Below are 72,089 nucleotides of genomic sequence, written 5' to 3' on the forward strand. Positions count from 1 at the left end.
TCCCAGGTTCGATTCCGGTCAAGGGCATGTATGTTGGTTGCGGGCACAACCCCGGTGGGGGGTGTGCAAGAGGCAACTGGTCGATGTTTCTCTCTTATCGACGTTTCTAGCTCTCTATCTCTCTCCCTTCCTCTCTGAAAAAAATCAATAAAATATATTTTAAAAAATAAAATAAAAACACACAAAAAAAGTTTAGGCTCAGGCTGAAATAAACCAGAATTCTCTAGTCAACTATCAGAAACTCTAGGGATGGGATCCAGACATCAGTGGTTTTTAAAAGGTTAATTCTCATGTGTGGCCAAGGTTGAGCACCATCCTCTGAAACTCTAAGAACTATGTAGTCATAGATATTTATACATATCAGAAATAGTTTAATTGTGATTAAAAAAAAAAGACTAGGAGGATTGGAATACCTTTACCTTGATTTAACTGCTAATATTTGACAAGGAGAAGACCCCAATATTTATTTATTGAATAATTACTTACTGAGATATTTTTCTATGCAGGACTGCATAGAGAACTCAATGGTCCTTGCTTTGCACCATAAAATCCAGTAGGAGACGTAGGACATGGACATATCCATAATAATAAAAGCGTAACATGCTAATTAGACCAGACAGCTGAATGACCTTCAAGACATCATTCCAGGGGTCTTTCCAGACAGCGCCGTGATGGTAGGGGCCAAGGCAGAGGTGGTTAGGGGCAATCAGGCAGGCAGGCAGGCAGGCAGGCGAGTAGTTAGGGGAGATCATGCAGGCCAGCAGACAAGCAGTTAGGAGCCAGTGGTCCCTGATTGTGAAAGGATGTCCAACTGGCAGTCGGACATCCCCAGAGGGGTCCCAGATAGGGTGAGGGTGCAGGTTGGACTGAGGGCTCCCCTTGCATGAATTTTGTGCACTGAGCGTCTAATATATCTATAGTACAAGCATCCTTTGCACCTTTCAGACTCTCGAATGTCTGCATGGACCACAGAGGATGAGATTCATGTTTTCAAATAAGGAGGGGGGGGGGAAATCTAGCACTTCCCACCCTGACTCCTACATGGCTACATGCAACTCTATCACTCATTTGTCTTTTCATGAGTCAAGACAATAAGCACAGTGATAGGTTAATTGTCTTTTTCAAGACTCTGGTTTCTTTTTATAGACCTCTTTTACCCTATAATTCATTTTAGCAACAGCTCCACAATGCAGTTGTGTTTCTGAATCTCCAAGAAAGTCTCACTCCCAGAAAATGATGATGATATATATCATCATTTGGGAGGAGGTCCAAGGTTTTTCCTGAGTCTATTGTTTCTCCAAAATTATCAGCTTAAAATAATCAATATCCCAAAAAGGCATCGTTTGGGATGGGAGACTTTGCCTCCCTCCCATTGGTAATTAATCCTTTCATTGTTTGTATCTTACTGCTGTTGTAATTTCCCCAATGTCCCCATATGTTCTGTATCCAATGCCACAAAAGGAAGAAGTTGATTGTATTCAATGTACAAGTTCATATGGAATGTCCTGTGGGGCAGAGTTCATGCCGAGCCCCCTGCTGGCCTCCCCTGGATGTCTCCTGTTAGCCTGCAGCTGGCTCAGGCAGAGGTTTTGGCTGATCAGTTGTAGACCAGGGTTGCCAGATCCCAAGGCATTAAAAAGTGATAAATTGTAGACCAAAAAAAAAAAAAAAAAAAAAATTACTTTTGAGCAATTTTTCTAGAAAAGCACTTTTGGCACAACAAACATGTTGACTCTCTGGGAATTTTCACTATCATTTAGTATTTAATTAATTGATGCTTTTTAATGACTTGGTGTGCATTTTTCTTATCTCACTAAGCAAGGTTATGTTGGGAATCATCTCCTATCAACACTACTGTCCATATTCTATACACACATTTTGATGGGCTGATCAAATAGTGAGGAGGAAGATCAGGGAGTGTAATGAGCTCAAAATAAGTTAAAATAGTTTAGATAGTGTATACAGACAAAAGAGCACAGAAAAATTGAGCTGCATCACTTAGGTAAAAGGCTACAGAATTATAAAAAGATGAAAGGAAGGAAGAATAAGGTCTTATGTTAAAAAATTATGCTAAGAAGTAAATCCCAGTTAATTACCTGAAGGGGATTACAGGAAATAATCATATAAAAATATACCACAGGAAAAAAAAGAAGAAGAAAACTTGCTAGAAGAAGGAGGAGGAGCACTTATAATTTACACCTCTAAGACTGTAGCAAGTCTAAATGCAAAATATTGAATATATTAAAGAGAAAAAATATTCAGATATAAAATAATTTTCACAAATGTTTTCCCTGGAAGAAATAAATATCTTAGATCAGCGTTTTTCAACCGCTGTTCCGCGGCACACTAGTGTGCCGCGAGATGTTGCCTGGTGTGCCGTAGGTGCAGACAAGACAAGAATTTTATAATTTTTCACTATTTTGTTTACTTAATATTTCATAATAAAGTAATTATAAAATACTTTCTTTGTGTTTATTTGATTCCTATTCAAGAGAATTACTTTATATATAGTCAATATAGGCACAGAGTTAAATTTTTTAACATTTTCTAATGGTGGTGTGCCTCGTGATTTTTTTCATGAAACAAGTGTGCCTTTGCCCAAAAAAGGTTGAAAAACACTGTCTTAGATAACTGAAGTAGAGGACCTCTCGAGGGACTTCAATTTTCTATACAACAGGGGAAAAAAATGCCTAAAACCATCCTGAATAAATCGTCTGATTGTGGCTTGGAAAGTACCAAGATGATAGTTTGTGATGGACTTTTAATCATAAACACTATATTCCAAAGTTTAAAATATCCCCCATTTGAGCAAGAAAAACACTTAAGTTTTCAAATCTGAGAGCACAAGCTCATCCATTTTAGTAACATCAATAACAACGTTTAGTTTACTTGCACTTTTTAATTATGCATTTGTTTTTCCAGATGGTTGTGGAATATTTATATCACAAAAGTTCTCTTCTTAATAATAATATGGTCTTATTATTTTGTTATAATTTTCTCTGAAAAGGTGAGAAATTTAACTGAAATGAATTTTTTTTTTAAAAAAAATCTATGTAGAATTTAACCAGTTTGGGGAAATAAATGTTTTCTTGAGAGGAACGTTGTCAGTGAAACTCCAAGTATAATTTAATGTCACCTGCATTGTAAGATTCGGCTTGCTTCTGGCCTTCATTATAGCACTGCAGGATTGGAAACTTTCCCAGACTCATGAGGCTGGAGAGAATTCTCACCTCCCTCCGACTTCTGTGGTTAGCGAGTCCCTTCCCCAAACATAGCAGAATTCCACAATAACTCGCCATTGTCTTGAGTGATGAGCAGAGAACGTCAAGAGCTTCGGGTAGAAGAGCTAAGTGAGTGTAATCTCCAATTACACGCAGACAAGGAGGGTCCCTCTTGGTTCATTCTGAAATTCCCTGTATCAGGGGCCAAATCGATGCGTGTACATTTCACAGATGCAGTATTGGGACACTGTGAATTCTTATAGGGATATAGTAACTATGAGGAGATGGCAAATTTAGTACCCCAGTTATTTTGCTGTTATATCAAAATAGCAACAAATAATCTTACAGTAAAAGTAATCTATTTTTTTTCATCGAGTGGCAAACTACTCCGTAATAAAAGCAAGTTAATGACTACAAAGAAAGGTTTTGCTTACATTTTGACGACCATTTTTTAATAAGGATATTTCTAGGCTATTTAATTTTTTTTATAAATATGTTTCTTCTTGAAAAAGCTGAGGCTTTTGAGTGAAGTGTTAGCTTTTGCACTTTAGAAAATGTTGTTATTTACAAGCGAGAAATTAGGAAAAGCCAAATGATTGTACATATTCAAACTGAAAAGTACAAAAAATGTTACAACAAAATGTACACTCAATTCTACTTGATCCTAAGTCATTTACAAATTAAAAAGCTGTGACTTTTCCCTCACACACAATACACATACAGGCATAGCACACACACAGAGATTATCACAAATGAACAACAATCTAATGATATAATCTATGAACTCAATGAACCATTAATAGATTTTCAAATATAATTGCATTTGTTTGATATCTAACATGTAAATCTGACCTTCATAATTATTTCCATATAAAATTCTTTAGGGTTAGTTATCAGTTTTTTAAATTACTCAAATATTTAAAGACCCCAGTCTGAGAAGTCTAATGGGCTTGTTGCCCACAGTACCAGCACTTTCAATGCCATCTCAGCCTTAAGTAACCGTTTTCTGAAAGTCCAATGGTGAATGTTTGTTTCTGTATTCCTACCATCTTGTAAATTTTTCATATTTATAGCCTCAGATAAACCAATCCCCTGTAGCATGGGGACATAAAAATAATAAAGATCAGAGTGGAAATAAATGAAAAGAGTATGAAAAACAATATAAAAGATCAATGAAACCAAGAGCTGATTCCTTGAAATGATATATATATATATATATATATATATATATATATATATATATATATATATATATATATATATTATTAACCAGGCTCATCAAGAAATCTAGAGAACCCAAATAAATAAATTCAGTAATGAAAGATAAGAAGTGGCAATGGGCACCAAAGAAATATAAAGGGTTGTAAGAAGATACTATGAAAAAGAACAAACACAAAAAAACCACCCCAGCTCAATTCAAAGAGTTCTAATAAGGGATCAGTACAGTGCATAGCATTTTGAATCACCCCAAAAGTAGGTTTTTTAGCTTTAAAAAAAAAAATTTAAAATAGATCGTTATTAGCAGAAATAGCCCATCCGCAAAGAACACCAAATTGTATGTGGGAAACTGATTGTCCCCGGTCAGATTTTTTATTCCCTCTATCCTCGTGGGGAGTTAAGGTTACTTGAGTTCAAATTAAAGGTTAGTAATCCTGGCCTCCATCCCATAAGCGACATCCCATTTAATTTCTGTGAAAATTACTCAGGGGCCTCTGATTTCTTGCATCTAAGATGGAGAGTAGATGCGACCTAAATATTTCAAAAAGGGCAAATGAAGAAATATGACTTCAGTCACAGGAGAGTCCGGTGAGACTGTGGGGTGGCCTTCAAAAGCAGAGAAAAATTGCTTTTGGCTATTGTTACATCAACAAATCTTCAAGTCTCATTCTAGCCTTGCCTTTTGATGTTTATTATTTTATTCACTTACTGATCATGCCTTTTATTCCCCTTCCTCTAATGTCTGATATTGTCTCAGGGGTCCTCAAACTTTTTAAAGTGGGGGCCAGATCACGGTCCCTCAGAAAGCTGGAGGGCCGAACTATATGAACTACTAATTCCTACTGTAACACCTCGGCTGCGCTCACTGCCCAAAAAACCTGGCGGGCTGGATCAGACTCCTCTGTGGGCCGCATGTGGCCCGCAGGCCATAGTTTGAAGACGCCTGGTAGAGTAACCAAGGGCAAAGGCAGATGTTAACGAGAGACAAATGTGAAACAGACATCAATCACATCCTATATAATAAAAGGCTAATATGCAAATCGACCGAATGGCAGAACAACCAGTCACTATGATGTGCACTGACCGCCAGGGGCAGACGCTCTACGCAGGAGATGCCCCCTGGTGGTCAGTGCATGGCTGGGAAGAACAGCAGTGATGGTGGGAGCCTCTTCCACCTCTGAGGCAGCACTAAGGATGTCCAACTACCAGTTTAGGCCCGCTCCCTGTGGGCCTAAATTGTCAGTTGGACATCCCCTGAGTGCTCTAGGACTATGAGAGAGTGCAGGCCAGGCTGGGAACCCCTTCCCTCCCAGTGCATGAATTTTGTGCACCAGGCCTCTAGTAATATAAATTTTATTAATGCACAAACAAAGGCACTGGAGATCACAGGCAGTAGGGAAAAGTCATGAGTGATCCCCATTTCACAGCATCAGAACCTATATAGGAAAGTGCATTTAGTATGAAAACATTCATGGCTTTATTGAACCTAAACTTCAGCAGTGCTAGATGCTACTCTAGTCACACTGATTTATTCAAACTCTGGGAAAATGTAAGCATGTCGCTCAGATTTGGTCACAAAATTCTAGTTCTACGTATTCTAGTAAGCACAACTACAGTTTTCTGGTTTCCATCCAAGGATTAAGCTAATCAGGACTTCTATCTGCCCAGCCATTAATAGGATGAGCTCTATGACCTTGGATGAGTCATTCCACTTTCCTGAGATTTAAAGGGATGGTATTAGATGCTGCAAAAACAATGTCTATTTCTGTTAGGATTAAAAAATGGTTTTCTATGTGACCCAATACTTTAGATATGAGAACTTAGGAAGTTAAAGCTAAATGTTTCTTTAAGATTAATGAAATAAAAAAAATTTAAAAACAACAGCAGTGCTACATCTGGAAACCTGAGTGCCAAGGGATAAGTGGTATGTAATAATTAATAAAAAGTGGTGGTGAAGCATTTCGCAAACATAAAATGTAAGATAATTTATAAATATTTAAATAGTTATTAAATGTAATATGAATATCACATGGCTACCATTTTTATTTCCTATGCCACTTTATTACCTCAGACTGCTTCACTAATATTAATTACGTTACTGTGGATAGTATTGCTGAAGGGGGACATACCCAGTAAAGAGGAGGAGAAATAGGGGCAAATAATCAGCTGTATGACTTCACTACTAGAAGGCGATATTTCTTTTCTGTTACCATGTATTGGAAGCTTAAGTCAATTACAAGCCCGTTTCTATAATTGACCTTCTCTCTTAGATCTGGTTTTGACTTTGCTTCTTCTGATCTTAATTCATTCCATTAAAAAGTCCTCCGGCCCCAGCTGGTTTGTATCAGTGGATAGAACCTTGGCCTGTGGACTGAAGGGTCTTTGGTTTGATTCCGGTTAAGGGCACGTACCTCGGTTTGGTTACAAGCTTCTCCCCCACCTGTGCCCAGATCAGGGACTCATGCAGGAAGCAACCAATTAATGTGTTTCTCTCACATCGATATTTCTTTCTTTCCTTCTCTCTCCATCTCTAAAAATAAATGGGAAAATATCCTCATTGAGGTTATATATACACTAGAGGCCTGGTGCATGAAATTTGTGCAAGGGGCTCAGCCCTCACAGCCACGGATGCTTGCCTCAGCCCTCGCTACCCCGGCTTTTGTCTGGAAGGTCATCCAGAAGGACATCTGGAAGGTCGGTCAGCATATTACGTCTAATGAGCATATTACGCTTTTATTATTACAGATAAACTCTTCAACTCACGTATCATTTTTTTCACTTTTCATTCCTCCAGACTTTCTTAGCCCACAGTCTACTTGACTGTTAAACACACAAACAAAATCGCTTGCTAAACCTTGAAGGGTTAGCCAACGGTAAACACCAGCCTCAGCGGCCTCACCCCGGAGCTCAGCTCACCCTCCTCCTCAGAAGCAGACATGACCAGCCCACCGGAGAGACGAAGACACTGAGACCAAGGCAGGCTCCCAGGAGCAAATCTATCTGCCTAGAAAGCGACGGGACCAACTCTGTTCAATGCCAAATGCCTGTTTTGTCTCATTCCTTAGCACCGTCTCCAGAGAAACATACCATTCATAAAAAAAAAATACAGTGGTTTGGGACAGGTATTTGTAAGCAATGATTGTATTTTTTAATTATTATTGAGGATGAGAAAAGGCTTTGGAGACTTGATTAAAGAGTAGGCGGGGGTGGGAGTCAGAGGAGGCATAAGGAAGAAGTTAAGCCACAGACAGACCCAGAAAAACAAGAACACGTTGGAATAATAGTAACGCTGTGACCCCTTTGTAGACAGGGGGACACAAGCACTCACCGATCCCTGCAGAGTAGCCACCGAAGGAGGGAAGAGGACAGCTCCGGCCTAGAATTTACCTAAATCTCCTGCGGGCTGAGCTGTGGGGTGTGAAGGCGCCGGGAAGGAGCACGTGGCTCTGCTGATAAGAGGCAGGAGGAGAGGCCGCTGCAGGTGGGCCCAGTGATAAGCAGAACGTAGGATGCTGGGAAGGCTTGATTGGGAGAGTTTAATAAAAGCACGCAATGGTTGCCAATTAGAAACGAAAAAGTAAAATATGAGGCGGCTGCTAATTTTGCGTCCAGGTAGGATTATGCTGTGATGGGGCTGATGGAATGAGATTGGAAATCCAGAGGCTCTGCACGGGAGACGCACTATCTGGCGAGCAGCTGAAGGGAAGCAGCAAAGCAGCACTATCTCCGCCGGGCTGGCCCATCAGAGGCTCCTGCAGGCCCAGCTCGCGTGGAGGCAGCTGGCGGGGGCAGGAGGGTCCCTAGGGACTCAGAAGACAGTGCTCCCTCCAAGACAGAGGCCATAAGGCTTCTTCGTCTGCGAGAAATGTGCAACTGTGAAGGGGGCATCCCCAGAGACTTTTTTTTTTTTAATATATATTTTATTGATTTTTTACAAAGAGGAAGGGAGAGGGATAGAGAGCTAGAAACATCGATGAGAAACATCGACCAGCTGCCTCCTGCACACCCCCAACTGGGGATGTGCCCGCAACCTTTCAGTCCCCAGACCGATGCTCTATCCACTGAGCCAAACCTGTTTTGGCAAGAGACTTTTTATTTTTTTAATTTTTTTTTTTGAAATTTTATTGATTTTTTACAGAGAGAAAGAGAGAGGGACAGAGAGTTAGAAACATCGATGAGAGAGAATCATCGATCAGCTGCCTCCTGCACACCCCCCACTGGGGATGTGCCCGCAACCAAGATACATGCCCTTGACCGGAATCGAACCCGGGAACTTTCAGTCCGCAGGCCGACGCTCTATCCATTGAGCCGAACCGGTTTCGGCAGACTTTTTATTTTTTTTAAAATATGTTTTTATTTATTTCAGAGAGGAAGGGAGAGGGAGAGAGAGATAGGAACATCAATGATAAGAGAGAATCATTGATCGGCTGCCTCCTGTACACCCCACACTGGGGATCCAGGCTGCCACCCAGGCCTGTGCCCTGACCGGGAATTGAACCGTGACCTCCTGGTTCACCCATGAAGGCTCAACCATTGAGCCACGCTGGCTGGGCTAGAGACTTTTAAGAAAATCCACAAATAATCCTTCTACAACCCACCAAGTGTCTTGCCCTACAGCAGTAGTGGTCAGCAAACTCATTCGTCAACAGAGCCAAACACCAACAGTACAACGATTGAAATTTGAGATCCACATTTTTTAAATTTAAATTATATAGGTAGGTGCATTGTTATTAACTTCATTAGGGTACCCCAAAGCTGGCCTTTGCTAAAAACTCAAGGGGCCAAAGAGCCGCATGTGGCTCTCAAGCCGCAGTTTGCCGACCCCTGCCCTACAGGAATCCTGCACTTGGTAGGCAAGCCTTCCCAGAGGAACAACCTGGAAACAGGTGCCCCAGTGTTTTCAAGCCAGAAGGCCCTGACTGAGGTCAGCTTCCACTCCAACTTCAGTAACTTAGAAAGAAGGGGAGTATTCGGCAATGCAGAGGTAACCTGGCGTCTGGGAACCAATAACCATGGTCCAACCTGACCCAAGAAACAGAATATTCTCGTCTCTCCTTTGGCACCACGGTAGTCTCTGTGCCCCCTGACTCCTGCCACCTCTGTCTTCGGCGCTGTTCACACTGGGACCCGGATTAAAGCCTGCTCCGCATCTGCTGTGTGTCCTAATTTCCCAAGAGTGTGTGAATTAATTTACCACAAAGGGACTCGCCTTTAATTTCCATCTAATGCGATGTGCGGTGTCACTCAGCAGCCAGTGACATGTGGGCTGACAATAATAAGGTCTTGCCTTTGGAAATAATCTGTGAGCAATCCATATTCAACTGTTCTTCCTATTCAAATGAATTCAGATATTGAAATCATATCGCGGAGCGTCTGAATTCTTAAAGCACCAAGCAACCAACGGGTAACCGGCTAGTTATATAAACCGCTATGTATATATTTTTTTGAAACAAAAATTATTTAGCTAGTACTTCAAGTAAAGTGAAAATAGGCAAGCCACACCCAACCTGTGTTAAGGACCTCAACCTCCTGTGTAACCATAATTTGTGTCTCATCCTCGTTGTCCTGATCCTGCCATGCTAGCATTCACATCCAAGCACACAAGTTCACCGGGCCATGCTGTTCTCTCCGCTGGGTGATACTTGTTTGATTTGGAAATACCAGAGTGAAACCTATTAGACAGATAAGATGGAATGTCTTGTACTTTAAAGTCAGAGGGTCTGATGTTTGGTCCAGATTTCTTTAGTTCAAATTCATTTCCTAGCAACGGAGATGCACGACGTAAAAGAACCATATGCCAGCTCGTGAACGGTTTTGACAGGGAACTATATCTGGAGTCATTACCATGGTATGATGCTGATTTTTTTACTTTATTGATTCTGCAGTTTCATTGAGAAGGAAGCTGATTTGGTTAATGAACGAGGACAAGTTGCTAGGGCAAATGCCTGTTGAACAAATGAGTGAATGAACAAATGATAGTAATGTATGCACATAAAAAATGCTAAAAAAAAAAAAAAATACAGATTCATGTGAGTACTCTTCTACCTACTTGTCTTCTTTCTATCCTAGAGAAGTTATAGTTGTAACAGGTACCATTTGTGTGTGTGTGTGTGTGTGTGTGTGTGTGTGTGTGTGTGTAGACATTCTTCCAGAGTTTCTCTCTCTATAAGCCTTCATGGGATTATGTATAAATTCAATTTTCAGTCCCCAGAACCTACTACAGCTCATTGAACTTAGTAGAATTTGATTGATTATATCATTCAGAAAAGAGGACGCATGAACATTGTTTAATTGTTCAGGAGCTTCTTTTGAAGGCTCTGGGATTTTTTTCCCCTCCATTAGTCTTAAAAATATATAACTCTTAACTCTCTCAACCGAGACATTAAAGGTTGGTACACTTATTTCTGTCTTTCTTAGCAACAAGAGGATGTGGACATGCCTGCGGAGCTTAATGTTGTTCCATCAGAATCTTCGGGAGCATAGCAGATTGCCTTTGGAAATAATCTGTGAGCAATTTATATTTAATGGTTGGCTTATATATCCCATGTAGATGCAACCACTGTCCCAGGATCCAGAAAAACCAGGCAGCCCCAGAACACTGGATCAAAAATCCAAGAGCATTGACCCTGTAAGTTCTTTCTTATGAACATGTATAAGTCAACACACATTACTTACAGAAAACTGAGAAATCTCCAGCATAATACTTCTTTTAGTGAAACAGCTACCAAATTCAAACCCTTAACATATATAAAAGTGCTAGAGAATGAGCAGGCAGCCATATTAGATCTGTTCTTCGTTGAATCTTATGTTAACTGTGGCCATTTTAACTGGGGCAATTGTGTGTGTGTGTGTGTGTGTGTGTTGTTGGATTTTGTGTGTGTGTGTGTGTGTGTGTGTGTGTGTGTGTGTGTGAATGTCGTAACTATTCCTGATTTAAGATAACAATGTGACCCACTAAAATGGAAAAAGTTTCATAGGTAAAACACAGCGTTTAGGTCAAACTTCTGAAATGTCTTCCTTCTGTCCACACTTAGCTTGAAGGAGGGGCTGGATACAGGTTCTGACTGAGCAAGCCAGCCGGCACGAGGGACTCAGATTCAGGAAATGGGTTGCAGGGAGCAGGGGGCTGGTTGTGAAGGTGCACTACATTCTTCCTTCCCTGTGAGAGGTTCCTTGTCCTATCAGATTTTTTCCCCACAAATTGAGTCCTATTATATTATCCTTCTTCTTTTGTTCTATTTATCCATGCCACAACCCTTCTTTTCACTTTCTCCCCCTCTCTTCTTTATTTCCATGTTTACTTTTATTCTTATAGGCTTCTTTCTTCCTGTTTCACTGGTTACAACAAGCAGCTGAGGTCTATTTTTATTACTTTATGGACATAGGATAGTTTTAATTTTGTTTTTGTTTTTCATTTTATTCATGGGTAAGTTGGATATTTTAAGGATATTTTCCCCCTCTCAAGTTAGTTCAGTTCAAGTTCCTCAAAATTAATATTTTCCTATAAGATCTTGAAAGATAGGATTGCCATCTTTTAGTCAATAAGCCCCATAATGCATCTGCTTTTTTCCTGCTTCCTTCACCAACAGATGCCATCCATGGACCAGGAGTCCAGGGGGAGAAGTGAGATGTGGCAGAGCGCTGCTTTGCACAAAGCAGCAACCACTCTGCTAAAATGCACGACAAGAAATAGTGAAATTTTGTGTGAGGACCCAGATGTAATGTTTTGCTGCTGCGTTGATTGAGTATAAAAGCGAGAGGTATTTTACTCCTGTATTTTTCCTTTTAAATCGCTTTCAGTGTCTAATGGCAGTGTGGAAACAAGTGACATATCTTCAACTCCATTTAGATTTTTGTTACCGATAAAAAAAAAAAAATAGGAAACTCCAAATATATCCTTGTGATTCAGTTAATTACACTGAGGATAAAGCAGTCTGAATTTCAAACTCTTGCCAGCATTAAAGTCATCGGCCCCTCAATTCCAAGGGGACTGGAAAAAAAAAATATGAGTACATTGAAATTTTCTGATGTGAAGGTATTACTTGAGGTCAAGTGGCCTTCAAGCAATGTGACAATTTTTTATCTGGGTATTTTAATAGAATGTCATTTATCTTAAGAAGAATGAACTATTTTGCATCTTGTATTATTTTCAGATGAGGAATACTCCTCAGAATTAATATCAAGATGCATTCCACGCAGAATTTTAAAGCATCATCAATCTGCCATCCTAGCCACATGCTTTAGTACCTCCAGGCTCTCGCTGTAGTTTTTATGAACAGGATTCAAATAAATTGGTTCTTTTTCCTTGGTGGCTTCTTTAATTACTTTGTTATTATCGGAGGAACTGGCTTAATTTAAATGAACACTGTGTTCCTGCTACTACTATCCAGAGAAAACACAGACTCGGAACATGCTGTTTTGTAGTTAAAGTGTATTTCTCTGCATGGGGGTGCCAGAACCGAGAAGTTCAATGCCATCTTCCCAATAGACATCAAGGGCAAATCCAACCCATCTTGAGAAATCACTGACTTTCCTAAACTCCTATGCATTTTGCTAGATACAAAGAATAAACGGTACCTATAGAAAGTAATGATTTGCTTTAAGTAAATTTGATAAGCATTTCTTTCAAGCCAAGCACCCCAGCAAGTCTGTATAGTTCTTTTCCCCCTATTATCTTTATCAGAGGTACATTTTTAAAACCAATTATGGGGTGAAGTTACTACAAGTAATTCAACCCCCTCCCCATACACACACACACAAAACCTTCCAGATATTGACATTACAGAAAGTCTTATTAAACGTAAATTAAACTTATTTGAAACGTAAGATGTTTGCAAAGGTGCAGGTTTCCTTCTCTTCTCTTTAGCTTCCACCCAATGAAAGTATAGAATAAATTTTAAAGTATTTTATAAAATACTTTATGGCATATATAAGTATTTAAGTATTTTATAAACACCCTATAAATATAAAATTGTATTTTTTTCTTAAAATAGTTACAGTTTTCACCCCCAGCTCCATCTCTTTAAAAGCCATGTGTGAGAAAAGCAAGCTTAATCTTTATAAACACTTGCAGTGTTTACTGTCTACTGAGCCCCAACAGAAATCACGCCACTTCTCCTGCTGCAAGTGGAGAGACGACAGGCTTGCACATCCGTGGGGGAGCAGAGCAGCTGGCAGGGGGCTGGGCCTGGGAACTTTCATTCATCTCACACCTGTCACCTGGGGATTTAGGTTTCTGTCAGATCGTGGAGCCTTCTTTTTCTAACGTGCGAACCAGCCACCGAAAACACGGCCCTTTGCCAGAGGAGACAGCAAAACCTGTGGCACCAAGAGCTTCTACGTGGCCATGGAAGAGGAGAAACACTGTCCCTGATTGGAGTGTCTTTCAGCCTTGGCTGCCGCGTGGGTGAAATGGGGATGCAAACAGTGCCTACCTCTTTGGGTACCATGGTGGGAATAATTCAGTGTGAAAGAGCATACACCTGCAAAGATCATCCTCGTTACTAAAAGAGGCCCAGGCAATTCCTATGCATTCCTAAAGCAAGCTCTCTGCTCATCCCCTGGACACGCATTCTCCTGGGTCGTATTTCTCAAAACGTCGTTCTTGAACTACCTGCATCCAGGGTATTTGTAAAAAAAAGTGTAAATTCCTAGGCTTCTCTCCCCTCTCCCCCCCCCCCCCCCCCAGACACCTTGCATTGATGCTTGGCTTACCTGCCTCTGCCAGAAAGAAAATCTCTTCCTTTTCTCCTTTGAACCAGCTAGCTGAGTTTAAAAACCACTGCTCTCCATGAAGTCACCTCTCAGCCCATCCTCCAAAGCCTGGGGTCCCGACACCAAGTGCACTGTACTATGACAGAGCCAGTCATTACAGATCCCTGCGGGGCTCCTTCACACACAGGTACTTCTCCGGGTTCAGAGTTAATGAGAAAATGGTATTAACAGGACAAACTTTCCCCAGTACCCACTGTGTTTTCTCTCCTGTTTGTCTTCAGCGAGGTCATGTTAGGTACCCTGTCTCTTTTCTTCTCTCTGCTGGTAAGTCATGCAAACCCGTTCACTCTAACTCAGAGGCACTTCTTCTGGGGAAATGGGGATACAAAAATGGGAGGAAGACCTGTGTGTGGCTATGAGAAAGGAGAAACATTGTCATCGTGTGTTCGAAGGTAAAGTGAATTGCAGTTAAGAGACCACCTTCTGAAATTAAATACACCTGGATTTAAACTGTCATGTCCCCTGTTGCTCTGTGATTTCCCTCAACCATTTTTGTATTCTGACACCATTTCTTTCTCCCATCTGTGTAATTCTACACCAAACAGCATCTGCAAAGGTCTTCTATTAAATGCCCAGCCAGTGATGCTCAGTGGTTGAGCGTCGACCCATGAGGTCATGGGTTGCTGGCTCAATTCCCAGTTGCAGACATGCAGGAGGCACCTGGTCAATGATTCTCTCTCATCATCATAATTTATGTTTCTCTCTCTCCTTCTCCCTTCCTCTCTCTGAAATCAATAAACACACACACACACACACACACACACACACACACACTGCCTTGCTTGTACTGGTTTCTAAGGCTTACAATGTTACTTGCTCAGTCTCATGCATATCTTTGTCTCTCTGCATCTCTTATAGAGGGTATAAATCTCTTAAAGGCAAATGCTCAATGTTGGACTTCCTAGGTTTCTCAATTGTCCTTGAGTGCTGAGCACCAGGCTCTGAAGTTTGTGTTCTGGAAAGATCTGTTGAGTGAGGAGGTACAGTTCATTATGTACACACTTAAGGCTTCCTTTGAAAAGTATGAGAAATTGAGGTCTTGACAATTCCTCTGATTAATTTTAGCAACACTGAGTAGAACAAATAGATTTTATATGCCTCCTACTATGAGGAAATAGCAAATCTATAGCATCACCCACAAAATATTTTCACCTAGAAAATTAAGTCATCAGTCAAATGCAGAGAGTGGGAAGAGCTGCTGGATAAATGATGAAACAATGGCAGGGGAAAGAGAGTGGTGGGACATTGCTAACAAGTAAAGGGGGCTTTTAAAGACTTACTATTTACAGTCTGTGGGGCTTTAAGATAATCTGGGAAATGTGAACTGGGCATTTCAACGAAATGAATAATTGCTATTAAACATTTAGGTGTGAAAATAACATAGTAGCTATATCTTTATATGCTGTGTTCCATTAGCTACATATGCTAAAATATTTATAGGTTAAATGGCTTATTGTGCTTCAGAATATTCCAAGAAAAACTATGGGGGATAGATAAAGCATGACTGGCGAAGTGTTGGTAATTGTAGAAGCTAGATGATGGGTACGAGAAAGTTTATTATACCGTGTTGTGGTTTTTTCCCCCCCTGCTAATGTATATGTTTGAATAATACAAACTTTAGATAAAAGCATTTAGGCAGAAAAATAATTTGTACTCATCTTTCAATATAATGAGAACAGAAATGCTTGTTTTCAATATAAAAGATCTTTCAAAGCAGTGAACTTGGATCTTGGTTTTCCAGTCATGTCTACATAGTTTAAAAACTACCATTTGGAATGTTTTAAATGTGTCGTTGATGTATATGTTTAGAAGCTGACTTGTTTCACAAAGGATTTGAGGAAGAAGTTATGAGAACAGATAGAATTGCTACAGAAAGCATCGTTTGTGAATTTGTCTAATTAGGTCGCTCGGAGGAGGAGGAAGAGGAGGGAGAGGAAGAAGAGGAAGAGGAGGATGAGGAGGAGAAGGAGAAGGAGGAGGAGGAGAGAGCTCCAGGGGTCTCTGGTTACACATATAAAGAGGAGATGATCTAAGGGGCCCCTCACCTGAGTGATTCTCCATGCCAATCAGGCAAAAGCTGGGTTGAACAAATGGGCCCAAAGCTGTGCCCTGAAGGCCAGCTGACTGTCAGCGCAGAGGGCAGGAGCCACGGGTCCTTCCTAGCTGCTCTTCCTTCTGGCAGAAGCCAGTAAACAAAGTGCAGGTATTAAAGCTCTGACTGGCTGATTAAAAATGTATTCCATTGCTACTTTCAAAACGTGTTTGAAGCCGTATCATGATAATATATTCCCAGGGCCTCCTGCCAGAAAACTGGGGGTAGGATTAGGGAGGGGGGGGGGGGAGATAGGTAGGATACATGGCCACAGGAATGCCTGAGCTTTGTAGACATGGCTGGAAACCCAAGATCTTTATATGTCCTTGAGAGAACCAGAAAATGCTTCCAATATGGAGAGTTAAGACAAGGTTGAGCAGTTTCGTAAAGGACTGGGATCCAAACTTCATTAATTCCCCATAAATCTAAGTAGACATCTCTGAGCAGCTACCATATTAGAATGAACCATTGGAAATTGCCATTCTCGATCATGTTGACCAAAAAAGTGGCAGCTTCGTACAGTTCGATGTAAAAGCTCGGTTGTCAGATGAATTGTGGGGTGGCAGTTAGAAAAGGGGAAGAAACAGGAGAGAGGACACAAAGAAGACTGAGGAAGTATGATTGACAATAAGAGATAAAGAGGACTAAGTCAAAATGTTCCTTCCTTTTGAGGCTGGGAACATCATGAATTTATTAAGAGAAACCAGAGAAGAAACCAGGACTAGGATGTGGGGGAGGTGAGGTTGATAAATTAATCATAAACTTGTTGGTTTTAAGATAATAGCAAAATACTTAGAAATGTCCATTAGGCAGTAAGAGAGATAAAAGGTAATAATTGGAAAAGAAGATCAGAGCCAGAAATAAAGCTAGCTACCAACGCAATAGCTGGTTTTGTGAGTAGATATGTTCACCAAAGGAAAGATCTAGGAAAAGAACAGAAGCCAAGCACTAAAACATGAGAGGCGAGGTGAGGAATTAAGAGCATGAGAACAGGAAAGATGATTCCAGAAGCAAGAGAGAGCAATGTGCCATGATGGCCATTAAAACGATAGTTAGCCCTGGCCATGGTTGCTCAGTGGTTAGAGTGTCACCCCATGCACCTAAGGGTCACATGTTCAATTCCTAGTCAAGGGCACATACCTGGTTGCATGTTTGATCCCCAAGCCCCTGTGGGGGTAGGTGCAGGAGGCAACCAATCAGTGTGTCTCTCTCACATCCATGTTTCTCTCCCTCTCTTTCTCTCTATCTCCCCCTTCCTCCCTTCCAAGCTCTCTAAAAAAATCAGTTGTTCCTGTGATAAAAATAATATATTCAGAACATTTCAGCCATGCCATTGGGGTTTTCTGGAATCATTCTTAAAGTAAAAAGTATTCTTGCTCTTTCTCTAATTTTTGCATTCTGTCTGGATGTTAAATGTTGTCCTTTCTTTTTTTCTTCTTATGCGTTTATGCACCTACAGCAGTTAGCATGGTGGAAAGCTGAGGAGCCAGGCCAGGTAATCACAGCCCCTGCCTGCCTGGGACTGTTTACATTACATGGTTGGCCTGGAGCCTATCTCAGCTGTACGCCAATTAGGCGTCCACAATATCCTGAGCAGACCTCATGCTTTCCTTTAAAAAAAATACTTTTAAATGTGTGTTATCATCACAGTGACATACTATGTTCTAATAGCTTCAGGTGTGCAAGCTATTGATTAAACATTTACATGCCTTATGAAGTGATCTCCCCAATAAGTCTAATGCCGATCTGATCGTTATTACATGTTACAGTTGTTATATCCGGTCTAGTAATAATTAATGTCGTTTTTTAACATTCGTTTAAAATCTTGCTTGGCGTTGACTTGTATTGACATAACCTTCAAACACGTGGTATCTACAGAACGTGTGAAGGGCAATTAACAAGTTTTGCTTGAAAAAAGTTTGTGTTTGGTTTGGTTTTTGTTGCAAAACTAGGGCTAAGAAGTTGGCGGATGAAGAGCATATTCGGCACTGCATGCTTTACGAGTTCCAATTAGGAAGAAAAGCAAGTGAGGCTGCAAAAAACATCTGTAGTGCTCTTGGTCAAGATGCAGTTAGCGCCAGAAAATGCCAGTGTTGGTTTGAAAAATTTCGCGAGGGAAATTTTTCGTTAGATGACAAGAGTGGTCGAGGCCGTGTGTCCAATTTTGATCAAGAAGCTCTTCAAGCTCTTTTGGTGCAAAATCCTCAAATTACCCAACAAGAGCTTGTGACAACTTTAAATTGTTCACAAAAAAACAATTTCCAATCAATTGCGTGCACTTGGCAAAGTCCAAAAGTTTGGAAAATGGGTTCCTCATGAGTTGACCGACAACAACCGTAATCAAAGAGTCACAATTTGCAGTTCGCTCCTCTCTCGTCAAAACCGTTTGCTGTTTTTAGAGCAAATTGTTACCGGAAATGAACAATGGGTACTGTATGTTAATATGAAAAGACGGCCTCAATGGTTGGACAAAAATGAGGCTCCACAGCCCACGCCAAAACCTGACTTGCATGCGAAAAAAGTGATGTTGTGTGTTTGGTGGAATTTTAAAGGAATTCTTCATTATGAACTTTTACCATCTACCCAAACCATTACAAGTGCAGAGTATAGTGCCCAATTGGAAAGGTTAGCCCAAGCTTTAAGAGAAAAAGAACCCGCGCTGATTAATCGGAAGGGCGTAATTCTTCACCACGATAACGCACGACCGCATACTGCAAGAATCACTGCTGAAAAACTGCGCCAGTTGGAATGGGAAGTTCTCCCTCAACCTGCATATTCTCCTGATATTGCCCCTTCCGATTACCATTTGTTTCGTTCTTTGCAAAACTTTCTTCTTGGAAAAAAATTTAATAATGAAGAATGCCTCAAAAATGCATTGACCGAATTTTTTGCATCAAAATCACAAGAATTTTACAACAGAGGGATTAAAATGCTTCCTGAGCGTTGGGCACAAGTAGTAGAAAACAACGGCAACTATATTGTTGATTAAATTTTGTTGTATTGTTTAAATAAATTCGATTTAAAAAAGTATTAGAAAACGACATTAATTATTACTAGACCTAATAGTATTCCACACTCTATTCCCTAGGGCAGTCAGTGGTCGGCAAACTCATTAGTCCGCAGAGCCAAATAGCAACAAGACAACAATTGAAATTTCTTTTGAGAGCCAAATTTTTTAAACTTAAACTTCTTCTAACGCCACTTCTTCAAAATAGACTTGCCCAGGCCATGGTATTTTGTGGAAAAGCCACACTCAAGGGGCCAAAGAGCCGCATGTGGCTGGTGAGCTGCAGTTTGCCAACCACAGCCCTAAGCTATGCTACATCACTTTGATTTTTTTATTATTATTATTACTTAATCCCTTCACCTTTTTCACCCATCTCTTAACCCCCTTCTCATCTGGCAACCATTAATTTGTTCTCTGTATGTATGGGGAGTTTTCTTCTGTTTGATTATTTCTTTGGTGTTTTTAAGTCCCACCTATAATATAAGTGAAATAGATCTGAGACATTGCCTTCCTGACAGGGAAGGAAGCCATCTGTCCTGGACCCTCAGCAGCTGAGACTCTTCCCTGTGAGTGACCCTCTGTGGTACCTCAGGCAATGCAGAATAGCATCTTGCCCTCAACCACCCAACCTCCTCCTAGGATCTAAGCCAACTGAGAAGTGCCCAATCTACTACTCTATCAAAATTCTGGTAGACAGAGAACTTTTTTAAGCCACAAATGCTACGCATCATAAGGACTCGAAGGCAAATGAAGTCTCAGTGGCGGTCTCCAGCAGGTGTCTGATGAAACCTACTTGCGGAGAAAGCCTAGGACCCTTTGGGGGGGAATAAAAGGCTCAAGGTCCCATGTTGCCAGATTTTTATTACTGTTAGAGTGGCTTTAGGTTTACCCAGAACTGGTGTGACCTGAGGAATCGTGGGCTGCCAGTGAAAGAAGATGGCATAGAGGAGACTTTTCACCTTTCCTGACTGAGGGATTGTAAAAGGTACTTCCCAATGAATAAGAAAACAAAGGAGAGCCGTGCCCGCCTCTCCCTGTGGAATGCTGAAGCATCAGTGCCCTCCCAGGGCAGCCCAGGTCCTGCAGGGTGGGATGCAGGTCATATAGTGACTAGGGAATTGCATAACGGCTTCCCCCACTCAGCAGTCTCCTTCCCTGTTACTATCTCTACTCCATGAAAAGTAAAGACAAGACCTTTGACGAAAATGCACCCAATAGGAAGCCAACCTCTGAGGCCTGTTCTGTCTTTAAAGTTTCAGAAAAATGCATTTAACCATTTGCTGTTGTGTCTTGAGCATTTAATTTTCAACAGAAGCACAGAATCTAAGCAAAGCTTTTGATTTCTCCTAAGCACTGATTAGAGCGACTGCTGACGTCCCTAAGGCTTACCTGATATCAACAAACACAGAGACTGTCCTCCTACCCCACACCTGCCTCCCAAGCCCAAGGGGAGTAAGTTTGGCGGATGAGAACCATCTAGGGGCCTAAGAGAAGTCTAGAGTAAGAGGTTGGAAATCATGGGGTCAGCTTTATTGAAGAGAATCTGAGGCAGACGTGTTTTCCTATATAAACCTACATTTCTACCTTGTCCTGAGCCTCTGCTGGCATCCAGGGTTTGTCTGAGATCATGACTGTCCGTACCTCCCTCTAATCTTTGAATTGCTCTGCAACCTCACCCAAAACCCTTGAGAAAAGACCCTCGCTATACTAGCATTTCCTGCTCCCAATCCCTACTTCCTCTTTTCCTCTTGGTCCAGTAGAGACATGAAAACAAATAACGTTAATAGTGTATGGAAAAAAAATTCCTAAACCTTTATCTAAATAGTGGGGGGTTTTTTGTTTGTTGTTTGTTTGTTTTGAAAGGACTCCAGTGGTGGTCACAGACGGGTAGGTGAGCATTCTGCCTTTATTTCTGATCAGTTGGTTCAGGAGCCTGCTCTCGGGTAGGCCTCGCTTAGCAGAAAAGGGATTTCGCATTTGGATTAACCTGGTCCAGCATGAAAGAAATGGGAATAATAAAAGTTTTATTTAAGTTTAACGGCAAAGCTGTTTAGTCTGCTTAGGGACAAAGTGGTGGAGTGTGATGTGCGGGGCTGAGTGGGGAGGGGGCGGGCGGTAAGTCGTGCAAAATGAAATGGAAAAGATGGCAAGCTCAGGAGATGGACGTTTCAGAGCCAGGCTGTGCCGGGGTAGTGGCGTGCACCTCAGTGGAACCCCAGAGGACCACGGTGGCCTCAGGAAGAACGGGACCCCTCGGGAAGGACAGGAAGACCACCCTGTGGTCACCACGGCTGCGTTCATGAAACCACGCAACCTTCTGCGATGTCCCCACCCCCCTGTCATGTTATTTCCCGGCAGCGAAGGGCTGATAAAGGGCGTGCTTTGAAAAATCATGCCGTTGTTGTAGAGAGAAAACGGAGGACGAGAAATATTAGCGCTGTGGGGAGGTGGGGACAGAGGAAAGAGCATCTGGGGGCCGTGCGTGACGTCGGCGCAGATTTATTCCTCACTGAGCCTGCTGCGGTATCATCTCACCCTTCCAGAAAATGGAGATGAAGTGCTCACTTACTATGCTTTACCGAGGGAAGCTCCAGACGTGGATGTGAAATACTCGGGAAATGTCACATAAAATCTATTAGAGACACACAAGATGCTGCCGGGGATTTTTCTTTGGCAGGATGGCTCAGAGGGAGGGGAACCTGATCAGGCAGGAACGGGAACGGGTCGCCGTTTCTAGCCGCCCTCGCTGCACCGGTGATGGGAATCATCACGTCCTCAGCTCTCCAGCTGCGCGGCAGATGTTGGGGGAGAGCCAGTGGGCAGGCTGTGGGCTAGAGCTCCCATCCATGACCTCATTTCAAGGTATTTCACCGGGACCCCCTTTCAGCTGGGAGTATATTTACATAGAAAAACCGCCCTGCCTACCGCCCGCGCAGAGAAACAAGAAGGAATTTAGCTCATTGGAAAAACATTACGTTCTAATTTTTTTTTTTTTTAAGATGTACCAAGGTTTGGGGTGTTGCTTTATTTTTGCTTGTGGTTTTGTTTTTTTTTTTTTTTTTTTTTTTTTTTTTTTTGCCATGACAGTTTTCCAACTTGTCTGTGAGTTTTAGAACATTTAGAAACAGACTCTACTGGGGTGAGAGGTTTAGCACAGCGGAGGGAGAAGGATGGAAGACGGTCGCATCTAGCCAAAGCACCGGGGAGCACTGCCGTCGGCGGGAAGTGATTTCTGGGATGGAAAGGTGTGGGTAGGGAGTTCAGCTTCGCCAGCCCATATGATCTTAGGAGACGAAGCATCCTATCTTTAAAGACAGACACACTCAGACCAAGGTGGGATGCTTTTAGCTCTCCTCTCTGCCACCTTCGTGCACGTCTGAGAGAGGTGAGCGCACTGAAGGACATTTGGAAGACAGCAGACGCAGCTTGACGGTTGGGTTGTTGTTTTTTAATGGGCTTGTCAGCAGCCATTCTCATTTGCAATAGAAGCCCTTTCCTCCTCCCTTACCCTTTCTGTGGCCCGAGCTGCTCCGGCACTGAATAATTTACAAGGGCAGAGAAAGAAAACTGTCAGCATTGCAGTCCCAGGGCTCTCAGCTCACGCATCTGTCACATGGTCAAATGTCACCGGTGCCATTGCTTGTGAGGGCTGAGATTAACGCCGCCGAGCTACCTGCCTCCTTCTTTATCTGTTGTCCGTGGCTCTGAACTCCAGTGTGTGTTTCTCTTTAGAAGAGCTGGTAGCCATTCCTGCCACAAATGTCCCATCTAAGGAGATCCAAGCAACCGAACCCTTTCCTCATTCCACCGAACCTTTTCATCCGTCTTCATCTGCTTCTTATCTGGCATTTCCACCCACAGGATAAAAATGCAAATCTAGTGCTAGAATGATATTCAGAAGAAATGTCGGGGTTCAAAGGGATCCTAGGCATGTTAGTTCTGTTTCTTATTGAGAGAGAGAGAGAGAGAGAGAGAGAGAGAGAGAGAGAGAGAGAGAGAGAGAGAGAGAAAGAGATATGCAGTGAGTCTCAGTGAACCTCAGGAGTCAACAGAGATCCCCTGCACACAGATGGCACTTTGCAAAAGGGAAATCAGAGCCGTGGCCCTCAGAGGAATTACACGAGTGCAGAAAGGCAAGGATCAACATTTTAAAATACCACCATCAATCATAACACAGAAAGAGAGAAAGAAATGTAAAACTATACAAATATTTTAATGGAATAGAGAAATGCCTCCTAGTTAGAGATTGCTACCACCATGAGGAATTATTACTGTCTGCTCACATGGAGCCCAGTACCGTTAACAGTAGATAGGCAGGGACAGAATACCTGTCCCTGACTGAAATCAGGCACTGCAAAGAATGATGTAAGACTTTTTAAAAGTTTCTATTTTCCAGGGTCTCAAATATGAATATACAGAAATAATAACAGCTAATATCAACTTAGTATTTACTAAGGGCATTAAATGTATAATTACGTTTTTTCTCCTTCCTTCTTTCCTTCCTTCCTTTCTTTCTTCCTTCCTTCCTTCCTCAGTCTCTCTCTCTATCTTTCTCTCTCTCTCTTTCTCTCTCTTTCTCCTCCCCACCTTGTTAATCTTGATCTGAGTATATTTATGCCATTGTTTGTTTGTTTTTTAGAGAGAGTGAAAGGAATGCGGAGAGACAGAGAGAAACATCGATGTGAGAGGGACACATCAGTTGCTTGCCTCCCAGACACACCCCTACCAGGTCCCTAACCACTCTGCCAGCCTGATCACCCCTAACCACTCTGCTTGCCTGTCTCATTGCCCCTAACCACTCGCCTGCCTTCCTCATCACCCCTAACTGCCTCTGCCTCTGCCTCAGCCCCCACCATTGTGGCTTCGTCTGGAAGGTTGTTTGGCTGTCCAGTCTAATTATCGTATTATGCTTTTATTATTATAGACTCTTGGACATGACACATGGTGACTTCTACCACATTCTATTTTTTAGAAGTGAGTCACCATATAGAGCCTACACTCAAGGGGAAGGCAATATAGGCTTCACATAAAAAGGAAAGGAGTATCAAAGAGCTATAGAAATCCTTTCAAATTACCATTCATAAATGTAATAAAGTAATGCTCTGACAGGAAAAATTAGCATCTTTAAACCAGGCTCGGAGAATCCACAGGAAAGATGAAACTAGGAGTGGTAGTGAAGAGAAGTTCAAAAAGCTCTCCAGGCAGAAGGAAGAATCAGGGAAATATTTCACCAAATAATAAAGCATGATACAATAGGGTAACTGAAGAGCAAGATCTAACAAATCTATGAAGTTGTCAATCGTCAGATATCCTTCATTTTATATATAACGAAAAAGTAAAATTGCTGCCACTTAAATATGATGAACTACTGATTGTAAAACACATATTATACAGTTATCAAATGAAACTAAAGTGCATTTAGAACCAATGAAGTCGTTAGTTTGATATTGATAAAGCCTAGAAGGAGGTAAGAGAGTGTGGAGTTGGAAGCTGGAAAGGTAAAAGGGCCCAAAAGACGAGGGAATCTTAGAAACCTGTTATGTTCAGCCTTTAACTTATTGTCAGTGGGAAATTACAAAGGTTTTACACTGAATAGCGAGTAATCAAATAATCAGGTCTACTTGAGAAAGGCCGCTGTGGTTGCAGTGCACAAAATGGGCTGGAGGAAGATAAGAATACCAATTGAGCATTGGTTGCAGTAAAAATCCAGAGCAGATAATATGGTGACTTGATACCATTCACAACAGCAATGAATGGATCTGGAGAGCAGTATGCTAAGCGAAATAAGCAAGTCAGAGAAAGAGGGGGGTGAGGAGAAGAAGACATATGTAATACTTGAAACAATAAAGAATTTAAATTAAAAATAAAAATAAAAGATGATGCCTTGAGCAAAACTTAGTGGTAGTAGATTGACTGTGGAGATATTAGAGAAAATGTCAACCAGAGTTAGTGATTAAGTGGATGTGGAGGTGGGAGAAAGGAGAGTGAGCGCCATACTATTAAAACATTGCATCACTATAAATTTTATGCAATGACCATAGATAAGGTTATAATACTTTTCTAGTTGTTATTAATTACCACTATTGGCATCATTATCCTTACCACGTCATATTTTATTATCTCACTGGGACTGAGTGGATTCACGTTAGTTAGAGAGACAGTGAAATGTGCAGGGGCTTGGGAGACAAAAGAGAGAGAGAGTTATAGATGCAAAGGAATGTGGGCAAGAGATGTGATCTCTCCCAGACCGTGCCCTCACATCCTCGGTGTGGATGCAACGTCCCTCCTGCTAGCTGCTGTGTGGAACAGGGAACGTTTCCGTGAAGCATCCGACTTAGTGTACCATTGACTGACATGCGGTGGGTGCTCAGTGAATGGTCCACTTAATGGGACAAGCCAAATGGCCATTGAATTGGTCATTTTTTCACAACAATTTTATGCACCAATAAAGAAGGTCTCAAAAGGGGATAAAGCCATTAAGGCAGGTGGGGGGGGGGGGGGGGAGAGGGATTCACATTGCTGCTTCTATCCTAGTCTGCAAAGAGTATGACACAATAGCGATGGTACATGTTAAACATCATGAGTCTATGTGGAGGATATCGTGCCTATAGGTAAGGAATAAAATCATAAATGATATGAAACTCAAATTTTCCACAATTATGCAGATGTTAATGGGCATTTCATGAATTTTTAAAGATAGTTATTCTGGGCTTTTGGTAAACCAGTTTCTTTCCCCTTTGTTATTTTTTTTTTTTTTCTTTCAAAATTTACCAAAGCTTTAAATATTCCCAAGCATGCTGTAAATCTCTAAGAAGAAAGATAAGATGCAGCATCTTCCAAACTTCTTTGGTGACAGAACTCCTTGACGACCAGTTTCCTACGGAATACCAGTTTGGGAAATTCTGTAGCAGGCTGTATTTTGTTGGATATCTGCATCTCACACATATCCTGTCTTTACCTTTGGAAATAGCTCTCATATTTAGAGACACAGCAATAAAAATATATGACTCGGGAAAAGAAAACCTTAAAAGTACTAAATACGAGGAACTCCTTATGCCTTGACATTGTCAAAAAAAAAAAAAAGAAGCAATAAAATGTATAGTGAGGAGTGAGAAATTATTCATTCCCATTTTACTTTTCTGTGCATATAGAATAAGGTAAATGATTTCTATGGGTAACAAAATTATACATCCATGTGAGATATAAAAAAGCTTGTCCTAGTATTATATATACTTAAACCTTGTGGAAACTATGAAGATAACCAAGACAATAAATAATTACCTTTAAAATATGCATCCAGCCCTGACACGTTTGGCTCAGTGGATAGAGCGTCAAGCCCACAGACTGAAGGGTCCTGGGTTCAATTCCAGTCAAGGGCATGTTCCTTGGTTGTGGGCTTGTTCCTGAGTAGGGGCGTGCAGGAGGCAACTGATTGTTGTTTCTTTCTCATCAATGTTTCTGGCTTCTTCTCTGTAAAAAAAAAAAATATATATATATATATATATATATATATATATATATATATATATATATTGTTTAAAAATATGCATCCATATTTCTTGTCTATTTATTTAGAAGATATCAGAAAAAAGGATATATAGGGATATATAAAGCATTACTACTAATTATAGCAGAGTACATAGAACACTGGATATTGCACAAATCAGGGTAAGCTAAACAATAGTTTCCAGGGGAAAAATAAATCAAAATAGATCAGTGGTTGGCTATTAAATTTCATTTTTCAGGTAACATTGGCATTCACATCAAACCTAGTATCTGTAGTTGAGGAAAAGCTTAAAGAGTCTGGTTTGGTTAATGTTCTAACTCACCCCTCATCCCATCATATCTTTGATAATGTCCCCACTTTTCTCTTAGGTCAATCTTCCTGACAAGACTAAATGGCCTTATTCTGGCATTTTACTGTATGGTTTCCTAATTGGTCTGTACCTTTAGCAGACTATGAAGCATCATATTTTTACTTGGATACCTCAAAGTATAACCAGGATATGTTCCATTGACTCCTAAGCAAGTTTTATGAAACTGACCTTTCCTTAGAGATCACATGCCTTCTGCAAAACAGAGTTCTATACAGTGAAATCCTCATTTCTCCAGATCACGTTGCTAGTGTTACAAGTCATCTACATATTTCTAGAAAGATAATGTCTCCGTGTCTCTCCCTCGTCTTTGTTTTCTTTGACTCATGGAGCAAGACTTTGTGATGCTTTTCCAAAGTCTATGTTCTGTGCATTAGATTCTGCCCACCCAGCTCTCCCTGTGCAGTGATCCCTCGTATTATTGCTACAAATTGTCAGCGCCCCAGTGAAATGAAGATATTGATTTCGCCATAACTCCTTTCACCACCTCCATAGGAGGCTCTTTCTTCCCATCCAGAAAACACATTAAAACCCCATGCTGTCACAAGGTAGATTAACGCCCCTGGGTCACAGCTCTCCTTGGAAACTGCCTCAGGTGATTTCCAAGGTGATTTCCATTCTCTTCTGTCCCGTGGAAACAATGGCTCCATTGGCAAACAAAGTCATGAAAACGGAAATGCCTGGGCACAGGCCTGCAGGTCCTCTCATGCCAGGTCATCACACACAAAGCAGAGTGGACAGGTAGGTGGACAGTGACTCAGGCAGCATAATCAAGCTGAATCAGACCAGGCAGAACACTGGCGAATGTCAGACACCTAAACATGCTTTTGAACTATAACACAATAGGAATATGCCAAGCAACTTCTTAACCCATAAGAGAGGCTCCATTCTCCTGAAACTCCATCCAAGAATTACTTTCTTTTTTTTTTTTTTAATATATTTTATTATTTTTTTACAGAGAGGAAGAGAGAGGGATAGAGAGTCAGAAACATCGATGAGAGAGAAACATCAACCAGCTGCCTCTTGCACAGCCCCTACCGGGGATGTGCCAGCACCAATGTACATGCCCTTGACCAGAATCGAACCCAGGACCTTTCAGTCCACAGACCGACGCTCTACCGCTGAGCCAAACCGGCTTCGGCCAAGAATTACTTTCTAATTTCAGCTTTCTCGGACAATAGCTGTTTTTTAATGAGTTCCTATGGGGAATATACATAATATGCATATGTATACATAGCATGTATATACATACACATATGTGCATATAAACAGACAGAAAAATGCCCACGTGCATATGTGCATATACTTTGAGTCTGACATTTTTCACTCAGACTATGCTTCTCCATGTTTAGGCGTAGCTAAACTTTGTATATTTTTCTTGCTGTATACTATATGGTGGTATGTGTAGTATATTAATATACCACAATCTATGTATCCATTTCATTACTGATGTTTTTGTCTATTTCTAATAATTCTGCTGTGGACATACTTGTATTTTTTTTTGTGGTGCACCTGTGCACACATTTCTTTTGAGTAGTTAGAACACTGGGTCATTAATTGTACACGTCTTGAATTTTCCTAGAAAATGCCAGACCATCAGTATGGTTGGTAAAGTGTTCGTTCCAGCTGTTTGACCTTTTTCCTATTTGATTGTCTTTTTTTTAAAACTGATTTATTTAAATTCTTTATTGTTTAAAGTATTGCATAGGTCTCTTTTTCCCCCCATTGTGGTTGTCTTTTTCTTATTGACTTATGTTTTTAAAAATATATTCTGGTTATCAGCTCTTTCTTAATTATGTATGAGAAATATTCTATTCCATGATCATCATCTTATTCTACTGGTGGTGATAAAAAGAAATTCTTAGTTTCCTTAATCATTTTCTTTATGCTATGTGCTCTATGTGCTATGTAATACTTCTCTACCTTGAGGCCATTATATTTTCTAAATTATCTCCTATAAGTTTTACTATTTAATCTTTCATATTTAGATCTAAATTTCATCTGGAACTTTTATTTTGTTGCCTATCATGTGTGGTATGGATTGCAATATATACCCAGTTGTCTCAATATATATTTATAGGATTGTGCTGTGCTGTATTTTACAAAAACTCAAGTGACTACATACGTGTGGGTATTTTTCTAAACTTTCTATTATGGTTTATTTTTTTTCTCCTTGCATTGATGCCTTACTGTTTTAATTATTATGACTGTATACCAAGTCTTGATTTCTGATTGTGCAGTTCTTAACTCTGATCCAAGAGGTTTCAATAAAAATAAGAGGAAAAACTTCTCAAATTCCCATTTAACTAAAAAAAAAAATCACTTGAAGTTCAAGAAATATCAGTTAAGTACAAGTAAGTGTTATCAACCAAAGCAGCTCCCTTGGGCAGAAGTTAGAGGAGAATTTCATCATGATCTCTTGAATCCAGAGTTGATCCCTGATCTACAAAACATAGAATTACATTTTGACCATTTGCATAATCTAATCTACACAATTACATCCCAGGCCCCCATGATGCTTGGGAAGATAGAGGTTTATAAGTTCTGCAATGACAGTACACTTACACAAGTGTTCCACAACCAAGGCATTTTCCAGATGGACAACATATACCAGGTAATATAAACTAAAAGATAAACACATGCTCACATGTGTGCAGATGTAAAAATTCCCATAGAAAAATATGGATCTTCCTAATTTCCTACAGGAAGATAAGTGAAGTAATTTTTACAAATCACAAACCTTGGATTTAGCAGATTAAAATAAATAAATAAATAAATAAATAAATAAATAAATAAAAGCATTGTCATCAGGCTTCAGACCCTTCCCCTGAGCCATTCCCTGGATACCCCCGACAGCTACCTCTAGCTACCTGAGCTTCGGTGTGTCCCCCTCTGCCATCCACAGGACTAGCCAAGAGGAGTGGGGAAGACGCCCACATCACTCCAGGGCACCTGTTCTCCATCCCGGAAAGAGTATGGTGTTACTGGGGGTGGCCCGTCTCCCGCGGATCCTTCTCTCCCTCTTCTCCTCTGCTCTCTTTCTTCCTTTTCACATCTGTGTTTGTGAAACAACCGTAAGATCTTTTCACAAAAGCAGAGCACGGCAGCTGGGGGGGGGGGGGGGTGTCTGTGTCACAGACATTCTGGCAAGTGCCACTCCACCGATGTCCAATGTGCACTTCTGTCCTGCTGGTCCGCGGGGAACCTGCTATCTGTTGCCTTATATGTGCATTTTTCTTTGTGGTGTGTGGTTGCATGTAAAGGGGAGGGCACACGTTGAGGAGAGCTTTCTTGCTCCACGCTTTCTTGCTCCACGCTTTCTTGGTTTAACTACCATCCTTGGTGACAGGGAGGCCACGTTCGGTGGTTCTGTGGAACCACACCCACCTTCCCAACAGGAGAACAGGTTGGCTGCGAGTTAGAAACAGTTGTTTGCTACGTGGAAACAGCCAACATCTTATTTGCGTCGGTGCATATCAACAATGCAATTAGGGGGAACTTCTTAGAGAATTAGATGGAGATGGTAATTAAAGAATTGTGTCGTGCATTTTAACGTGATTTTTAGAGAAGTAAATTACTTGGTATTGCTCTAGTCTCCCGTGGTAGAATAAAATGCCAGGGGGACTTCTCAATGAACATTCCCAAAATTTCACTGGTACTAGGGAACGGATAAAAACAGAAGCTACTCACTTAAGATTCCTGTAGCTCCAAGGCTCACGATATTAGATTAAATTAAGTGAAAGGCTGAAATTAAATCCCTCCACAAAGGGGATTCTTCTGGCAGTGCCGGGACGCAGGATGCCCGAGGAGACCGTTCCTGATGTGCTGGAACTGTAATGTAGGCCCCGGAGCTGCAGAAATCAGGCAAAAGGACTTTCATGTTCTAAACAGATGTAGTAGCGACCCCACCTTATATTTACGAAAACGTTATCAGAGCTCACAGTGAAGAACAGTTCCCATCATTCCATTCACCTACCTACATTATAAAAAAGCCTTTTATTTGAGCAATAGGGACCTACCAGTGAGTAGCTGCAAATGAAAATCCTGTGTTCTGGGTTTTTAAAAACAAAACAAACAAAACTGTGGCTTTGTCTTCAACCAGATCAGGTATCCCCTAGGACTAGAGGCCCTGACACCTTTTTTTTTTTTTTTTTTTTTTTTTTTTTTTTAATATATATATTTTATTGATTTTTTTACAGAGAGGAAGGGAGAGAGATAGAGAGTTAGAAACATCGATGAGAAACATTGATCAGCTGCTTCCTGCACACCCCTTACTGGGGACGTGCCCACAACCAAGGTACATGCCCTTGACCGGAATCGAACCTGGGACCTTTCAGTCCTCAGACCAACGCTCTAGCCACTGAGCCAAACCGGTCAGGGTGGCCCTGACTCCTTTAATGGGTGGATGTTACATGTGTTGCTGTTCTCAGCTCTCAGGCTCCAAACTAGGAGCCCCTGGGGTCCAGGCCTCACTCCTCTCAGCAGCCACCCCCAACCCTCCCACACAGCTGAGAGCTCCCTCCTCGCACTGGGCGCTGCCTGTGGAGGCTGGGCCAGCCCCTCTCACCACTTTGCCCCTCCTACAGGTCTCCGGTGGTCTCTGCTCTTCCTTGTTATCAGTCTCCTCCTCAGCTGGACCTCAGTTAGTAGTTCTGGGTGAATGTTCCCCATTTTAGTTTTATTTCCAGCATGTGCACGTGCAAAGTGTGTGAACTTTCCTCAGCACGTGTATCAGAAATACTTTATTAAATACCATGTCTAAATAGAGGATGCTGTGCACTGTAGAAGTTTTAAGGCTTCAGCTCTAATAGAAGAGGATACAAGTCTTTCTCGTTTTGGATCAAGCTATTGCCTCTTTTCAATTTACATGGTAGACTTTGAGAGCACTCTTGGAGATCATAAAAGTACTGGGCACTCTGCCACCATGTACTTCAGTCTGTGGTGGAACGGAGAGTCAGACCAAGGCAAGTGGATAAATAAGAATCTACAGTAAATAGATAATACTCCAGTCTAAATAGATTAAAGTGAAAGAGAATGTAAAAATAAATGAAGGGAAGTGGAAGGTTGATAATAATAATAATAATAATAATAATAATAAACAATAATATCTCATTTTTATCAGAGCTTACTGTATACCAGGCACAGTGCTACAGGCTCTGTGTACATTATGTAACTAAGTTCTCACAATAATCCTTTCGTTTAGAAACTGTTACCATCCTCAAATTACTGATGAGAAAGTTGAGAGTTAATGAAGAGTTAGTTTCTAGCTCAACTAGCTAGTTGGTGGCAAAGTCTGAATTTAAACCCAAGATATCTACCCCAGTGCTTGCATACTAAACCATCACGTGTCAGGAAGCAGGAAAAAAAGAGAAGTTGCAATTACTTCCTGAAAAGAGCAAATGTGAACGTATGTTTCAAACGCTCTTGGCATGACATGGAGGCAGGAGCCAGCATGCAGGCTGAGCCTGGCTCCCTCGGAAGGTAGCCATCCAAGCAGCTCTTCTCTCTGTTGTTATTTGCAGCCGTAGTGGCTGACTCTCTTTTTCCTGCTCCCTCTTCCTTCCGTTGGCAACACATATGAGCAGGGAAATGATGGGCTATGCAATACATAGCTTTGGAGCAAGAATATATTTTAGTAAACTTGTTAGTGAAATAACATACATACAGGCGAATCCAGCAATACATTTAAAACATCATACACCATGATCGAGTGGGATTTATTCCAGAGATGCAAGGTTGGTGCAATATTCACAAATCAATAAACATGAGACACCACATTAAAAAGGAAAGGATAAAAAGCACATGATCCTATCAGTAGAGGCAGAAAGAGCATTTGATGAAATCTAGCGCCCATTTATGATAAAAACTCTCAGCGAAGTGGGAACACACCTCGACATAATGAAAGCCATCTCTGACAGACCCACAGTCAACATCATCCTCGATGAGCAAAAGCAACAAGTGCAACCCTATGACCAGGAACCGGACAGGGATGTTCACCTTCACCATTCTTCTTCAGCATCACGCCGGAAGTCCTAATCACAACCATCAGAAAAGAAAAAAATAAAAGGCACCCAAACTGGAATGGAGAAAGTAAAACTGTCATTATTTATAATTGACATGATATGGTATATGTAAAACCCTAAAGATTCCACCAAAAAACCGACTGGTACTGATAAATGAATTCAGTAACGTAGTAGGATACAAAATAAATAACCAGAAATCAGTTGCAATTTTTAAAAGTAAGTTTTTATTGATTCTAGAGAGACGAAGGGAAAGGATAGAGAGATAGAAACATCGATGAGAGAGAAACATCACTGGATGACTGCTTCCTGCACACTCCCTCCTGGAACCTGGGCATGTGCGCTGACAGGGAATGGAACCATGACCTCCTGGTTCACAGGCCGATGCTTAAAACACCGAGAGCCACACTGACCAGGCAAAATTAAGAAAACAACACCCTTTACAATTGCATAAAAAAATACATGGAAATAAAATAAATTTAACCAAAGAGGTGAAATGTGTGTACTCGGAAAAACCGTAAGACACTGAAAAAGACATAAATATCTGGAAGTTCCCACTGTACACATGAATAGTGACTGTGCACGTGAATAGATACAGTGAACAAGTTGATGGTTGCAGATGGGAGGGCGTTTGGAGGTATGAGAGAAAAGGGGAAGGGATTAAGATGTACAAATTGTCAATTACTAAAATAGTAACAAGGATGTAAAGTACAGCATAGGAAATATAGTAAATATTCATGTAATAACTGTTGATGCTAAACTTCACATTAAACTTATCCATTTTTTATCAGGCATAAAACATTTTTGATGTTATTTTAAACGAAGAGATTCTTGAAATCTTAAGAAGGAATGGAAGCAGTATTCAAACGTAAGTGTGAAATTACTAATGTAGAGTAACTTTTCCTAAAAAGGGAGACTAATTCTTTTTCATGGACCTCAATAGGTTTTATTTTGAAGGGACATAGAATGGCCTCTAAGTGCAATGTCAAATCTCCTAATATTTCTTTAGCCTATTAAGAACCAACACTCAAAATACTGACCTCTATAAATGAAGCTAGAATTCTCTATAATATACATATATAACTGATATTTTTGTGAAAGTAGGCTTGGCAGAATGGGGAAGCATCTAGAGACCTTGGCGCACTTGAATTTGAGGAATCATCTGAAGGTACAGGACTGCCTGTGGACTATTGTGACAACTTACAGTTGTTTTATAAATTGGTCTAAGCCTAGTCTTGCTTCCCTGAAAATGCTTCTCCCAATGGCAACTCTGCCTACAAAGGACATACCCAATCAATGAATTTCAGCTGTCATCATGATTGACGAGCAAGTGACAAGGATCACTGAACAAGTGACAAGACTGTGAAAATGATCAGTATTGATTGTAAATGTGTCTGAAATGAAGATACTGAATATACTATGGACTATTAATTCCATGAATGTGGAATAATCATTTAACTATAAATCTTTAAACCCACACTAGTCACTTCATCTTGTGCAGACCAAAACATTTTTCCCCATTTTTTTCTAAAAGAAGGAGAAACTTTAATGATTACATAAGAGATGTAAGTAAGTATCTAAGATTTCTTGGATTGGCCAAAACTGGTTTGGCTCAATGGAGAACATCGGCTTGGAGACTGAAGGGTCCCGGGTTTGATTCCGGTCAAGGGCATGTACCTTGGTTGCGGGCATATCCCCAGTAGGGGGTGTGCAAGAGGCAGCTGATCAATTACTCTCTCTCATCAATATTTCTAACTCTCTATCTCTCTCCCTTCCTCTCTGTACAAAATCAAGAAAATATATTAAAAAAAGAAAAGAAAAAGATTTCTTGGATTCAATATTGTTTAAGAAAGAGAAAAAAAATGCTCTAAAAATGACATACATATAATAATCCTTCTTATCAAAGTGTGCTTACTGTATATATAATATGCCCTCAGTCTCCTATGTAAACTCTATGAGTGTAAGGGCAGTATTAATTAATTAACTCAACGCTATTGATTGAGCAGGCATTATAATGTGTCAGGCACTTTTTACTTACAGAGACTCAGCTACTTGTCCAGGTGCGGTGATCAGACAGTGGCATGCCTTCTGTTGCTCCCTTAGTCTAATGGGAAAGACAAGCAAGATGAAATAATCACATCAATGAGTGTCAATGCCAGAGGAGCACAGGGCATGGTGAGTGAGGTGCTGGGGACAGTGGGGGTGGAATGGGAGGACTGCCTACGTGAGGCAGAAGGGTCAGCTGGCTGAGGAAATGATTATTAGCTAATGCATGACATTCAAGTAGGATTTCACTTAGGAAAAGTAAGTACCTAAGCACAGAGAAGGGCAGGGCCTCGGCGGATGCAAGAGCAATCCAGAGAGGAAAAAGTGCTTCTGCAACTAAAACGGGGCAGCACAGGTGAGAATTTGAGAGAAGGTTCATGAGGCTAAAGGCAGAAAGCAAGTGCATGGAAGGTGCAACATGAGGCTGGAAAGAGAGGCAGGATAAGCAAATGCAGGCTCAGAGTAGAACAACAGATGCCCACTAAGTCTAACTAAGTCTAAGTCAGTTTCATTTTATGCCTGCTGTCCAGTGTAATCCTATATAATAAAAGGCTAATATGCAAATAAACCAAAGGGTGGAATGACCTGTCACTATGAGGTGCACTGACCACCAGGGGCCAGACACTCAAAGCAAGAGCTGCCCCCTGGTGGTCAGTGTGCTCCTACAGGGGAAGCACTGCTCAGCCAGAAGCCAGACTCACAGCTGGCGAGCACAGTGGCAGTGGCAGGAACCCCTCCTGCCTCCACCACAGCCCTAAGGATATCCAGCTGACGGCTTAGGCCTGCTTCTATGGGGAATGGGCCTAAGCCATCAATCGGACATCCCCCTAGGGCTCCTGGACTTCGAGGAGGTGCAGGCAGGAGTGAGGGACCCTCCCGAGTGCACGAATCTCATGCTGTGGGCCTCTAGTTAATAACAACACAGACTTCCACTCTCAACACATTGCGGATGGATCACGAGAATTCTCACTTCACATTACACAGTGTTTTACAAAGTATCATACTTTAAAAATACATTAGATTGTAAGAACATGTAATAAATAACTTCAAAGTGCAATGAGTGTTTAATTTTAAAGCATGCCTCTAACATTTATGTAAAACATTTTTTGTACTCGTTCAATAGAAACTGATCTGGCCACTGGGTAATGCTAGCAATGAAACTACTGGTCTGCAGTGTATTAAGTTCATGCCAGTGTGCTGAGGAAATGATATGATCACCTTACTTAAAGGCCGTATTAAGGATGTTGGTCTTTTCATAACTCCTAACAATAGGATATATTTACAATTGTGTAAGCAAGTAAGAGACATGCTCACATTTTACGCTTAAAACGATCATTGTCTTTGGCACTGGGGGATCTGCCTCTTGCTTTGATATCTTTCCTAACACTGCAGAAGCAAGATGGGTCACTTCTCCTCCTCCCAGGCTGCTCACTTACCATCTGTCAATGTTGAAAAAATACAAAAACACTGTACCACTATTTTCCTTATGAAAAACATGAATGCAACTTTCTTAGACCTAATACTTTCTTAGAGCAGCATAATCAGCTGCAAACTGCTTCTAAAATAGCTGTGTAATACTTTCTGGGTATCTTAATACTTATTTATCCTAGTAGCATCTTATCAAGGTCAAAATAACATACATCCATATCATGAAATACTATGCTTTTCTTCAATGAGAGAAACAAATAATAGGAAAAATGCTATGCCATTCAGTAAATATTTACAATGATAATTATAACCTATAGGAGTAGTTAAGAAGGCAACAGAAGGGATAGAATAGGAATGAGATGTCTTTTATTATACTTTTTTTGTTATTGTTAATCCTAATCCCAGGATGAGAGAGAGAGAGAGAGAGAGAGAGAGAGAGAGAGAGAGAGAGAGAGAGAGAGAGAATATGAATGAATAAGTTTGTGTATGGGGTGGGAAATATGGGATTCTTCAGTCAGCTAAGTCATAGGTTGGCAAACTATGGTTCAGGCTAACTATGGTCCCCAATCTAAGTCATTAATGGTATATTTGAACTTTTTAAAATTAAATATATTTTAGTTTTTTAGTAAGAAAAATAAAAATAATAGAAAGAATGAATAAATATGTGTAAGACTTAGTTTTTCTAAACATTGCTTCATCAAATAAAGGCTATATCAGTTGGCTTTCTAGAAAGAGGAAAGACATACATCAAATAACCACATAAATTAAGAAAAACTAGAGTATTGCTTTAAAATAGTACATTGGGGTAGATGGGAAAAGTGATAAGATATTTTAAAAATATTGCCCAAGACTTATTTTAAAAATATGAGCTTACTTTTCCAGGAATCCTAAAATACATTTGCTGAATTATCCGCTAATTCCTCTGGCGCCTCTAGAGAAATGTGTCAAGGATTTCTGAGCATTCTGAATGTGGGTTCAGAAAGGTGAAGTAGCTTGCCTCAGCAGCACAGCTCAGCAAGTCACCAGAGAGAGAGAAAGAGAGAGGAGGCTCTGGGCTTGAATCTTGGTTGAACCTACACGGAAGAGAGTCCAGAATGTTCTCTGGGGCATTTCCATGAATCAGATCCTTTCACATTTTAGAAGGAAAGGGATGCCACTAGCTACCGCCTGGAAAGTATGTATTACCACCTGGCTCTACGGGATTGGCACGGCCTACTGAGCCTGCTGGGATCCTTGGATTTAAAAAGGTTGTAGACTCAAGTCGAGGAAACCAAAGAGCTTCTGTTCTTGTAATGCAGTGCATTGTAGCTTCGATACAAAGGAGCCAGCAGCTTCTCTATTGTTACTATTAGCAATTTATGTCTTAAAGAAAAAAAAATAAAAAGCTAAAGTGAGCAGACTTGAGGCGGCTTCCCTCCTTATCTTGGGAACTGAAATGGAAGAGCTGGCAGTGCTCACCGCCTCACTGCCTTCCCCGACGCAGCTCCCCTCCCTGACAGGCCTGGGAAAGAAAACGCCAAGAGCTTTGCTTTCTTTCTTTTTTTCTCTTTCTTTTCTTCATTGATCTGATAGGGACCTCTGGAATATGAACTGTACCCTACAGCTTGCAGCTGACCTGTTGTACCCCCACATCAGCTGGTCATTCGCTCTGGTCTGGGCTACCTCTGGTGGGGTGGCATATCCTTCTAGAAGTTCCGGTCAAGGTCGCCTCTGCAAGGTGAGAGGGCCCCCATCGGTCAAAGGCGGTGCTCTAAGAGGTCAATGTAAGCTGTCATCAGTGACAGAAGCTCAGCTGCCCTCTCTTGGTGAAGGTGGTGTGTTCAGGGCACCAATAACATCTGCACCAAACAGCCGATAAACGTATAAAAGGTGCTGGTGCCCATTGGTTTCCAAATGGAAACTAAAACCGAGTGGGATACCACGTGTTTCAGAAGAATTTGGAAAAAAAGAAGAAGAAAAAAGTACATTCTGAAGTTGTTAGGGGTTGGTTTCTATAAATATCAGTGAGGTCACATCGCTATCTTTTCTGCTGCCCTGTCTACAGAATTACTGAGGAAAACTTGTTAATGTCTTTGTTTAGGATAAATTTGACTTTTTTTTTTTTTAACCCATTTGGCTTTTTTATTTCAGTCATTTTGGCCTCATGTACTCGAAGTTCTGTGGAGACACATATCCAGTTAGACTATAATATTTCCTAAGAGGATTTGATGCCATTATAACTAATTAACCCAGTAATTAATTCATTAACAGCAAAGGAGCGAAAGGAAGGCCTGATAATACAGGCATGCTACTTGTGCCAAAAAGCTGCAGTTTAACACTCTCCAGGTCTGTCCTCCCAGATCCTGGGGAAAGGGACTAGACCAGGAAAGAATGGGCGCATGCCCAGGAAAGTCTGAATGACAGAGAGGGTGCTTGTCTGTCAGTCACACCTGGGACGGGACATTGGCCAGAGGAGGCGTGGCCACTGCAAGCAGGGGGAGATGTGATACTGACACTCCTAAGCAAAGGGGGTTCTCTCGCTTGGCGCTCTTGCACGCCCGCCTCTTGTGGCCAGGGGCATGCTCCCTGCATTAGCCCACATGGCCCACAGCCTCAGGGAGCCCACACGCAAAGGATGATGGGCTAAAATTAGCGGATCCTGTGCCCGACTCACCTTCACCCTGGAAGGGAACCTCGGCATCGGCTGTGCTTCTGGTTCTGCTGAATCCCCAGCTGCACCTTCTCCAGGGCTGGCTTAAGGGAAACGAGACTTTACCAACCAAGGGGCATAACTTCACGCAAATTTAAATCACTCATTGTTCCATGTGAGTCTTGAGTCTTCTCAAGGTATTGTGAGAACCCCACTCCCACTAGCAACAGAGAAATTCCAACCATGTAATTTTCCCATAAAAGGCTGACCCTGCCGAAACTGGTTTGGCTCAGTGGTAAAGCGTCGGTCTGCGGACTGAAAGGTCCCATGTTCGATTCTGATCAAGGGCATGTACCTTGGTTGCGGACACATCCCCGGTAGGGGGTATGCAAGAGGCAGCTGGTCGATGTTTTTCTCATCGATATTTCTAGCTCTCTATCTCTCTCCCTTCCTCTCTGTAAAAAAATCAATAAAATATATTTAAAAAAAAAAAAAAAAAAAAAAAAAAAAGGCTGACCCTTTCCACCCTAGCTAGTTTGGCTCAGTGGCGAGAGCATCAGCCTACAGACTGAAGGATCCCAGGTTTGATTCCAGTCAAGGGCAGGATTCCAGTTGTGGGCTCAGTCCCCAGCAGAGAGCATGCAGGATGCAGCCAATCAATGATTCTCATCATTGATTTCTCTCTCTCTCTCTCTCTCTCTCTCTCTCTCTCTCTCTCTCTCTCTCTCTCTCTCCCTCCCTCCCTCCCTCCCTTCCTCCCTCCCTCCCTCTTCCTTCCTCTCTGAAATCAATAAAAATATGTTTAAAAAAAAGAAAAAAAAAGGAAAAAAAGATTGTCCTAGCTGGTTTGGCTCAGTGGCTAGAGCACTAGCCTGAGGACTGAAGGGTCCCAGGTTCGATTCTGACCAAGGGCACATGCAGTCAATCAATGATTCTCTCTCACCGTTGATGTTTCCATTTCTCTTTCTCCTTTCCTCTCTGAAATCAATAAATATATATATATTTAATAAAATAAATAAATAAATAAAGATTGGCCCTTTTATCATTGCGACATTTTTTAAATCTCTAACAATACTGCTTGTTTGGAAGTTTACTTTTTGTGTTATTAATTGATGAACTGGTTAATCACGTTTCCATGCTTTTTGTTAAAGGATAATGAAATTCCTTGGCTTCTTCTCCATGTGTGTTGGCTATCGTGCTGACCCGTGCAGAGCACTGCTCTCAATGTTTTTTTTGAAGGAAGTCATAGCCACAAGTTTCACTTTCCAGAAACCATGGTCCATGTGCTCACTTAGAACTTGGGCCCGTTTTAAGTTCTTTTTATGTATCCAGTATCCCAGACTTTACTTGTTCTTCTTGCCTTACCCTGGATCAGAATACATCTTCATGTGAATACACAGCCTCAAAATTCATGATTCAAATAAAGATAGTAGTAGGATTAGCATTTCTTTCTTTTAGGAAATTGGGATTTTAGCAGAAGGAGGTGGGAGCGGGCGGTGCTGTGCCTCAGCCATGTCCCACACAATGTAGACAAATGTATGTCTTGAGTGAGTTCCAATTCATTTTATAAAAAGCTTGATAATATCTAAGTGTGTTGTGCTGGCCAGGCACATATCCAAGCCTTCTAATAACGATAGTGTCCTTTTTAGTATGTGTAGTTGTTATAAACTATATAAGTAGTAGAGACATTTTAAAAGCAAGTTTATGTGGCATCATTATTCTAGGTTGTATCGTTTAAAAAAAATGATGTTGCTTTGGTAACATTCTAATGCTGACTTTGCTCCGACAAATTAAGTTACAATAGATTCAACTTTGCACCCTTTGATATCTGTCAAAATCAGACTCTGAATCAGAACCCGGGTTTATCCAGGTTCCTCCAAAAGCGCCCTAGACACATTCCTCATTAGGCATCTGTTTATTCCAAAACATACAAATACACCAGGGATGGAATTAGATAACACATTTTTGGCTTACTAAACGGGTTAGACTTAGTAAATATGGTACTCGCTTTTCAACGGATTCTGCCATCTGTCAGCAAACTTACTGCTTCTAGCACGGGTTTTTCTCGTGGTAATTTACAAGTTGTTTTTCATCCTTTGTTCTTTTCATGAAGATACATGAACTTAAAATGTAAGGGGGAATAGCATAGAATAAATTCACCCGCTAACCAGGAACAACAGAGAGCAAATGGCTGCTGGCGAGTCAAAAGGAAGCCCGAAATGCAGCCACATTTGGGTTTTTTCTTTCCTTGCGGGGATGGAAGGAGAGCGAGTCTCAATTCTGCAGGTGACTTCTCAGTCTCAGTCCCAGCTGGGAAGCATCCGACAAGAGGAACAGCACAAAGCGGAAGAAACGTATTTCTCGGAGAAAGATGCAACAGAGAAAGATGCAAAACAGGGAAATCCAGGGCAGGGAAGCTCCCCCTAAAGTCATCTACAACAGCCCCCTCCCCATCCACCAGCAGAGCATTCCCATGAAAACTTTCTTAAGCCAAAATGGCATGAATCAAAGAAGCAATTACCACGCACTGACATGGACTTTTTTGTGTTCCCACAGCCAAGATAACCGCCCAAACACGCTTAATTACGTTCAGTTTTACACTGAGTGTCACTCCCTTACGAGCTGTCCTAAGCTCCTGATACCTTAGGGCAGATCTTGCTAACGGAGGTACAAAACAAATCACGATAAAACACAGCCGCTCACACACTTAGAAGTTCCGGTGGCCTGACGCCGAGATGCCGAGCGCGGTTCCAGAGGAGCCTGGCGGGGACGCGGACCTTGCTGGGGGCGCTGCTGCCTCTGGAAGGCTCTCTGCAAAACAGACCACGGACGCTGTTTCCACTTGTGGCCTTTCTAAATAAAAGTGAAGATCCTCTTTGGATTTCTTTCAGTTCGCGAAAACAGGTACTGAGTTAGGTCTTTCATAAAAGCGGAGTGATGCAAAGAGAATTTTCAAAAAGCAGGGATTTGCCGGCTGCCACGATCACTTCTGCCTGAGGCTTGCTCTGTAGCTCACACTGGTAGAGTTTATTGTATCTTCTGATTGCCTAAAAGTGATCAGAGGGAATGAAAGGAACAGCCATACATTTTTATCAAAGCCACTGAAGGAAGTGAGAGAGGAAGGAGAGAGATCCTGGAGAAATAACAAACGGGCGCCCAGGTGTCATGGAAGGAAATCAGCGAGGATAAAGAAAAAAGACTCAGGAATCACGTTTCAGCATAGACCATGAACCAAAGAGCTAAGAAAGCGATAGCAGAGGTGACAGACATATAAGCAGACCAATACGTTGCAATTAACAATTGGTTTTAAAAAACTCTAGCTGGGGACTTTCTTTTTTTAATTTGCATTACATGCTGATCTTTCTCTCTCTCTCTCTCTCTCTCTCTCTCTCTCTCTCTCTCTCTCTCTCTCTCTCTCTCTCTCTCTCTTGTATTTTGACCTAGTTTAGTATTCCTTGATGCTTCGAACTGTTAAACCTGGCTGACTTCCATTGAAAGATTCGTTTCTGAGCACCTCACCAACAAGGGCTGGGTCTTGCAGGGAAGAGGTCCAGGGTTGAATGGTTGTGTCAGCCGTAGCTTCTGCATCCAGGCAGACATTGCTGGGTAGGAATCATGGCTAACATTTATTTTGTGATTACCATGAGCCGCTCTCTGTTCTAAGCCCTTTATATGCACTAATTCACTAGTCTTGTAAAAATCTAATATAAGAAGTGCTCGAATTATTGTTCATATCTTACACACAAGGCAAAAGAGTCAGAGAGATAAAGGAAACTATCAAGATAAAACCAGAATTTGAAAATAAACTGTCCTGCCTCAGTCTTCACACTCTTTGCCACGACACTGCAAGGCCTCCCGTCAGAATGTATGAGTGACTAGAAGTTGGTGGAAATTTAGAAGTCTGAGCTAACATCTCTGCTCCTTAAATACGTGCCTCAAATAATTTGATGCAGATGGTATGAGGACCACACACTGAAAAATACAGTTTATGGTAGTAGTCCTAGAAATGGTGTTTGTTCATTGTTATAGTTCACCAAACATTTTTATATACATTATCTCATTTCATCCTTGTAACAGCCCTGCAAGAGTATTGCTCTTTCCCATGATTCTGAGAGGGTACCTAGGACCACACCAGCTGTCAAACGGATTTTCCAATTCCAAACCATGTCTCTTCCTATGACGCTGACCCCTCTCAACTCATAGTCCACACAACAAACAAAGGATCTTTATTTAAAATACATTTTTATTTATTTCAGAGAGGATTGGAGAGGGAGAGACAGAAACATCTATGATGACAGAAAATCATTGATTGGCTGCCTCCTCCACACTCCCTATTCCCCATGTGCCCTGACTGGGAATCAAACCGTGACCTCCTGGTTTATAGATCAATGCTCAACCACTGAGCAACACCGGCTAACCCCCTCTTTTTTTAAGGATCTTTTAAAAGCATACATCTCATAATGTCATTTCCAATAGATTCTCATTACATTTGGTAAAATCCAGCTCCCTTATGATGGGATATGGCTCCTCCCTGCCGCCCTTGCCTAACCTCTTATCCTTCCCCCCCCCCCCCCCCCCCCCCCCCCCCATGTATTTCAGCTGTACTTTTTGCTTTCTCACCATCTCACACCAGGTTTTATTCTCAAAGTGAACCTGTCCCTTTCCTATTCCCTTTTTATTTCATATCATATCAGAATCTGAAATTAACCAATTGATTGGTCATGGAGATGTTGAGGAAAAGAGCTCTTGTCTGATTTGCTTAATAAGAAACATTCACTAAGTGCCAGGAACACATCCGGATACTTCAGACACGTGGATCTACGTAATCTTCACAGAGAGCCTAGCACCTTGCCTGAGGTAACCAGCTTATAACTGACAGCTGGACTTCACCCAGAGTCTGTGCCTTTCACCACCTCCCTGGGACTCCCCCTTGAAGAGAATAAGTGATCCTGCTACTCTAGTGTTTTAAACCAGCCTCTGTCTCTGCCATCACTCTAACACACAGCCCCGGAGGCAGCAGTGACCATGGTTAAACTCACACTGACCACAGACAGTGTGACAGATGAAGGTGTGCACTTCGCCCGCCTTTTCTGGCCTCATCTCCAAAGAAAAAAAATGAAATCCAGGCAACAGAATTAATTAGAAACTACAGAACAGGAATCCAGCATGCCCTTAAAAAAAATGCCAGAGGATGTAGAATGCAGAATTACTCTTTACTGGGTGGTAATGATGATGGGGTGGGGAGGTGGAGAGGGACTGTCAGAGACTCCACATGATCACAACGGAAATACTTCATAATCAGCATCTCAAATCAACCCAAGTAGAAGCCTATTAATCAAGCTAAAGCAGCAAGTGGCCAAACAACCATTCCCCTCCACCCCCCTTTCCAGACATCTCACGGGTTTGAAGGTCAAATATCTATTCTTCATCTAGTATAAAAAGCTGCCACTTGGGGGAGGTTGGGTATTGTATTATTGTTTTGCTTTAAGACATCTGTCATTTCTGAGAATAAATATTTCTGTTCTGTGGTTGTTAATAAGCTTCACAAAGTGGTTTTCCTGGCATATGAAGGCATCATTTGAATAATAAAAGCTCATATTTATAATTACATTGAGTTAAATAGATTTGCTTAGCTTAGGGTTTGAGGTTATTCATAAACAGATGTGAGGGTCCATAAAACCTCTATCATTTCAATAATCTCACTGCTTGGGGGTTCTCAAAGAATTTAGAAGCTTCCATGTAAATTAAGGAAGTTTTCCTCAATTCCCTGAATAATCACAAAAGTACCTCCAACCTGAGTCTACCTCCCACAAGCCTTCTCAGAAAGAAGGCAATGAATGAGACTTGTTCTAAGCTGGTGACATCCACTCCCTAAGCATTCAGGGAGACTTTTATAAAATGCTTTGCTTTGTTCTCAGAATACGTTGATGACCCACAGCCACAGTCTTATTTGAAGCAAATGGTTTCACAACAGTGAGGAAAAGAGGTCAGCCATCCAGGCAGCACCTTGGGATCTGGACCTGCCATTGCAGCCACTTCTCCTCTTGAAACTCAAGAGTCCCTTGAGCTGTTCCCTTAGGTCTGTGGTCGGCAAACTCACAAGCCACATGCGGCTCTTTGGCCCCTTGGGTGTGGCTCTTCCACAAAATACCACAGTCTGGGCGAGTCTATTTTGAAGAAGAGGCATTAGAAGAAGTTTACGTTTAAAAAATTTGGCTCCCCAAAGAAATTCCAATCGTTGGACTGTTGATATTTGGCTCAGTTGACTAATGAGTTTGCCAACCACTGCCTTAGGTCCTTAGGAGGAGATGAAAGGGTTCATGTTTTTTAAATTATTGCATCACATTGGTTGTAAATGGCTGCAATAGACATATGTGAGACATTGTGCAAGCCCTAAACTTGTGATCTCTAAAACTCTATTTCTCAAACCAAATCCAATTTAATCTGTGTATTGGGTTTAATAGTGTTTGCTAAAAATTCATGTCCACCCAAAACCTAATTTGACCTAATTTGAAAGAAGGATCCTGGAAGATATCACTAAGATAAGGTTTGAGACGAGAATCTACTGGATCAGAGTGAGCCCTAATTCCTACGACAGTACCCTGATCCAGCGTAGACATGGAGATGAGCCACGGAGCTAGAGAAGGAAGCACTGTGAAGACGGAGGCAGATGGGAGTGATGTATCTCTAAGCCAAGGACTGTCACCAGCCATGAGGAGCTAGGAGAAACGCAGCTTCCGGAAAGAACCAACCTGCCAACAGCTTGATTTGGGACTTCCGGCCTCCAGAACTTTCTTTCATCCACCAAGTTTGTGGTCGTTGGTTTCAGCAACACTAGGAAAGTTCAATGTTCTGTCAGTTGGTAGGCAAATATTTGTGGAAGTGGCTATAATAAATCAGTTCAATTTGACACAGGCACTGATTAAGGAAAATATTTAGCAGTAAGTATTTGAGGAGGAGAGAGAATGCTTATGGCTGGAGCTAGAAGAAACCCATTCATTTCTTCAACTCTATCCCAAGCAGAGCCACCAAGGGATGGAGTGTTGGATGGTTCGTGGAGAAGATGGAATTATTAACTACCTGATGAATAACACAGCTGACTGAGGCTTTCTCCAAGACGTCCTGGCACAATGAGTGACCATTCATTTTGTCTTGGGCACTTCAAAAAAATACAAAAAAACTTACGGTAACTGGTATTTTATATACCGTAATATAGGTAGAGATTATTTTAAGAATATGTTTTCAATAATATTTGTTGTTATAAAATAATATATTCATATTGCCCCCTTGGTTTTTATTTTTAAATCCCAGATCAGCAAGCTTTTGGCCATGTTTTGCGGGTATACTTGTCATTTGTTGTGACCATGGTTTTATTCTAGGGCAGTATCGCTAATGACCAAATTTCCACTTATTTAATATCCCTGAAGAGTTCTCGAAATGTAATGAAGTAACTACTTGCCCTGTAATTTTTGCATACATTTAGATACTAAACTGTAGTTTGATCAGGCGCCTTGGCCTTGTGTGGTATAATAGCAATACCTAATGAAAATATGAGGTATGTGTTTCCTAATTACTATAGACAGCTCATTTCAGTTTGCTTCCTACTTAATCCCAAAATTCCTCTCTCCAAGTGCCTTAAACACCTTCCTCCCCTGGTCATCAATCTCAGTTATGTAAATGAAGCAGAGGTGGTGGAGCCCTGGTTTTTTTCTGGATGTTACCAAAGGCCCTATTAGAGAAACAGCTGACAAGGGTGCCCACTCAAAATGACTCTTTTGTTTGCCAGAAAGACTGCAGCAAACCTGAAGGAGAGAGAATTTGCACACTCTGCACGAGTAGAACTGCCAGGGCCAGCGGAGGCCGATGTGCATGCACAGAGAAAACCACCCTCATGCTGGCAGGCCTAGGGATGGGCAGGACCCTAGCTCCATGTCCTACTCTCTATAGAGAACACTGGCAGAAAAGCCACCTCAGCCGAAACCGGTTTGGCTCAATAGATAGAGCATCGGCGTAGGGACTGAAGGATCCCAAGTTCGATTCCCGTCAAGGGCATGTACCTTGGTTGCAGGCATATCCCCAGTAGGAAGTGTGCAAGAGGCAGCTGATTGATGACTCTCATCGATGTTTCTAGCTCTCTATCTCTCTCCCTTCCTCTCTGTACAAAATCAATAAAATATATTTTTAAAAAAAGAAGAAAAAGAAAGAAAGAAAGAAAAGAAAAGCCACCTCAGTGAAAGTACCTCTATGAGATAAAATAAATCTCTGACTGAGTCCAGACTGTTCACAGAATGAATGGACCCTTCATCTTTGCAGAAAGGAGCACACTGTCCATCAGAGGACCTTGAACTTTCTGAAACACACGAGTTTATCCTCTGTGGAGATCAAATTCAATCTGATTTCCAGTTCCTGGAGAAGGGAGGGGCTAGAGCAGCAGGGCTCCAGAAAAAGTGTGACACTCCGATGTGCAGTCGAGCTGAAAGCCGGGAAGCCTAGCAGGTCATCTTGGCGCTCAGAGCGTGGATTTTCTAATTCCCTCTTCAGGTGGGGGAAGAGCCAGGGAAGACAATGAGAGAATGAGAAAGGGGGAAAATATACAATTAGCTAAGCCAAAAAAATAAAAATAAGTATGCACACACTCACACAAAAGGTCAGAGAAAACCATTCTTCTTCACACTGTATTCTTTTGTCCTTTCACAGTCTCCATCCTGTATAAACTAATGAGGAACAATGACAATTAGCTTCATTAGACAGACCACTGTCCTTGGATTCAGGCTCGAGTTGATCAAGTGAGGCAGCTGAACTGAGAATGGATCTTCTCTGACATTAGCTCCCACTCACAAAGTGGCCAGGCACCTGTGAGGATAGGGGGTGATAGATAAGATAATAATTGGGCTCTCATCTTTTATAATTATGTATGTTTCAAGCAAAATATGAAGGGTGGGTGAGAAAGCTACAAAAAGGGGAATATTCTGATGTGAATACTCACTCATTTACTCTAAGGAACGGGAGACACTTTTCAACAATAAAAGCCTTAAGAAACAGAGACTTAAAAAATAAATGTTTACTGGGAATTAGGACAATGATTTCATATCGTAAAGCTTCTTCGTGATACTAAATAATTACCATCGTTATTCACTGGATGCTCCGGGCACTGTTTTCCCTCCTTTATATGCAAAAGTCTCTGAGGTCTCAGAACAGGTTGGCAGTTTCTTTTTCTACTTAAACTTTCAAGGGAAATGAAAAGTAAGTGAGAATATTTTCCTGTGTTATTTGTGTGTGTGTGGAGCACGGGAGAACTTTTAACAAAATATCAGAGAGTATAGAAATCTTTTCTTTTTTTAATGTAGGACTTTGTCTAAGAAATCTGTTCCTGTGATATTTAATCTATCTCTTATATCTGAGTTTCTAAGCAGAATATAAATGAATTTATTAATTATCTCTTTGATATTTTGTTTGCAATTAGAATACACTTCTACAAATATATAGTGAGAGTTAGGGTTTAATTAGGGCTTTGGGGTCCAGACAGCTTTTCTACCCTTTATTAAAAGAGAAAAATTATGTTCTCGCAACATAACCAGTAACCAGAAGTAATTTAATTTCAAAGATACATTAATAAAGCAAGGTAAAAAAAAAAAAAAAAAAAAAAAAAAGCAACTATGTAGAAATAGTTCTACCAGACTTTAATCTCCATATTGATGGATTCCCATCACCTAAGTCAGAGTCTTGCCTGTGTCATTAATTCTTATGCCATCAAGTACTGTTGAATAAATGGGTAATTTTTTTTTTTTTTCAATGTAGCATTCTCACTAAATTTTAACTAGGGAGAGTTACTCTTCTTTTTCTACCCATGGTTTCTCACCAGGCTTGTGTAGGATGGTTATGTCATTTCACCATGAATACGTGTCTAGACAAGAACCTTTGGAGGTGTGAATTCTGCTAAAATTAGAGATACACTGACAAAAAAACAAAAACAAAAAAACCCCTGCACTCCCTTTCTCCCCCAACAATCCCTCCCCGAGGGAAGAAGGGAGGGGGTTGATCCCCTCGCAGGAACAATGCTGGGTGAAGCTGTAGCTTCCTGGTGAAGCTGCCCCGATGGCCATGCTTGTAATGTCTGGCCTCCCCTCAGCTCGCTTCTGATCATTAATATTGACTAGCTAATGATGAAGATGACACAAGGGCTGACCATCACTAAAGTATCTGTTTGCTCAAGTGTCCTTCCACTCAGTGACAGGGATACACTTTTCTGTCTTTCTTTTTGTTCCCGTTAAATTAATTAAGCAAGGGGGCCATTAGACTGAGGTAGCTTTAATAACCTAAGTTAGTAAAGCCTCAAGGTTAAGAAGTTAAACCCTAAGGACAACTAATAGCACACAGCCAACTAGGCTTTCCCAAAAAGGCATTCACTTAATCCAGTCAACAGAGCCAAATAACAGTACAGCGATTGAAATTTCTTTTGAGAGCCAAATTTTTTAAACTTAAACTTCTTCTAACACCACTCCTTCAAAATAGACTCGCCCAGGCCGTGGCATTTTGTGGAAGAGCCACACTCCAGGGGCCAAAGAGCCGCATGTGGCTCGAGAGCTGAAATTTGCCAACCACGGGCTTAAGCTACAGCCCATCCAATGATTCCCTTGCTTTACTTCTGCCTCTTCTCTGTAAGTCCTTCCCCTCTCTCCTGCTGGTGGAACTCTCCTAACCGCATTTAGCTTGTCTTTAGCTTGTCACTGCCCAATTAGATTGCATTTTTGCTTGAATAAATATACTCCTAATTTTTAATAGGTCTCAGTTTATCTTTGAACACTCCCATTTAATCAGCTGCACTGAATAGTAAAAGTTTCTTTTGTTCATTAAATTAAAACACTTTTCACTGCAATTCTTTTAACATGATTGACTCCTAATTGGATCTCTACTTCCTCTCTGGCGGCCAGTGTTTTCACTGACACACACCTTTCTCTCAGAGCTCTCCTCTCACTGCTCTTGCGGTGATGAGCAGGACAATGCAGTACAATAAGAGGTCAAGAGACTATTGCTAACTGACTTGTGTAGGTTTTCATGGAATCAGTCTATTCTCAAGTATTTTTCAATGAAAAATATACTATTTCCAAGCTTGCTTTCCTTTCCTTTCCTTTTTTTCTTTTTAAATTTTCTCCTTCACTATCACCTACCTAGATGGCCAGCGCCAGATAGGTCCACGTTGAACGCAGATGAAAAGGAAGAATGTTCACTCCCTGCTCCTTTTGTGCCTCGGATCACAATGGGGAGAATCTCGCTGCAGAAAGAAAGGGTGGGAAATATATTTCTAATTCTCAGGAAGAGGGACCGGTAATTAAAAATTTTCCTTTTATGATACTGTCTTTGTTCTCTTCTCCAAAGGAAAGAGCATCCCCTTTATCACTTTAAACAGGGCAAACTAGTATTCTAACTCTCCTCCCCAAGTTAATTAACATGTAAATACTTGTCAGTAAAAGGTAACACTTACATAATTAGCATATAAATAGGCCGGGGACAATATTCTGCCATAAAGGAAGACAGCTTGGAAGAGTTTACCAAATGTATTTGGGAAGAAAAAGATAAAATAAAGCCTTCATCATTTCCATGCAAGTAGTTATGAAAGAGAATGACTGCTGAAGCCGGGGGTAGAGGGAGAAGAATGAACCTGCCTGGAGAGGCTGGAGTGAAGTTTACATACACAACTTGGTTTTTACATACATGTTTAGTCGAGAAGTGATGACAGAAGGTAATTGGTTATGTCCGGAAAACACATCATCTTTGTTCTATTTCAATGGGAACCATCCACTAAGGAAACGGAAAGCTGTAGATGGGAGAAGAATTGAAGGGCCAGTTTTTCCATATTGGGTGTAAGGATGAGTACACGCACAAAATAGTGTATGCAGGGATCTCTTCTACTCAGCCCTGATTTTGTCTTTCAAATGAGGTAATTGTGCACCTAATGATCCTTTGTCACAAACCATTACCTGATTGGCATATGCCAGGTGAGCTTTTGAGAGTCAGGAAGACAAAGCCACTTTTGGTTGGCATCCAGGGCACTCTATATTGAAAAAATAATAATATTTATAATATTATATTTGTAACATTCTTATTATGTCATATTTCCATGTGTAAATGGGATGTTCACTAGCCCAAGAGGGGGGGGGGGAAATCTCACTGCACTGGCAAAGCTACTAGTTATTTTATAATTATTACTGATGCTACAACATATTCTAGTTATGGGGAAAAACACAGGATTTGTCATCAGAAAACCTGGGTTAATTTTTCATGTAGCTTTCGATGTAAGAAATGTCCAAACCTGTAGATAATGTTTTCGTTTATTTGAGCCAAAGCAATGACAACTGCCGGGAAGCAAAATCTCAAAAGAATGAGGAAATGCTCCAGAAAATGGCAGTCTTACTATGGTAGGCAGTTGGACAGAAATGATCAGATCAAGAACACTGGACCAAGTATAGAAGGTCACCATAGCAGAAAATCTTGGGGGCAGGGAGGGTGTTCAGCAATGGGCAACACTGGGAAAGCAAAAAATCTCACCCCCAGGGTAACCTTTCCTCCCCTAGCATATGGCTAGTTATGTGGTTTAGATGCCCTGACCTTTCATATTGCTGGTCCTGTGGTTCAGACCCTCCCCTGACCTTCCCTTTCCTGGCACGTCCCGTGGCAGACCCCCTTAGAGGAGGTTTTTTCCTTCCCTGCCAGGCCTGTTCCCTTTACCCTTTCTTTCCTAACTCCAAGGACCCCTTCTGTTGCCTCTTTAATTTATTTCCTGAGCCAATTCCTTCTACAGCTCACTTCAACCTCTAAGACTTTCTAAGCATACTTTCTCTTATAGTTTGAGCCTTGGCTCTGAATTCTTTCTTAGCCAGAACTCAAGTATTGAGGTTGATGAACCAAGGTCTGGTCTGAATCCACCGGTCTAAAACCTGGCGCCCTTTCAAGGCTGCTAACGTTGCTTCTTATTTCCTACATCAGATTCAAAGGGACGGGTGTATGAGGATTGCATGAAACCTATCAGGTGAATTCCAGAGCCTACTTCCCTAATCACTGAGTGATATGGTTTTGTATCACTTCAAGGTAAGAACATTCTAGAAAAATAATGACATTGCTTAGGTCTCACAGAAAAGCAAAAGTTTCAGTGTTAGAAAACCACTCTGCCAATGGATCATATCAGTGCATCTGCAACTATGCAAACTGTTTCCTGGACAATTTAAGATGATGTTGGGACAAAGGAGTACTGGGCTGACCTTTCTTATAATGACCTTGCTTCTTCCTAAAGAGCTGGAATGGGATAAACCACTTAGTCTAGTTTTGTGGGAAGTTAATTCCCTGAAAGGAGTAGACAGAGATGAGCTCGTTGATGGAAAACACATTCATGCATCAGTCAATTCCAGGTGACAACCCACAGCCCACATGCTCCCTGACAACCTCCCTGAGTTTGTTTCTTGTAGGAAGGTTTCAATACCTTATATCAGGCTCTGCTTTTGCAAGCGATGTATAGCACCATTTGAGACTGTCATTCTTACTGACGTGTAAGTAAAGTGAAGAGGTTGTCACGGAATTTTAAAAAATAGTAATCTAATCCAAAATAAAAAAATATTCATAGCCTGGCCAGCGTGGCTCAGTGGTTGAGCATTGACCTATGAACCTGGGGGGTCACACTTTGATTCCTGTGGAGCGTGCAGGAGGCAGTAGATCAATGATTCTCTCTCATCATCATTGATGTTTCTATCTCTCTCTCCCTTTCCCTTCCTCTCTGGATTCAATTTTTAAAATGTTTTTTAAAATATTCATAATTCTGGCTTCCAGAAACCAGGGATTTTGAAATAGAGGTGGTGGGTGTGAGGTGGGGGAGTAGGGCTTTCCTTTGATGCTATAAAAACTTCAGTGTGCATGTATGTGCACTGTACACTCCACTTACATGCACATTTAAGACCCACCAATGCTTACTACACTATTCTCTACCTACCTGTCTGCCTATAAAACTTGTGATCAAATGACCTTTGGATATATTTTCCCCTGAATTTGGTCATAGCTATTAAATATTTGAAAATTTTTAGGGCCATTTTAAAATCACATTAATGAAACCTGTAGATTTGGGGGAGGGGACTTAAATGTGAAATATAACAAAAATAGGAAAATTTAGTGACAACTGAAAGTACTAACTTTTCTGGATAGTAATTTTACATACCAGGACATCACTGTATCTAATTAAGTTGAGCTATATTCAATAATCTCTGTGCAACTGGATAGATTCACAAAATAATAGGATTTGTTTAAGGCAAAAATAGAGGAGCTTATTAATACATATTAGATATCCTAAATGCATTAACAGGAAAAAAGACAGATTAATACAGCCCATTTGAAGACAACAAAGAAAATGACAGCCAGGACCGGTTTGGCTCAGTGGATAGAGCGTCGGCCTGCGGACTGAACGGTCCCGGGTTCGATTCCGGTCAAGGGCATGTACCTTGGTTGCGGGCACATCCCCAGTGGGGGGTGTGCAAAAGGTAGCTGGTCGATGTTTCTTTCTCATCAACGTTTCTAACTCTCTGTCCCTCTCAATTTCTCTCTATGTAAAATCAATAAAATATATATTTTTTTAAAATGACATATTTTGAAGGGGTAAATATATAGTCTCTCTGAAGAAACTTAGTTTGACATTTACAAATGTTGTTGCCCACTCATTTTCATCACTAACTTATCTGAAAATAGTTAGAATTGAGAGAGAGAGAGAGACAGAGAGAGAGAGAGAGAGAGAGAGAGAGAGAGAGAGAGAGAGAGATCAATGTGAAAACTCTCATTCGAAAACTTATTTTTATATGATCAGTGGTCCCAGCTAGTCCAAGTTTGGTCTGGGGAAGCTAGGACAGTACCTCAGAAGGTCACCATGGCCCTGAACACATTGTTTGGCTTCTCAGATAGGGAACTTTCAAGGAAACTCTGAATGCATTGTCATGCTTGAAGTAGATATGAAGAGGCTAAGCTGAGAATCCAATATGGGAAATTAGTTGCCATTAACAGATTGCTTCAGGCAGTTCATTTCTCATCAGACAAGCTGTGGGGGCCTCCTGCTGTGGACAGTGAACATTAGCTTACTAAATACTTCAGCTCATCACAAGCTACATTACTCATGGATAGGCCTGAATTGTGGTGAGGGAAGAGGGGGAAGAAGAAACAGATTAAAAACATAACCACCGGCATCAATCTGGGAAGAGATTGATGCTCTGGTCTGTTAGATAAAGACAATAAAAATTATTGTTCATTCACACGGACACATATTCACAATGAATTGTTAAGAGAAAAATAACCTAGTTTACAAAACTATTTTTATAGGATAGTATTTTGGGTTAAAAAAACATGTGTGTTTAATCTGGAAGAACAAACAGCAAAATCTTTACAAGGATAACTTTCTGTAATTGTTTTATCTTTCTGTATTTTCAGTAATATTACAATTCAATTATTATATTTTATAAGAAATATTTGTTATATATAAAATAAAAAATAATAGACATGAAACAAAAGGTTATGCCTAGTTTTTCTCCTTTTGAAATGTTTTATTGCCTTTTGAGGAATATTCATCTTGAGAGCCTTCCAAATACATGAAGGGAAAAATCTCAGATTGATTATGAATAAATTGTGAATAGAAATTACCACTTATCTCGGGGCCTGTGCTGTTCTAGCAGCTCTAGAATTGTACTGACTAGGGCAGGGCAGCCTGTCACTGGCCTTTCTCCATCCTCCAAGTCTGCAGAGACTGTCTTCTGTTCTTATGAAACAATTGCATGCTCCACAATAGTGCAATCTATATACCTAGAAGTTTGCATTGTGTATGAGAAAAACAATGGATTTTGGAGTAGAAAGCTCTGGTTTTGGATCACAGTTCTGGTCAATAAACAATAGCTAAGTGACCTTAAATAAACAACCTAATAATCTCTGTGTTTTGGATCCTTTTAAAAATTAAAATATAGTAATATACAATATCATACTGGTTTCATTTATTCATTATTAATATACCTAATGAAGTGATTACCATACAAAGTTATTATTTTATTGACTATATGCCACATGTTGGGCATTACGTCTCCATGACATTGATTTACAACTGGAAATTTGTACATCTGATTCCCCATCACCTGTTCTGCTCTCATCCCCCAGCCCCTTTCCCTCTGGCAACCATAAATTAGTTCTCTATGTCTATGAGACTATTTTAATTTTGTATGGTATGTTTGTTTTGCTTTTTAAACTCTAAATAAAAGTGAAATCACGTGATATTTGTCTTTGTCTGAATTATTTCATTTAGCATAATAACCTGTAGGTCCATCCATATTGTCACAAATGGTAAGACTTCGTTCTTTTTTATGGCAGAGTAATATTCCATTGTAGGTTATATATATCTTTCTTCATTCATCTATCAGGGGACACTTAGGTTGCTTTGCTGTCTTGGCTATTGTAAATAAAATGGGGCAATAAACATAGAAGTGCTTGTATCTTTTTAAATTACTGTTTTCATTTTATTTGGATATTGAGAAATGGTGTTACTGGGTCATATGAGTCAGATTTAATTCTTTTAGGAACCTCCACACTCTTTTCCATAGTGGCTGTGCCAATTTACAAGAGTTCCTTTTGTCCGTATCCCTGATCTAAGAGGAAAATCTTTCAGCTTTTCACCATTGAATATGATATTAGCTGTGCTAGTCATACCATATTGAGTAGTTTCCTCTATACCCACTTTGTTGAGTTTTTGTCATAAATGAATGTCAAATGCTGTCCAATGTTATTTTTGCATCTAATAGGTGATTTATGGTTTTTATCCATCATTTTGTGGTGTATCATGTGATTGGTTTTTGGATACAGAACCATATTGGAGTTTCAGGTTATTTGTAAAAAGAAACCTACCTCAAACAATGCTTTGAGGATTAAATTAGATAATTAATATAATGCCCCAAAGGGAGATAATCTCTCAGTTTCAGTTATCCTTATTTTCCCACTTTTTCATGTAAAGTTGAAAAGGGGTAACAATAGTAGAGCTTAAAATAGTATAGGCTATAGACAGTTTGCAACTCCCATACCTAGCAACATAGAGGTATGGGTAGGTGTTTCTTTAAAAGTGCAGGTGGACTGCCTTGGATTGCAAAATCCATTTCTGCAAGATGCTAAACCCTGCACACTGAGAAGAAGTCTTCCTAGAGGTACAAACTCCTTTGATAGGAAACAGAGAGCCCAGCTTTGCTACCTGACCCATCAGCCACATAATCAGAATAAATGTTGCGAGGATTTCAATGCATTCTCTCCTCTCTACAATGGAGGTGTTGTCTGCTTTGTCTTAATGAGTTGTTATAAGACAAAAATTATTTATAAAGTAAAAAAATAAAACCTAATTATTTTTTAATAGGACCCATTTCCAAGTGGCAGAAATCCCAATTAGAAAAAGCAAGAAGCCGAAACCGGTTTGGCTCAGTAGATAGAGCGTCGGCCTGCGGACTAAAAGGTCCCAGGTTTGATTCCGGTCAAGGGCATTACCTTGGTTGCAGGCACATCCCCAGTGGGGAGTGTGCAGGAGGCAGCTGATCAATGATTCTCTCTCACTGATGTTTCTAACTCTCTATCCCTCTCTCTTCCTCTCTATTAAAAAAAAATCAATAAAATATATATATTAAAAAAGAAGAAGAAGAAGAAGAAGAAGAAGACAAAGAAGAAGAAGAAGAAGAAGAAGAAGAAGAAGAAGAAGAAGAAGAAGAAGAAGAAGAAGAAGAAGAAGAAGAAGAAGAAGAAGAAGAAGAAGAGGAGGAATCTCTTATAAAATCAAGTTAAAAAACAAAGCTGGGTTCCGAGAAATCCTAGTAAGGTGACCAATTCATCCTGGGTTGCCTGGAATTTTCCTAGTTTAACCCTGAAGTCCAGCGTCTTGGGACACGCTTCTGTGCTGGCACACCAGGACAGCTGGCCACCATCCCTCACTGCGGGGCCTTTCTGAGTGGCTGCTTCACTCTCTCTCTGCTGACTAGCTTCTCCATTTTCTCTGCCTACGTGTTTAGAAGCACAGTCCGTGGAGGTTCCAATCTCTAATTTTGTTACTCCCATGACCTAAACAAAGTTTACAATAATCCATTTTTAAAAGTCTTGTCTTTAGTTTTCACACACCCCTATGTTCCCTGAAGCATTATTTACAGTAGCCAAGATTTGGAAGCAGCCCGAGTGCTCCTCAGTAGATGAGTGGATAGAAAAGCTGGGGTACATCTACACAATGAAATCCTCCGCAGCCCAGCTCTCATAGGAGAGAAGGAAATCTCACCTTTTGCAACAGCTTGGCTGGACCTGGGGAGCATTATGCTACATGAAAGACAAAGTACCATATGTGGTACCAATCTTATATGTGGAATCTAATAAACAAAACAAACAAAACAAAATAGAAACAGCTCATAGACAGAGAAGAGACTAACAGCTGTCAGAGGGAAGAGGGGATGAGGGGCTAAGTGAAAAACGTGGAGGGATTAAGCAAAAAATAAAAAAGTAAAAAGGAAGGAAGAAAGAAAAATCTTTGCAGCGCTTGATGCTCCCTTTCAGGAGGTGGTATCGGTATTGAACTAACGACTGCTATAGGACGCTTTGTCCCCATCAACTAGAAAAAAACTGGTCCAGCAATGAAATGAGGAAGTAGGAGAGGCCCTGCTACCAATACCCGCCTGAACCACGTGGACCTGTGCCTCCTCTCCACACACAGACTCTGCTAAGCAGAGTCTTCACCTTCCACCCTGATGGACCAGTTCAAGGCATCGTGGTTCGGCATGGCCTGTCCAGAGACTCTCGCCTGTATGTACCTGTGAGGCTGCAGCCAGCTTGGTAACAGACCCCTTTATCTCCTCTTTGCCTCTTTCCCTTCCTTCCTTCCTTCCTTTCTCCCCCACACTAACTGCTGTGGGATCAGGCCCTCAGGAAAGTGTGTAAGGAAAGGAAAGAACCAAAATGATCTATCTGGCCCCTGTGTTTTCAGAAGGAGAGCCCGCCTTGGGAGTCGGTCGGCTGGCTGGCTGCAGTGAGCGCCTGAGATCACTGACTTTCAGATGAAACCGTTCCCGTGGCCCGGGCTCCTTTGGCCTCCCGGGAGGAGAATGAAGAGAGATCACCCGCGGAAAGCTCCGGCGAGGGCGCTGTACACTGTGCACAGGGGCGCGGCCCGCAGGGAACGGCAATGGGCCGCTCTCCTCTCCGAACAAAGGCTGGGGGGGGGGGGGGGGGGGGGTCAAGGAGAGTTAGGCGGGAAAAGTGACTTGTATGTATGTGGAGGCGGATGCTTTTTGGCTCTTGCACAGTGGCGCTACCTGTGTCTTCATGGGTCACATGTCTCATTAGCATGTTAAGTTTCCGCCCAGGGAGGTGTTTTTAGCATTTAAATGAGGGAGGGTCACCCAGAGGACAGTCTTTCTTGCTGGCACATGTGTGAGCAAAGGAAATAAAAATTATGTTCCCCGCACTGATTCTTGGGGCCAGCAGGGTCCTCCAGCCGCTGATTGGCTGTGAGGAGACATTAAGGCACTGGGGGCAATGAATGGGTTCCTGGCTTCCAGCCAGCAAGGCCCAGAGAGTCACCTCCTTGTTTCAGAACCACTTACACACTCTCGGATGCTTGCAAATTTATGGAATGCAAGGAGCACCCTCGCTTTTAAAGAAGCTTGATGAGGCCAAAACTGATTTGGCTCAGTGGTAGAGCATCCGTCTGTAGACTGAAAGGTCCCAGGTTCGATTCCGGTCAAGGGCATGTACCTGGGTTGCTGGCACATCCCCAGTAGGGGGTGTGCAAGAGGCAGCTGATCGATGTTTCTCTCATCGACGTTTCTAGCTCTCTATCTCTCTCCCTTCCTCTCTGTAAAAAATCAATAAAATATATTTTTAAAAATAAATAAATAAAAATAAAGAAGTTTGATGAAAACCTGCTCCCCTGCCTGACTGTGGTAAGTTCTAAGCAAATAGCAACCACTACTCTCTTGCTTGCCCTGTTCCCCCTTGTGCTAAGATCCAGTCAACCAACGTGCATGAACAAATAAAAACATGAGAAAGTCGATTGTTGAGATGTGTGGTATACATCCTCTGGGTGTATAAAACTCAGAGAAAAAAGGAAGCCCTGAAGTGTACTGGGTTCGGTGAAGACTTAGAATGGTTGAGAATAAACATTGAATGGAAAAGGTACGCTGACTCCTCTATTGTCTTCTTTCCGCTCCTGACTGCATGAAAGTTTAGCACTATAAGACAAAGCACAAAGCACAGCTTATAAGGGAAGGACCTTCCTCTACTGGTAGATCCCATACTACAGGATAAAGCAAAAATAGGTTTACAGTTGTTCAAATAGAAAATACAGTCCTATATAATAAAAGGCTAATATGCAAATCGACCAAACTACAGAACAACCGGTAGCTATGACATGCACTAACCACCAAGGGGCAGACCCTCAAAGCAGGGAGCAGGCCTAAGCCAGCAGTTGGACATCCCCCAAGGGCTCCCAGACTGCAAGGACTCAGACCAGACTGAAGCAACCATCTAACCATTCGACCGGTAGCTATGACACGCACTGATCACCAGGGAGCAGATGCTCAATGCACAGGCATGGAAACATGAAGCAGACTAATGAATCTCAGAGGTAAGGGGAGAGGAGGGGAGAGCAGGAAGAGATTAACCAAATATTTTATATGCATACTAGAGGCCTGTTGCACAGATCTGTGCACTGGTGGGGTCCCTCGGCCTGGCCTGCAGGGATCAGGCGGAAACTGGCAGTCCAATATCCCCTGAGGGGTCCTGGATTGTGAGAGGGCACAGGCCAGCCTGAGGGACCCCACTGGTGCACAAATCCGTGCACCAGGTCTCTAATAATTAATAAATATCTCTGTGTTTTTCTTTTGCTTCAGGTTCCAATGTGGCTAAGCATGGCATTGCTACTGACCCTACATCATTTACATGTTTGATATTTTCTTTCTCATATTTTTTTAAAAATTTATTTTGACAGTGTTGTGTTGATGGAAAGGTACACATACAGATCAGTAGAAGAGAATAGAGAACCTAGAAATAGGCAAAACGAATGTGCTCATTTGATTTTTGACAAGGATGAAATAGCAATTCAAGGGGGGAAAGATAGTATTTTCAATAAATAATGCTAGAGAAGTCAAACATCGTGGGCAAAAATAATGAACCGCAACCTAAGTCTTAAATCTTATGCAACAGTAATTCAAAATAACATTAAATATCAGACATAACATTTTCAGAAAAAAATAGGAGAAATCTTTGGACTCCAGGGTTAGACAAAGAGTTTTCAGACTTGACCACAAAAATGCAGTCCAAAGTGAAAAGCTTGCAGGAATCCTATGTGTTGATAAATTAGCAAAATTCCACCCTTTTCTTCTCTGGGCTCCTGCCACCTCTAACATCCCACCTCCTTCTCCTATTCTGCTGTTATGACCCACGGTGAGTGCTTGGTTCACAAAATGAAAAGTTGAGGTGAACGGGTGTCACTATAAAAAACAACAACAGAAAAACAGAAAGCTTACCATTCCCCAGTTTTTATTGAAATGACAACCTAATATATACTTTTGGGGATAGGGCAAGCTGGAGAGCCGGGTGAGTCAGCTCAGGAAACTTGCCAAATGATTCAATTAAGTTGGAAATAATAATTTATTTTAGTGGACATCTGTCAACCTTACTTATTTCAATAAAACGCTATTTTTATATTGACTCCAATTTTGTGAATTAATTCTTGGTATATGACTACAGTCTTGCCAACCAACATTCTCAAAAATGTACCACATTTGCCAATATATTTCAATATCATTTAATTCTGATGAGTATAGATAATAGAGACTTCACTGTTTTAGGGACTTATGGAAAATGATTGTTTTATTTTTTAAATATACATATATATATAATTATTATTATTATTATTACAGAGACGAAGAGATAGAAACATCAGTGATGAAAGAGAATCATTGGTAGGCTGCTGTCTGCATGCCCTCTAATGAGGATCTATCCCACCATCTGGGCATGTGCCCTGGACCAGAATTGAACCCGGGACCTGGCTAGGGCAACCATTTTATCCTCATATGCTTCGAGGGATGAGATCAATGGCCTTTCCTTTTCTGAGCTTCTGTAGTTCCTCAGTCTGGGACCCTCTTTGGGCACTTAGGACCTGCCGGCTTATATTGTTCTTTCTTTAGGTGTTGGTTTATTTCCAAAACAACCCGTGAGCTCTTTAACAACTGCTTTATACTGTCTGCCACAATGCCCTGCACAAAGCGCTGGTGATAGTAACAGTTGCAGTGGTGCTGATGGCAAACAGGATTAGAAATAGCTGTTACAATGACAGTGCTAGTATCTTTCCTATCTCTCCTTTATCACATTTAATCTTCCTCCCAGGATGGCCATTATTATTGCCCGCTATTATCTCCAGTCTGAAAGTGAGGATGCTGTGGGAGACTCAGAGTCAATAGCTTGCTTCTCCTCCCACTGCCTGTAGGTAGCAGAGTTAACATTCACATCCAGGGGTTTCCGGTTTCAGGGGCCAAGTTTCGGTGAGGAAGGTTTGGCACACGTTGCCAGGTGTGTTTTCCAACATTCTAAAGGCTGAGATTTTTATCAAGATATTCAGGGCGGCAAGTAGTTTTATGTTTATCACTGGAATCTTCAATTCTCCTGGCTTGTCTGATTTGGCACCCACAGTAAAATTGTTTATGCCTGGGAGAAGCTTAGAACACGGTAGCTCTGGTGAGGACATGAGTCTGAAAAGCACTAGACCTCTGACCGGCTAGGTAGATGAGGAGAACAGAGAACAGAGTCCCATTAGCCACCAGCAGAAACGGAGTACAGGCAGGGGCCAGAGAGAGCTGCCAGATAGAGTAGAGAGCACACAGCTAACTTTGAATTTCACATAAACAACAACAACAACAAAATTTTTCTAAGTATAAGTATGTCTCAAATATTGTCTGGGACATATTATACAAAAGAAGGGATTCTTTCTAAAATACAAAATCCAAATGTAACCGGGCATTCTGTATTGCTGTTGGCTAAATCTGGTCACCCTCAGGTGACCACGCGTTCCGCCATCTGCGGAGCTGCTCAGGGCGTACAGATCTGAACCAGAAGCCAGGAGGAAAGGGAAGAAGGGACATTTCTGTCATTCTTTTTACAACCAGGACTGCTGCTCAAGTAAACTTGACCAACCAAAAGAGCTAGAGGTTCTGCTTTAAGTCTACTTTGTATTTATTCACAAAATCAAAAACAATTTAAAGAGAAGATGCTCTTAATTTGTATTTCTCTCTCTTTCCCCTCTCTCTCATACACATAATCAAACAAAAGAATAAATTTACAAAAGAACGTTTTAAATTCCCTTCCACGGGCAATAACTTACCAACTTCATGGATTCAGCAAGGCAAACACAATACATTGGATTCTGGTTATGATGCAGAGAATGTGTTCACTCAAAGTCCTGGTGAGCATCTGTCCTGGTGTTCCATGGATCTCTGAACAGAAAAAGAAGTCTAGAGATCATCAAACCAATTTCTCCTTCCTCTGGCAATGGCTGTTCTTAGTCATACTTGACTACCCATTTGTGGTTCAGTCAAAACTCCGCCTACACCTAAATCACGCAGCTAATCATATTTCTGATTTGGTCAATATGACCAAATGCGTTCTAAACATGAAACTTAGGAGCCAAGTACTAGTTTGCTGCCCTCCTCTCAGCTGAACTTCCTGGCACTCTGAGAAGATGTAGGGAGCTCAGACCCATCTCTCAAGACTCGGCTGCTTCCTTTCCAAGAGCTTCAGTTCCTGCAGTTTGAGAATTAGGGCTCAGTTATTTTCTTTCCTCTTCCTCACTTCCTATTCTCCCCCACCATTCCTCCTTCACTCTTGGAATTCAATGCATGGACAGGACACAGTGTAACGCCATTCTAAAAATCATAATGATACGTTCTTCTTGGAATGAAAAAAGAATTTTAGACCCAATGTTCATATAGCAGAACATTTCAGAGGGACAAGGGAGCAGACTGGGCAACCCGCAGTTTTATAATGCACCAGAAAGTGTCTTCTTTTCTTCCTACTTCTTTTAAATGTAAGCGTGAATTATTTACTTAATTCCTAAAGGTGACCAATTATTTGGTGCCAGTGTTACAAATGGCATGATTTCATTTCAAAGTTCTCCATTTTGTCAACCTAAGTAGCTCATGATGGCTTATTTCTCAATCGCCATGTCAATCCTCTGAGCTTCTTCGGCTGTTATCCCTCCAAGTTAATCCCATTGAAAATAAAGTGATTTTAACGTAATGAAACCAGGTTCTAAAGGAAACATTCTAAGACATGGAACAAATCTCTTTAGGATTGGAGGACTCTAGCAGATCTGTGGTATGGGAAACCCAATGCCATTCCTGTCAGTTGATTATCTTACTAAAAAAAAAAAAAAAAAAAAAAAAGGTAAAAACCAACTGTTTTACAAAATAGGCAAAAAAAAAAATTAAAATTCTGAAAATAAATACCCATTTAAGTAGGAAAATAATGTTGGAATGAATTTTTGAAAAGTCTTTTCAATTGTTTATGATGAATGACAATGATTCTAAAAGTGCATGTAATGTAAATAGAAACATTTGCTTCTAAGATTTGCTTTGTCAGCATACAATTTTAGTGTTTCAAAATGAAAATATGCTGCTATCTAGATTATAAAGTTGACAAGCTATATATTTTGAAACAATCCAAGTTTTTACTTCAGAAAAATAGTAGTGTGCCAACAGATTACTTTGTTAGTATTTTATTTGCTGATTGCCAATAATCTACTTAAATATTAACTTGGAGTTCTTTGCAGCACTGAAAATTTAAAGACTAATCTAAGAAGTGGAGTAATTAGTTCCAAGGCCCATGTGTCTGCCAGTAGCTTCTGCCATAAAGTAGTTAAAATAGTCAAGATTCCAGAAATTTCACAGGAATATTTGAGTGTAATATCAGGATTGCCATGGATTCTGAGCATGAAATTCGTTTTCAACATACATGTGGTTTTCATCATACACTGAATAAATCTGGTATTATTTTCTCCTACAAATTGGTTATAGCTCACATTTTACTTCACACTCCTTTTGGAGGAGACAAAGCCAAGTGGGACATTTCAGGAATCAAATATTCAACTGAGAGAGTACTTCCTCTCAAGTCCAGCAGCTGATGACTCTGCTTGTGGAAGATTTTGTGTTCTTGTCCAGCACCTGCTCTGAAGTTATAAATTTCTCATTAAGGTCTCCACTAGATGGAATAAAGAAAGGTGCCAAACCAAATGAAACAGTTAAATATTCTATTGGACACAGTAGAATTTCCCATAAAATTGTATTATTAAATTGTGGATTTTTATTGATTCCTCATGAAGAAAGCACAACTAAACAACTTCTATGAATGAACTCTGATGGGTGCCATGGAGAATACCATGGTGACACAAACACAAAGATGAAACTGAAACAGAAGACTGCTTTATAGTATGGGTTTACCAGTCTAGTATACTCACAGGTAATCAAGAGTTGATTCTTTTAGCAGAAGCCGGTTTGGCTCAGTGGTAGAGCGTCGGTCTGCGGACTGGGGGGTCCCGGGTTCGATTCCGGTCAAGGGCATGTGCATTGGTTGCGGGCACATCCCCAGTGGGGGGTGTGCAGGAGGCGGCTGGTTGATGTTTCTCTCTCATCTATGTTTCTGGCTCTCTATCTCTCTCCCTTCCTCCCTGTAAAGGATCAATAAAATATATTTTTTAAAAAAAAAAAGAGTTGATTCTTTTAGCATTGTGTAATGAGCTCTTTTATGCTCTGTGTCTGTGTCTATGAATGTGTGTGTATGTTATGCATCCATTTGGGTGTGTTTGCATATGTTTGTATGTTGTGTCTGTGTTTAAGGTAGGCCTGAAATCAGTTGCATTGGCTGCATGCCTCCAGGTTAGATTACATGAAGGAACAAATTCATAGCAGATACTCTTTCTACCACTACCCCTGGTACTATTTGCAGTAGGTACCTAAGAATTGATTAATTATAGCATTTTCCATAGTCCCCTATCCAATGTTTATACCTAGTGCTGACACAAGAAATTATGTGGATAAGAATTCAGGTTGCTGTATTACTTATATATAATTTCTTTTAACTTAGCGAAATATATTTGTAAATAACAAATAGTTTCCAAAAGCCTAATATCATTTAGGCTAATTGGTACAAACTAATTGCATAATTGATTTTTTTTTTAAATGAATTGGTCCTAAGTGAGTTTTGAGTATTCTATAATAGTTGGTTTCTAATAAGTGGTGTAAATAAGTGGGTAATTAATGCATCTATATAGGAAGCAATTGATAGGTCTTTAGTCCCACTGAAAGACCTAATATATAGGTGAACAAAGTCACCTTAGAATGCTAAGGATTATTTAAGTCAGAATGTTATCATTATAGATTGGAAATTTTAGACTCTAATGAAAAATGCTCATCTTTCATTCTTTGATCATGAATGCAGGTGATCACTTAAATAAAGAAAACATTTCATTTACTTTAGCTACAAGATTAATTTAATCGTGGGCTGTGAGAATTGAGATGCTTCAAATATTTAGGTTCCTAGTGATTATCTCAGCGATGAATGAAGAGGGAGCAATTTTCCTTACAACAGAACATTCTGTCAGCAGAAGAACCTTCTACAACCAAAGTACAAACACCCATTAAATAGGGGGTGTGTCTAGGTTGTTTTTCAGCTGATTGGGAAGGACAGTCCTTCTTTTCAGGGAGATATCTGACTACCTGTAGGAGACCGCATGGTCACTGGCCAGATTGCTTAATGTCCAGCCCTTTGTATCGCTGATGTAGATCCAGTCTTAGAATCCCAGGATCTGTTGTTTCTCCTAAAAGGCAATTGGTACTTGAGAGCAATTCTGACATCCTTTGTGCCAATGGAACCTGCAAGCCAGAAAACACATGAATACGAGATCTGTTGCCTAGCGCTGTATCAGAGGTCCCTCTACTATTTATTCACTAACAATTTAGACTTAAATTGTTATTGACTTGGTAAAGAGGGAACCCAGGTCATGGCAGCCACCCTGAGCGGAGTTCTCTCAAACAAAACAGCACCAAGAGGAGCTCAGTCACCATGAGGAGAAAAGAAACCAGGCTCTGAGGCTCAGAGACGAGGAAGCAGAAGCTATGGCTAGAAGAAACCCCGGGAAGCGTATTAGGGACACAGAAGGTGCTTCCACTGCTGAGCCTTCCTATCAGTGGTCTGTAGTGTGTCTTTATTCTTTTTCTTTTTAACATTTTTTTAATGTTAAGCATTTTGTTTTTACAAGTTACCTTATATCTAACCACCATTACCTCGGAAGACGTGTTGCTTATCTACTAAAACAGCTCTTGCTTTTGAAATTAAAAGGGGGAGGGGATAACAACGAAAATGTCATTTAAGTGTAGTTTGGGTTTTGAGTTATTTTCCCACTTAGAAAATTGTCTCATCCGCTAAGTGAATAAGGGTGCCGTTAGAATTGTGCTCTTATTCACATAATGTGAAAAACACTGACGGTCATTGTTAAATAAAGTGACTCAGAAATAAAGACGCATGTAAATCCTCAGAGCTTGGTGGAGTCAAGGAAGCAATGCAGGTTAGACAGAGGCCATACCAGGGTTGGTGACATCTGTGTCAGAGATTAGCTCATCCACAGCTATATAAAAAATAAATAAATAAATAAATAAAGCAAATTCATAAATTACATACAGTAAATGGTACACAGCTGGTCTCTACTTGTACACTGAAGATTTAAGCTTTCTGTGCTTATAAGGTGAAACGTGTAATAATGCAAGTTATAGAAAAAATTTCTAACACACATTCTCAAGAGAGATAATTTAATTTTTTCTGAAAGCTACCTTTTATTTTTCTAACCATATTTAAACTCTTCTCAATTCACGCTCACCTATTACTTTCTTAGTAGTCAGGTCTACCCAGTGTTTTCTACAGGTAAGAGCTCAATTTACATGTATTCAATTAATTCTTAAACAGTTGCCAGAAATTCAAATCAAAATCCATTCCTGCATATCGGCCTTTTTGTTTGTTGGTTTGTTTAATTGCTTTGCTGGCAGAACTTCTCTTTGTTTGATTTCTTTGCTAAGCTGATTAATCCCCTTCCCACCCTGTTCAACTTCTCTTTCCAGACTTAGGTAGAGCTTGCCTGACCTCTGTGTAGAAACGGCCAATGAATGGACAGGGATGAAAAGAAGCTCAAGAAACACCCACAATTAGGCAAGTCATCTATGAGGTGTCCTGGGGCAAAGCACTCTAACCAATAGGGGCAATGGTTTTCATGTGGCCAATCAGATGAACTCCCTCCTACTGGTCCTGCAGAAGAGGAAGAACTGACCAGTCAGCAATGGGTGCAGAATGGGCGGGACAAGCAGAAAGGCTGATGATTGACGCATTGGTAGAGTGAGATGCTATGCTTGCCACAAGCAGCAGGTTCTGAGATTTTCCTAAGCTCTAGAGTCTAGACGGTCTTCCAGTTCTCATCATACTTATCCTTAAAACAAGTCTCCTGTTCCTTAGAGTGGCTGACGTGAGCCTCAGATCTTACCAACCAATAAACCCTAATTAAGCTCTTACGCACAACTTTCACCCTACGCACATCCCAATTCTTGGCTACTTGCCGACGCTGTAACAGGAAGACAACTGTAAAGAATGTGCTGCCAACCCGGCATTACTGTGACGGAGATACACCTGCCTTTTGTCCAGTTTCACTACTCTGCATGTATGTATCCCCATAAAACATTTTGTGTCATCTCCCAGTTTCCCAGCATGAACAACCTTAGGTCATTAAGAGCACCACCCAACCTTTATATTATTTTAAAAATCACAGAGAAGAAACAAGTACAACCAGGCAGAACCCTTGCATGGCACACATCCTGTGCAAACTGAGTTATTTGTACATAATGTCCTCATCTCCCACCAGGAAATGTCTATGCTCCATGAAACTTCTTAGCCCACGGAAGTTTGGGAAGTTCACTCTACGGGGTTTACACTCCTTTCAGCTCCCAGGATGCCCTTGTATCACTTGACTAATTCTTTGAGCTGTACTGAATCCCCCTGGGGAGGGAGACAGCAGCACTTTGTGTCTGACAAGGAAAGAAAGAATATACACACACACTTAATCCTATTGACTAAATGCTACCTTAACTATGAAAGAAGGACAGCAAGTGTTGAAATTTATTACTTATATGCCAGGCTGAGGTCAACTACATTTTGATTTATGGCATTGATTAGCGTCTTATCTGCTACCTATGGAGAAATTACCATTTGTGTTTATTTACAGAGAGAGAAGGTAAGATGGATTATAGTTTATCAGCACTCCAAGCCAAAAGTTGGCAGTGGGAAACACCGAGGTGACCATGTATCCTAAAATAATCTCTTGCACAGCAGGTGTGGCTCAGTGGTTGAACATCAATCTATGAACCAGGAAGTCACGGGTTCTATTCCAGGTTTTGGGCTTGATCCCCAGTAAGAGGCGTGCAGGAGGCAGCTGATCAATGATTCTCTCTCATCACTGTTGTGTCTCGCCCACTTCCTTCCTTTCTCTCAAAATCAATAAGAACATATTTTAAAAAATAAAAACAATCTGTAGCCACCGGAATAGGCACAAGCCTTCTTGATCACCCAGAGTAAATGGTGAGTGAAGTGGGAAGCATGGAGCTCAAAGGCCTTTAGCTCCTGGGAATATGTCGGTGACATTTCCAGGGAAAAGCCTACTCATCAAGGGAGCTCCTGTGTTGGCAGAGAGCTACTGCAGTCCTCTTGCCCTCCTATCATGGAACAGCATTAGGCCCTAGGAGAAGGGCTCACCAGCTCCTGTTCTCCCAGGTTTCCAAATACTGAGCTACTACCCCTGTCTTCATGCTTTCTACCGTGCGCCATTCTGTTATCTGTCTATGCGAGTCTGATGGTTTAAGTCCCCCCGCAAACAGCAACGCTAACCATGTCTGAGTTGGCTGTTTCCAGTTCTCTCTTGCCTTGGGAACTTGAGGGGAACCACCTTCAGGGGACAGTAGAGTGAGCAATGTGACTGTGACTGTGGTCACGTGGTGCGAATGGTGGACTTGCAAGCAGACCCAATACAAATAAGTAACGGAACTTAGTCATGGAATTCAATATCATTTTAAAATCCCAGGTTGCATAACTTTACCATATGATCCAAAATTCCATTCCTAGTAAATCTACCCAAACTCAAGTCCAAATGTTCATCGACTGGTGAACAGAAAAACATCATGTGGTATATCTACATGATAAAATATTATTCATCCACAAAGAGGCATGCAATGGTGATATATGCTAGAACGTGGGTAAGCATAAAAAATATTATGCTCAGTGAAAGAAGCCAGACATACAAGATAACATATTGCATGATTCCATTACATGAAAGGTCCTATCGTGACATAAAATAGATCAGTGGTTGCCTGAAGCTGGCAGTGAGGACAGGAACTGACTGCAAATGGACAAGTGGAACCTTGGGAAGGAGGTAGAAACATACTCTAAAATTAATTGTGGCAATGGTTGCACAGTTCTGTAAATTTATTAAAGATCACTGAATGGTGTAGTTAAAATGAGTGCATTTTACAGTATGTAATTTAAACTTCAATTTTTTTTCCTGTTAAATAAAAAAAAAATCCAAGGTTGACAATTCAGCTTAAATGAGGTGGGGGATTTGGAAAGATACTGTGCTTAAAGTAGATTCCTCAAGTTCATAGAAATCAAGATCCCTTATATTCTCTGTATTCACTGGGATCTTTTTCTTTGCCTACAAAATGTTCAACAATCTCAGGTAGAAAGAATTGGATAGGAGAAATAATCACCTTAACATTCCCATCACATCGACCTATGAACCAGAAGGTCAAGGTTCGAATCCCGGTCAGGGCACACACTCGGGTTGCAGGCCCCATCCCGAGTAGGCAGCCTATCAATGGTTCTCTCTCATCATTGATATTTCTATCTCTCCCTCTCCCTTACTCTCTGAAATCAATAAAAATATATATTTTTTTCAAAGTTGTCAAGAAAGTAGAAAGAGCATGAACATAGTATCACAAAATTGCTTTTATTTTAATCATTTTATATTTTCTGTATGAAAGGGGCTTGTGCAGCCATGTCTGCAATCCTGGCTGGTATGCCCCAAAAGCATGACACGTGGGTAGAAGACGACTAAAATGGGAACCTCATCATGCAGACTCACTGGGGAGGAGTCCCTTCCTCTCGCCTCAGGGGCCTCTGACCCACAGCAGCCATGGTGTGTAGCTTGACTGCACATGTTTACAGATTGGTGAACATCAGAAACATTGGTTGTATTAGGTAGTTGCATAATAGCCTTTTATTTTTGATTATTTATGCATTAGCGGCAAGCAATGGAGATGTGCTATGGCGGAAAGTTATTATTTGCTAATTTGCTGCCTTTAAAATGCATGGCACACTATCCATTATGTATCATGCATTACAATTACAACAACAGTTTAATTAATCACCAGCACCCTGTTTTGTGCCCGTCTACAACAGCATTCTGGGTAATGGTGTTGTTTACCATTTAGCAAGTAGCAACATTTCACTCTGTTTCACTACATTAAACTGCTCAAATAAAGCAAATGGATATTGAAAAGAGTTGGCCATCTGCCTTTATTTTCTTTTACTTTTGTTAAAAAAAAAAAAAAAAAAATCCCTCCAAAGAGAAAGAACACATCCATGAAACCGATAGTGACAAAAAGCACTCTTTTCTTTTCTTCCCCTCTTTCCCTTCATCGGGTCCGAATCGCATCTAAATGCGCTTCTGATGAATAGCTTAAGCCGTACAGAAAGGGGCCTGCTATGTGGGTTTGGAGTGGGTCTGGAGATCAGCCGTGAAGCCTCGTGATTATTTAACGGTGCCCCCACTCCAGGTTGGCTTCTGGGGGCACACCCCTCCCCCTCCCTCCTCCGCCTTAAGGGTTTGATGAATAGGTCTGGTGACAGCCACTTAGGAATAAACAAGAATTCATCAGTCTGCCTAAGCAGCAGCCAGTCTATAGATGAAGTTTCCCGAGGTAATTCATGAGGTCAGTCCCATTTAGATGGAGACTATTAAGGCGTTGGGCTCTCGAGAGCTGCCATACAAGGCAGTCCCTCCACCCGGACCCCCGGCTCCCACAACGCCCCCTTTCAGCCGGCGGCCTGCCACGTTCATGAGCCTGCGGCCCGGACCCACCCTGGCCTGTCACTGTGCGGCTCGGCTGGGCCAGGACCTCATCCCTCTGTTAAAGAGCGCTGTGACCTATTGATTTGAAGTATTTAAAGCAGGGGCGAAGTTCAAAGCAATTTCTTTTCTCCGCTATTACTCAGGCGCTCCGTGCCTTGGCTCCCAAACATCTGCTGTCAGTTCCTTTCTGTAGTCCGCCTCTGGAATCTGTCACCGGAGAACAGAGTGGTTTTATTCAAAATAAATTGGATTCCTTTGCAGGTTGCAGTGTTTCGCCTCGTGATCAACGGGGGAGGCGAGGCGCCTTCGTCTGCGAGTGGACCCTTTTATGTCTCTGCGGGGCCAGGCTGAAGCAGCATTGGCCTCTGAGGTTTGAGAACAGAGCCAAGGCTTAGAAGTTAAGGAGCAGCCACTAGCTCCTCTAAATTGGCCCATCAACAAAAAAATAACCACCTTTGGTTTTAAAAAATAAATAAATAAAAAAGTACAGCTAGAAGGAACGAGGGGGGAAAAAATCTCCAACTGTGACTCCGGGACACAAATGCTGCAG

At 41.1% G+C, this 72,089-nt stretch overlaps 1 long non-coding RNA gene across 1 annotated transcript; it reads right to left on the minus strand.

The window, feature by feature from the left end:
* Positions 1-36,199: 36,199 nt before the first annotated feature.
* Positions 36,200-55,309, minus strand: LOC118718599. The gene is made up of 3 exons (XR_004987856.1): positions 55,298-55,309; positions 53,485-53,488; positions 36,200-36,415 (listed from the first exon to the last, which is right to left on the minus strand). It is a non-coding gene; the product is annotated as an uncharacterized LOC118718599 (long non-coding RNA).
* Between the last annotated feature and the right edge of the window lie 16,780 nt (positions 55,310-72,089).

This window comes from Pipistrellus kuhlii, unplaced genomic scaffold (assembly GCF_014108245.1).
Source record: "Pipistrellus kuhlii isolate mPipKuh1 unplaced genomic scaffold, mPipKuh1.p scaffold_m20_p_14, whole genome shotgun sequence".
In the NCBI taxonomy this organism is placed as follows: Eukaryota; Metazoa; Chordata; class Mammalia; order Chiroptera; family Vespertilionidae; genus Pipistrellus; species Pipistrellus kuhlii.